At 30.7% G+C, this 61,636-nt stretch overlaps 1 protein-coding gene across 1 annotated transcript; it reads left to right on the top strand.

Moving 5' to 3' along the window:
- Positions 1-16,100: 16,100 nt before the first annotated feature.
- On the top strand, positions 16,101-60,693 carry LOC132745505 (NADPH oxidase 5-like). Its single transcript, XM_060734456.1, has 19 exons — positions 16,101-16,267; positions 24,477-24,903; positions 28,858-28,995; positions 33,796-33,926; positions 39,693-39,770; positions 41,183-41,236; positions 45,306-45,417; positions 47,143-47,293; positions 48,081-48,291; positions 48,630-48,816; positions 49,731-49,935; positions 50,591-50,763; positions 53,179-53,370; positions 54,291-54,423; positions 56,141-56,254; positions 56,690-56,727; positions 58,673-58,771; positions 59,208-59,417; positions 60,394-60,693. The coding sequence occupies exons 2-19, from the start codon at positions 24,610-24,612 to the stop codon at positions 60,676-60,678; spliced, it is 2,805 nt and encodes a 934-aa protein (XP_060590439.1). The 5' UTR covers positions 16,101-16,267; positions 24,477-24,609; the 3' UTR covers positions 60,679-60,693.
- Positions 60,694-61,636: the final 943 nt, after the last annotated feature.

Below are 61,636 nucleotides of genomic sequence, written 5' to 3' on the forward strand. Positions count from 1 at the left end.
TTTAAAAAGTAAACACGGTTTTGCTAATGTTTCAAGACCGATATGTGTTAGATGTGAACTAAAATAAAAAATAATTTTGGAAATATAAATATTATGAAAATAATTTTCAAAAATTTTAATACCGCACCGTTTATTTCCAAAACAATGACCCCTCTCAAAAGAGAAATCATTCAAGTAATTATTAATTTCGACTCTACGCTTTACAAAAATCAATTTTTTTCAATCATATCGACATATTTGAGACCAGAGTTTATGTCGCTGTTTATTACAAATAAAACATTTTTTTAACGATTTCATTGGCGTATACGCCATTTTTACACACTCATGTGATAAGACCATCATCACGTGATTTGTGTGAAGGCAATGGTTACTGGCCGTAGCGTAACCGGTGCGCGGAGTTTGAGTCTTCACTGGTTGCACGGATATGATCTTTTGGCGACAGATGGATAAACGTTATTCATGTTTATTCAATATTTATATCGCTTTCAGTACAACACAAGTCAGCTTCGGTCATTTAATTCATTAAATTTATACACACTTTGAAGTAAATTACAGATAGGCAACACCTTGTAACATGTTTATTAAAGTATTAAAGTCAATAAACGAGGTAATGACTTTTTATACTATACGTAATTAAAAGTGTTAGTTTCACTATTTTAATACTACAAAGAATAGTCTTTGACAAATATTGCGTTTCCGGACTTTTTTTCATGTCAGGAAGCTATCCAGCTAGTGTACGTTCTACTCAGGTACCTGTATGCACAAAATGGGTGCCTGAGGTCTTCCTCCACCTACAAAGCTGGAAAGTCGCTATATGACCCATACTGTGTTGGTGCGACCGCTATCCCCTACGAAATTAAAAAAAATGAAAAAAAATGTGAAAGTGATTATTTGTGCATTGGAGTGCTTGCAATTTCCTTTCTTTTTTTCTGTTTTTTTTTATTTCGTCATTTTTTCTCTCTCTCTTTTTAATCATTATACCTTTATAAAGTCACTCGTGCGTAGAAGTAAAGTGCATTCAATATGTCTAATGTGTATTTAAAGTATTATTCTAGATGAATCGATGTTTAAGAAAACCTTCTATTTCTAACGTTGAAATTTAATACGAACATGAAACAAAATAATAAACTAACGAATTCAAATTAAAAAAAAAAAAAAAAAAAAAAAAAAAAAGGTTACGTAAAAATGTGGCAGATTATACATTATAATGTATATTGAAATGGTTAAAATGCGACACGGTGAAATCTATGTTCATTTTCAATATGGGTATTATCTTTCTTTCTTTTTTATTTCTTTTCTATTAACTTGCAAATAAATGATTAAAAGTAATAAAATGAACATTTTAAAAGAAAGTAAATATTAGAAGTTATTTGTGTTTCGAGCCTGGACATTATACTTTATTTAAAGGCCAATTATGACACAGAAATGGTTTAATTTATATGCCTCTCATTATTATTATTATTATTATTATGTTTATTATTATTATGTTTATTATTATTATAATTATTATTATTATTATTATTATTATTATTACTATTATTATTATTATGACAATAATAATAATAATTATTATTTTTGTTATTATTATTATTATTATTATTATTATTATTATTATTATTATTATTATTATTTTTATTATTATTATTATTATTATCATTCAGGTCATAAATATCTTATTTGCCTCTAAAACCATTATTAAAATGCTTGCCCTTTCTAAACACAAGTAAAAAAAACTGTTTTCCTTTTCTGATAAATAATATGCCTTAAATTGATGATTAAGATAATACATGGCATTTAACATTGGTTAGGATGCATCTGGTTCATTGCAGTCGACTGTTGCTTTTTTATCATCTTTTACATTAATTAAAGTAATGACACTAAAACAAATACAACAGATAGATACAATAATGCAAATAACGCTCTGTATTTTGTCAAAATTCGGGCGAGTTGTTTTACTACTGTGATAAAATTAGGAATATGCGTACACCACGAGTCTTGACAATAGCAAACCAATATATGTCCCACACGATGTCAAAAATATAATCATCAACATCCGCAGCAGCAGCAGCAGCAAAATCATCATCATCATCACCGTCACTATCATCATCATTGTCATCATATCATCATCATCATCATCATCATCATCATCATCATCATCATCATCATCATCATCATCATCATCATCAACAACAACAACAACAACAACAGCAACAACAACATTATCATTATCATTATCATCATTATCATCACTGCCTCGCCATTGTCATCATCATAATCATCATCATCATAATCATCATAAAAATGTTTCTTTATTTATTACAATTTCATTACATTCATAAAATTCTCATTTGTAAAATGACGCTTTTATAATCATTTTGAATTGAAGAAGCCGATTAGAATTGAATATTTAGAATATTTTTAATGACGCATGGTCAGATAAATATTGTCAACAAGGGTTTTTCATTCCATAATGTCATTTGCATTATATTTCCTCTAGGTGCAGGTTATTTGTAAGTTCTATGTTTGGCATATTCTCCGGGAAATATTCACGACGAGGTTATTATTCAAGTACCCAAGATTGATATATTTAGAAATATTGTCCGGGTAATATTTACTATGAGGGTAATATTCGATCATAATTTACAATTATAGGCCTACGTAGCAATGAATGATGTATTCGGCATATTGCCCGGAGTATATATTATATGCGGGTGATATTCGAAGACCTACGTGACACCGGAAGATGTATTTTTGTAACTTAATATATCCTTTACAAACTTAAAGGCAAATAGTTTTACGCAACAATTGACCTGACTTGTTTTCGGTTGACATACGATCAATGCGTGCCAAATTGGTCATGTTACTGTAATATTTTGTTTTTCAATCCTATTATTATTTTGATTTATAATCTTTTTTTTACTAAGTGCAGGTGGTTCAAAAACTTGGTACAAATGGTGACAGTTATTTTTTGTAATCACAAATATTTCGTCACAAATCGCTAACTTTAATATACAGACATCAGTAATGATGACAGGTATATAAATTAATCGCATAATTTGATCATATTGACATTTTAATAATATTTTAAGTAAGAGATGATATAAATATTTTGTGAGGCTGTGAAGAGCAAATAATATATGTATATCTCAAATCGTTAAACACACGGCCGTTTAACCTATAAAAAGTTATACCAATATAACCTGTGTAATATTATCAATATAACATGTCAAATTATATGCATATAACCTGAAATATATATATCCATATAACCCGTATATTTATATCCATATAACATGCGAACTTATATCCATATAACATGAAAAAAGAAAAAAACCCCATATAAAAATTTTATATACATATAACATAAAAAATTTAAATATGCACATAAAAAATAAAAATTTTAAATCCATATAACATGTAACAATAAAATCCATAAACATTTTCCCATTTAAAACCCCAAAATAACCTGTAAAATTTGTGTAAATAGAACATGACACAATCTTTTGTAATAAAAATCAAATAATTTAAGAAAATAAAAATATAGTGGATTTGGGTTTTTAAACAAAAATTGCCAGCAAAAATGTAAAAATATATGCACGGGGAAATTGGAAATTCAAAATTTAAAAACTAAAAGAAAAGACTTATATATAAAATTTATAAAAAATCTGGCCCAAAAAATTGTTTAAAAGTTTTTAAGGGAATAATCCAGGGCATGTAAGGGTTGAGTTTTTTTTTAGTATGAATTTTTAAGGGTACTTAAAGAAAAAATAAATCTGGAAAAAGGGTGAAAACGAAAACATTTATCAAATAAAAAAAATTTAAATAAAAAATTGCAGAACTGGGTTTTGATTGAGCCATGAAACATGAGGGAAAAATAAAAAAATGCAAAAATCCTCTCCCCACAGGCCCAGCACCGGCTTGAGCGGAAACTAAATTTTGCAAACATTTAAAGTGCTGGAATCAAAAGATTTTCCCAATGGGTCAGAGATGGGCCCAAATTTTTAAAAGACTGGGGCCAAAATGGACACAAAGGGCAAAAGGCGACATCAAATAAGAAGTACTGTAAAGAAAAGTATTGTGATATTTACAATTGTTGAAAAATTATTTAAACTAGAAATACAACGTTTTAAACCAAAAAGCGTGAAAGAGCGAGTTTTATTATTTAGAGCAAATTACTGCAAGTTGATGCAGTTCCAAAATATACGGTTGCTTTGATATCTTTTACTCTTTCAAAATGCGTATCATTTACCCGGTGGATTAAATTATTTTTTAAAGGAACACAATTTTCATGTAAAAGTGTTGAATGTGCTTCGTTCAAACCAGGTCTGCAACACTTTCCCTTTTCCTTGTTTGGGTATTTCCATTTGTTTGACTACTGGCGTTAAAAACATTGTTCAGTTTAGGTAGGGTCCTTAGAATTTGTAAGAATTTTACTTAATATTTAGACAATAAAATGTCAAAAATAGAGTCATTTGAAATATCTTATACCGACGGACCAGAATTATAAAAACATAATATTTTGATATAAAATTATTAAGATAGGCGACGATTCAATTATCAAAAGGTCAGAAACTGTAGGTCATTTAACAATGATTATCAAGGCAAAGATATTTTAAACTTTATCACCTACTAACTTCACCAAATGTTGTTTGTTTATCAGATTATTAACGAGTGGATTACCTTAAACCATACTTACATGACATTAAAGGCACAGTGTTCACCAGAAACTAGTGAAAGAGCAAAAACATTTATAATGTTAATATACTTATTTTAGAGCATGTCATAAATTGTTAATAAAGAAGAAAAATGTAAACATTAAAAGTATTTTCGCTTCCATTCAAAATACTTAGTCTCTATAACTGTACTATATTGCAAAGAAGCAATAGAAGAACAAATATTCTCCGGGTAATTGGACAGTCAGTAACGTTTTGGAAACTTTAAATGTACAACAAAAATATATAAAGTGTTTGAGAAATAAATATTTATGTATTTCTAGGGCAGACTGGGCCTTTAAGTTAAGTGCAAATGCTCGATAAAATTGTTAAAGATTATTTACTATAAACTGATATAATAACAGTTAACCCTAAACGTTAACACCTCTTATTTTAATCTTAAAGTTGGTTATACTAATATTTTGTATGTCATAACGTAAAGTATAGAATCATTAGTTATTTGCACTATTTTATTTTTACGAATATTATGCGGTTTGTTTATATTTTCTACTAAATGCGTAAAATGTTCGCTAAATGAATAAGAAAAAACAGTTTTATAATACTATATTTAGTGACGCACTGTATGGTCATGCGTGAAGGGAGAAAACAAACGCTACCCTGATTGAAATACGAAGACCCGGATTTGATGCAAGTCTATTTAAAAGTGTTGAAAACTTTAAGATAAATTACACTGTTACATCGGCTGATAGAGTGATATTTATATATAATATGCAGTATTAAACTCATAGTGCAAAGACAATCTATTAATAAAACGTTTGCAACTTTGCAGTTATAGGCAAAAACGTTATACGAAATCATAGCTTAAAATCTTAAGGCTTTTTATAAGAACAAAAAAGTAAGACAGTTGCTTTTCCTAGTAACGAGATGATTAAAACGTAGTTTATAGGGGGTTTATATGGATATTAACCGTCTTTGGGGAATAACGTTAAGAAGGTGAGATTTTTCTATGTAATTTATTAGATGTTTGCGCTAAAGTTTATATTAATATTTTGAATACTGTTGTACTTGATTTGATTCTTTTGTTTTACAACGTGCAACAGTATCTTAAGAGATTGGTTTAAACATATTTATTTAAGCTCGATTGCGAAACAAGTTCTTGCAACTTATATTAATCTCTTTCGAGTCCGTTTCCTGGAACCAACCAGTAGTAGTGGCATTTGAAGAAAGAAACTTGGTCGTGACCCGGTTATGACTCGAACACATGATCTCTGGGTTTAGAGGTAGACACCTCATCTTCTGAGATTTAGAAAGCTCTGTACATAGACTCTTTTGCAAAGGACAACAAATACATTTTCTTTGTTTACTTGCTGTTCGTATGACAGTGCATGTTGGCGTTGCATTGTTTTGTCATTAATGTTTATGCAGATTTGTTGTTGATGTTTTATATGATTAAACTTTTAAACGTTTCTGGTTATTCATGCAAATTTACATAGTAATAATAAAATATATTATTGCTGTAAAGTATGACAGCAACATTAGCAACCATAGTACTGAAACGTTAATAATTAATTAATGGTACAAAAAACGAGATACTTTTAAAGATATGTGATATCATTAACTATAAAATAATTAGAACTATAATTGTTGATATCAAAAAAAACAAAAACAAAAAACGATGAAATTAGTGCATACACTAAAATACACGAGGAGCTCGAAAAGGGCCTCATTTAAGAAAGATTATCTTACCAAAATATGTAGCATTATTATCAAAAACAAATTTTAAGTTAATATACTCCCGACCTATTTATGTGAACTAAGATTTCATGGCAATAAAATTGTAGTCGATCACGATAAACTATTTTCTGACTGGTGATTATTGTCAAATGTACTTCATTTAATGCTCAAAATATAGCTTTTCATGGTTTTATTATTTTATTTATATCGTTACCGGGTGCGAAAATAACTTTTATTACATTTAAATCGTTTGTTTTTCTTTTTTCAAATACAAATAGAAAGTAATCTACGTTTTATTTGGAAAGTACATATTCATTCAGCGTGACACATAGTTTTACTCCTGGTATAAAATTTGACTGCACTGGCAATCTGAACTACAGTCCGACCCCGGTTATTCGACAACCCTTTATTCGAATACCCGGCATTATCCGAAGTAGGTCAGCGGTCCCGTTTTTATCTCTATATAAACCAATATAAATACAAGCGTATTATTCGAAATGCATTATCCAAATACCTCCTATTTTTTTGAAGTAAAATTTCGGTCCCGATTATACATTTAGGAAAGGATTTCACACTTATTATTCGAATTATTCCAACACTCTATCTATTGAGCTAACAGGACGGCACATCAATAATTCATTGTACATTATTGCTTTATATATATTAGGGTAAATACTGCTTTAGACGGTGTCGGGGTGACATAAGAGATGTTGCAATATTAACTATCTCCCTCAAGTCAATGTTTATTTATCATTAAATTTTGTTTTCATTGGTTCACAGAGACTCTTCTTTATACAGATAATAAAAATTCGGCATTTATTCGTTAAGAAGAAATACGAAATTAAGATATTTAAAAAGTTTTAAAACATTATTTCTTAAAAAAACTTCTTAAACACTTAAAATCATGTTCCCCTTTTTTTTTGATAATGTTAAAACTCCGCAAATTTTTTGTGTTTGTTTTTAAGGGTGAATGCAGTTGCCAAATATGCATAACGAAATAACGAAAAGTTAAGAGCACCTTACTTATTTAGTCTCACAACTAATTATGCATTGCCTTGTTTTTTATTTGTCATTAAAGAAGCAAAATGTAAACAAAGTAACTGAACTTCCGTGCAAAATACTAAATCACTAAAATAGTACTATCTGCCAAACAGTAACAGTACAAAAGATGCTTCGGGAAAGTGGCCAATGAGAAACCTTTAGGATACTATAACAGGTCACAATGAATAAAAAGCTTCTTTAGAAATAGTTTTCGAAATTAACGCATTTCGTGAAGATGATGGGCCTTTAAATATCTGTAAGAAAAACTAATAAACAAACTGCGTGCAAAACTGCAAAAAGCAACATGTTTATAACGTCATCATCTGTATGTAAACAAATTTTAATTGGAAAAGACTAAGTGTACAAAAATATGTAAAATGAGAAATGCTTTTTTTTATTTTCATTGAATTATTTACTTTCGTATTCCAATTTTTATACGTGTGTATTTAGATATAAAACAGAAACACTTGTCTTTATGTCAGATTGTATTTCTTCTGCTTACACAATTGCCTTCAACTGATATTATATACGTGATACTCCCGGATATTCTATATAACAAAACCATTGTGCGTTACAATAAAACATGCAAACACAATGTGTGGGTAGATACACTGAGTGCCTACAAAAAAACTTACGACCGTTAGCTTCTTTTAAATTACTTAAATATGTAAAAAAAATATGATATTCTTAGTCTTAATGGACAAAATAAACTGTCAATGTCATAAAAACCATGTTAACTTTAAAGGGACTCCACTGAGGTACTGGAAATATTGTTTCGATATCAATGCTCCAATATACCTATTACTTATGTGCAGATCATTCGCATTTTGCTTTTTTTATGAATAATTATCTATATAATTGTGAAAAATGACCCAAAATTGAAAAGCGTTTAAACGCTTTTCACTTTTTGTCAGATATTATAGTATTAAAATGCGACACTTTCCTTCTTTTCAACGGGTTTGATGTTAAATCAATGTTAAATAAAGTTATATTTACTATTTGCACTTGTTATACGTGCATTGTATATATTCGTGTTATACGTACAGTGTATATATTCGTGTTATACGTACATTGTATATATTCGTGTTAAACGTACAGTGTATCTGTTCGTGTTATACGTACAGCGTATATATTCGTGTTATACGTACAGTGTATCTATTCGTGTTATACGTGCATTGTATATATTCGTGTTATATGTACGGAGTATATATTCGCGTTATACGTACAATGTATCTTATTGTGTTATACGCACAATGTATCTATTCGTGTTATACGTACATTGTATCTATTCGTGTTATACGTACAGTGTATCTATTCGTGTTATACGGACAGTGTATCTATTCGTGTTATACGTACAGTGTATCTATTCATGTTATACGTTCAGTGTATCTATTCGTGTTATATGTACAGTGTATCTATTCGTGTTATACGTACAGTGTATCTATTCGTGTTATACGTACAGTGTATCTATTCATGTTATATGTACAGTGTTTCTATTCGTGTTATACGTACAGTATATCTATTCATTTTATACGTACAGTGTCTCTATTCGTGTTATACGTACATTGTATCTTTTCGTGTTATACGTACAGTGTATCTATTCATGTTATACGTACAGTGTATTGTATTCGTGTTGTACGTACATTGTATATATTCGTGTTATACGTTTATTGTATCTATTTGCCTTATACGTATATTGTATGGTTTTTTTACAAAATTTGTACAGATTTATTTTAATAAATATCATATGTGGACACACATTTGAAACGCAATTAAAAATTGTGCAAACAACTGATGCCAAGATAATTAAGTATCGTTATCTTGTATCTAGATAAGACATTTACCGAAACGCTAATGCATTACGACTGAAAACATATTAAACGAAATTAGCAAAACCTGATATATGACGTTGTTATGTGAAATTTTGTTATGCGACGGATTTCATTTAAAAAAGTATCTTACCTTTCACAAAACTGACATTTCATACTGATTTGCGATGTTATATGTTCTCAAATTTTCTCTTTTGATTTTATTAGATTTATTAGGTAGATACTAAGCGAACACTCATATTCGCCGAAGAATAAAAAAAAAATATTTCGCGAATGAGTTGAGTATGTTGATTGCTATAGAATACATTAAAATGGGCATTCTCAGCGTAAAATAAATTCGATTCAGACAACAAAATAATGAACGGGTTATTATGAAGGTAGTCATGCATCAAAATCGAGGGGGGTGGGGGTTATTTTTTGCATCAGTATAAAGAGTAGTATTTATCCTAATTTGCAGCGTTAATATAGCAACGCACAAAAAGTAAACATTTCATTTCTTGCAAGTAAATCCATGAAATTGTTGTCTATTAAATGCGTGGGTAAAATGTGAGCGTAATGTATTTTGTTTAAAAAAGATCAATCGGACGAGCAAAAAACTGTTCTTGCGTTGCATTGTGTTATGTTGTATTATGTACTGTGTTATTTTATTTTGCCTTTTTATTGTGTTGCTACTGTGCCATGCCTTGGTGTGATGTGTTATGCTTTACCTTGCAAGAGCCCTTCACTGTGTATACTTTATTTAGTGTCGATGTGTGTCTTAGTGATCGGTGCAACACTAATACTGCTGTGCGGCGATACACCATTAAAGCGGCCTTTTGTTTTTCTGAAGGTCTCATATGTTATTTTTTGATAAATTGTTTCATATGATTTTAAAATAAAAAAAAATCAGATAGCAAATAAAATTTGCAGACGATAAAATACATAAACATAAAGGAAACCTATCGCTACCCCTTAATGTACCGGTCCGCTCTTTATATGTTAATTAGTAAAGCGGGCTCGTCCTTCTATTTCTAGAAACGAACGTGCTACAAAATAGCTCTCCGGACGCTGCTTTAAAGAACGCTGGGAAACCCCTCAAAACCTCTTGACTACGAACAGTGGACATGATCTTCAATTTTAGAAACGAACGTCCCTTATACCCCGGTCACATATTCACGGAATACGCCCACGGAAGAGCCACGGATTAAGTCCGGCATCGTCCGTAGCTACCCGTACTGGACAGTAGCTCTCCGTATTGTAACCGTAATCAATCGTAGTAGTCCTTGTATATCCGTAGCGATCCTTGACAATTTTTGAACATGCACAAAAATTTGCTACGGAAAAATCAACCGTAGCGTATCCCTACTAGTCCGTATTAATCCGTACTGATACGTACTGGTCCGTACGAAAACCGTACTAGTCCGTACTGATTCGTAGTCCACCAACTTGTCAAGGATTTCCACGGTTTTGTACGGAGAACTACGTATTTGTACGGTTACCCTACGTATAAGCTACGGTTTTAATACGGATTAATACGACATTGTCCCGGAAAGCCACGATCGTAATACGTTGTACTACGGAGAGGTAAGGATTAGCACGGTCTTATACGGTTTATTGCGTTGCAACACGAAACGGTACGGAATGGTACGGTCCACCACTGTTTAGTACGGATGAATTAAGTATCATGTACTTTTTCAAGGGTATAAATGCTACCTTCTTGTTAAAAACAGACATATTTGCGGAGACATTTAATAAATGATAATTGCCATTTACTGGCTGCAGCTTTATATTGAAATGGCTCAGAATGCGGAGGCAGTGGTCGAGCTGCTTGATGACATACATAGAAGTAAATTTATATTAATATCGTACTACAATTCGTAAGTAATAGAATAACATTTAATGATACATATTTTACAAACATTGAATCTTGAAATTGGAGTAAATGTGTACATAAAACGAAGTGTCTCATAAGCCTCGGAGGCTGGTCCTTGAGTGATAATAAGATTAATCAACAAGCTTTTTACATATTTTTAAAACAAAAACATCATGATAATTAATGTAATTGTAAGATGAACAGCAAATCTTAAATTAAAAGAGAAGCAGTATTGATCAACATTTTTCATTAATGATTACTAGTCCATATCTAATCAGGTAAGAGAAGACAGACGAGATGGTGAACTAGAGATGGGCTTTTACGAAGACCGCTTCAAGTTTAGTATGAGGCTCTCATGGCCGAACTTGTTGAGGATCCAGCGTCATTCAAGAAATTCATTTAAATCGGACCTGATGTGTCTCGGGGGTCGGACGCGATTAGGCCGAGTCCTCTCTGCCAAAATCATTGAACTCTGCAATTCGTTTTCTGGGTGTTCTTTTCTTTTGAGGCATTTTGAAAATGAGCAAGCATGAGGTTGTGGACGGATGTATTAGGTCCGTATAGATCCGTGGCAATTCCTTCTTCTCCGTATCAATACGTTCTTCTCCGTATCAGACCGTACTTATTCGTACTAACCCGTGCTTATACCGTAGCAGACCGTATTGTATCCGTATTGCGTCCGTCCTGATTCGTGTCGCTCCGTATCAAACCGTGTTGGTCCGTAACAATCCGTGTCTCTCTGGGGGCTTTTGGTGGTAAATCCGTCGGACTCCGTACTCATACCGTTGTGTGTCCGTACAGGAACCGTAGCGGACTACGAAATTTCACATTTCCGTAGTAATCCGTGGACGATTGGACCGTAGCTCTTCCGTGGCATTATCCGTGAATATGTGACCGGGGCATTACGCGATGTAAATAGCTCTCGGGACACTGTTTTAAAGGAGGCTCAACAGTGATATGATACACTCTTCCAAAATTGAAAATAAAATTATAGAAATATTCAGTTTGAAACAATAAAAACAATACAGAATTGTTATTCCAACAAAAATAGTAAAAGCTGAAGACCGCTATAAAGAGAGGTGTATCTAATTTTCATGTTGATGTCTTTATAGATAGCAACTTCTTACCACTTTGATGCGATATTGTTAAGAAAGAATGAAAACACTTATGAGCTGTACTTTACAACTCATTTTTTTGTATCTTTTACGTCATTTTGGTTGCATTTGGTATTTGAAAAACATTCTGTAATTTAAATTATTTTGTCAGCGTAGTCAAAGTGTCACATTGTGCGTAAGAATTTTCAAATTTAATTTCGAAACAAAAATATCAAAAAACATTTTTCTTATATATGCAGACTATAATCACGTCTTGGTATCTTAGCGTCCCTAATAAAAAACTTTTGAATACGTTTATTAATTTGCATTTATATTTATGAGATATATCAAAAACAGTCCGAGCTACTCTTTTGTTTATTTTTGTCATACATCATAAAGATATTAAAGATGACAGATATATTGCAAGATTTTATTTTATATCTTTGCTTTACAAAATGCATTAAACCTAACAGCAAACTTTGATATTTCTTTCCTCCATCTGGGTCTTCAATAGATCTTTAATAAGTACAATACAACGTTCGTTCGTTCGTTCGTTCATTCGTGCGTTCGTTCGTTCGTTCGTTCATTTATTTATCTATTTATTAATGAATTTATTTATTTATTAATTTTTTTTTATGTTTTGTTACCAATAAACTTGCGTTCTTCGCGCTTTAATTCGCTGATAAAGTATCTTAGATTAAGACATTGGCATTATCTTTTTTGCATAATCTGAAAATTAAATAGGGGAAATATTGAACCTTGTTGTATACCAAAAGTCAAAAAGGTGTCTTACAATTTATACTCCCCTGCGTGTTTTCTTTCTTTCTTTCTTTATTTCTTTCTTTCTTTCTCTCTTTCTTTCTTACTTTTTTTCTTTCTTTCAGTATGCTTTGAATTTCATGTTCAAAATCAGTAAGTTATTAATAAACAATAATGAACATGGTAAACATAAAAAATAACATTTAAGTTAAGTTTGTGAAACATATACAGTAACTAAAATATATGTATTGCGTGACACTTGTAAATAAGGGAAATGTTAACAGATATAGATCTGGTACACTTTTGTCTGTAATTAGATATGGATATTTAGCATATACCGAACTCAATCATTTCACTTATAATGTATTGTGTAAAGGAAGACAGAAACTCTCCGAAATAGTTCGCATGTTGGTCTTGACTTTCAAACACTTTTTTCATAATGACTTGTAGAAAACGAATGCCGATCGTTAGTTCCAACGTTAGCACATTTAGTTACAGATACTGATAGAAACTGTTTCAACTTTATTGACCGGATATTTACCTTAACCTTTAACGTTAAATTCTGAATATTCGTGAAATTTCATCATAACTGTAGTCCTTAGGCGTGGTATAATTCTGTACAAACACTTGTAAAATCCTACAAAATGTTTATGAAATTGCATTTAAGAAAATGGTTTCAGTGTTTATCGAACACTTTCTTACTCCATTTCTTTAGCCTTTTTCTACCAAATAAATGCGACTGATGCTAACTAAGATCACCTGCCACATTCCTGGTTTAAACATATTTTTTTAAGCTCGATTTCGAAACAAGTTCTTGCAACTTATATTAATCATTTTCTAGTCCGCTCCCTGGAACCAACCAGTAATGGTGCCATATGAAGAAACATGGCCGTGACCCGATTAGGGCTCGAACCCATGATCCATAGTTTGAGAGGCAGGCATCTTTACCACTAGGTCACCGCTCCACATTCCGGTCATTTAACTACAGTTATCTGCACTGTTTGCTATGCAGTCAGTACTATTTCTTGTTTAATTCCCACTAAAAAAGAGTTTTGGTTTTGTCCAAAATGAAAATAATATTTCATAACAGAAGATCACCGTATTTATTTTTATTGAATACTCTTAACGGTATCTCTTTATCTTAAGAGCTTATGTTAATTTACGACATTGAAAAAAAATGAATTAAAATTTGCATAGAATTTAAGATTGATGGCAGATTTAACAACTGTGTCAAGGGCCTTATGTCTGTAAAAATCTATTCGTTATGTCTATATTTTCATTTACTTATCAATAGTTAAAATAAAGTCTGCAAAGTTATTATATTTCTATACATTTTACTGTTTTGAAACATTTCTCTTTATAGTTTTCAACAGAAAATGATACTGATACTAAACGTTTCACCAAATTACTGTTTCATTTGTTATAATATTATGAAAATTGATGGAAGCGGGTTAAAAAGGAACTCTATAAGGGTAGCACCAAATTTAATACCGTATTCCGGTATATACCGGACAAGGTGCTCGAATGGCTTAAAGCTAAAATGTCGCCTTTTTGACCCGGCGAAATGTACTTTAAGACGTCTTATTCATCTCTTCACATCGATTTATATAGGATCATGAATGAAAAAAATGTAAAGAAAATCTCCGAAAAAAGGTGCTATTTTTCTATTTTGTGATCATAATTTCTGCAAGAGGTACTGCTCCAGCATCAATGTAGTGGGATAACTCCGAGATATATTAAATATGCATTTTCCAGATATATTAAATATGCATTTTCAAGTTCACTTAAAGCAACTGACCAAGTTACCATGCCACCAATAAAGAGGCTGTTCTGTTTGATAAAAGGCACGCACTTTTCGGACTATCAACCATATGCGGCTATATATCAAAAATACACAATAGCGAAATATTAAACATGTATTTTTATACTCACAAAACAGCGCGCACGTCTGTATCCGGGAGAGTGGGTTGTTTCAATTCAACGTTCATCTCGTATATTATGACAAAATACTGAAATATGACGCCGTAATTGCGTTATCATTTTTTATCAAATGAAGTAATTTGTTTGAACATGATATATTTGATAGGCTATTTCTTTTCGTGACAATTGGGCATTGTCATCGAATGACATAGAGTAACGCTGTCACAAAAAAAAATGAAATTGCTTTTTCATTTTTCATGATAAAAAATGATAAATATACGTTTGAATATAATCTTTTTAACATAAAAAATACAAACGGTCACTTTAATAACATAATTTTGATTATCATAAAGTTAGTACAATATCAATCCGTTGATATCATAAACATGTGTTACTTAAATCATTTTGATGCATAATAATAACGTTAATATGAACTCATATAATGATATTTGGACATTTGTCCGAATGGTAAACGAGACTGGTACGAAATAAAGAAAGGAATTGTTATTGTATAAAGCTATATTTGATGCAAAAATTAATGTTTGTATTTTAAAAAAAAATTCTTTCAAAATGCTTGTATGAATTAAATATGGTAATTTATTACCTTGAAAGCGAATGGCGCATGCACAAAATCATTGCTAAATCCCTACTTTAAATAGCAAAATAATATTTTGTTCCGGAACATTTTATTCTGTTTACGTACATTATTCATGTGTATTAGATAACAGAGATAGTCTATATTACATCATTTTCGGGAATTAACTATATAATAATAAACCCAATATAATTTTACTGTTGATATATTTATTAAAATATTAAATATTTCATAATAACTATACATATGTTTACCCTTTAAGATACACATTGTTTTATTTACACTGTATAGTTACTACTAACCTCTCAGTTGTTAGTAGACCTTTATCCAGTAGGAAGACGAATGGATAGGCCTATTTTATAAGCGTTTTTGATTTGTAGGTAAATGTGGTTTTGATTTTCAATTCTTTCTTGTTTTCCATTTTCAGGGACTGAAGTTTCAATCAACGTTAATCGTCCAATATCAGGACCTTTTCTGGTTAATATCAACCTTGAAGGTGAGGAACCCGTCATTTCCGGTTCTGTCAGTGATTTTTATACGTCATCAAATATATTTCATGACGTCACACAATTCGGCCCGAATTATTGGCTGAACGACAACAACCGAATCGCATGCGCATCAGGGCCGTTGAAAAGGAACGGTTTTCACGTGAGACGATACCTGCCGCGAGCAAGCGACCCAGTTTTGGCTGATGCATATTACCTAGATAGGCGGCTTCTGAAGGCATCTTCTTTAGATGAGTTCTTAAGTGATTTGGAACAAAGAGAAAGGTAAAGCTTGTTAAGCAGAGTGATATTCTTATTAACTTAAAAAAAAAAATATTTTCAAAGTACAGCAAACAACATATTTGTGCATTCTGTACCTTTACCTTGGTTCATTCATTAGTATTAGACTAACCTTATCTTCGAGGTTTCTTAAATTGAGGGTAAGTTCCGGTTTGACACACAGTATCAGCCTCATATAGATATGGGCATCAGGCCGTATAGATGTGTGTATCAGGCCGTATAGATGTAAAATATTTTATATTTAGACTTGCCTATTCTTTTATAAGCATAATTGAGCCACGTCACGACAAAACCAACATAGTGCGTTTGCGACCAGCAGGGATCCAGACCGGCCTGTGCATCCGCTCAGTCTGATTAGGATCCATGCTGTTCGCTTACAAAACGCTATTGCAAGTAAAGAATCGGATAGCGATCAATGGATGCGCAGTCTGTTCTGGATCCGTGCTGGTTGCAAACCCATTTGTTTTGTCTTGGCACGGCTCATATGTATTCGTTTAATTTCATAAATTTTGTCAACTGAAAACGGCATTTTCAGTTTGTAAGAAAAAAATGTATAAAAGTAACACGATGAAATCATAGGGGCTCAACTGAGGTCCAAATTCGTGAAAAATGAAATCTTACTCAAAACCAAACGAAAATATGCCAAAATTTCTAAAAGAATAGAAACAACCAGAGTAAAACTGAAATTCGTTTTTTGTACGAGTTAAAGATATATCTTATGAAATATTGTTAATATCTTTTCACACAGTAATATTAGGGTGTTCTCGTGATATTACGGTCAATTGTTAAAATAGTTGTTTTATCATTTAACGTATATGATACTGTGCGTTTAGAGAATAAAAATGTTGTAAGTTAAGGAATATAATGCTGTAATTCTAAGTAGGGTTTTAACAGTTTTGTAACGATATGCTATTCACCATAATACAAAGACCTCGGTCCCTTTAAGGACAAGCCTTTTCCTATAGCCAATTATTCGGGATGTACTTTTTTCCTATAGCCAATAATCCAAGATATGTATATAGCTGTACGTAGTCTGTATATTAATTATAATAATATGAATTAATTTTACGCACAGTTACGTTTATTTTGTATATGATTACACTCCAAAACATATTTGATGTGAAATTATAGTAATCTCGTGCGTGTTTGTTCCTAAAAGATAGTGTTTTACGTATTTATACTTCAAGTAATTGTATACGATTTTGAAGCACGTCTCATCAAAGAAAAACAAACTTTGTTTAAAGACTTGAAAAGAGTACTTCACAACTTGAGCTATGTACGAAGTGTTTGTTTAAATTTTTACACTTCCAAGATCTATTTGTCGATGAATAAATTGCGACTTCGTTTTCTTTTCTAACTTAAAATATTAGTGTCTTAAGTAGTTGATTAAGCTGAATTTTATAATATTTTTTCGTACTCATTTAAACTAACCAGGGAGCTGCAGAGCTCCAACCCCCCCTCCACCCTCCCTCCCCCTTACAAGTTCAGTCCCCTACATCGCTTAAAAATAATAGTAAAAATATATATAAAGAAAAGTACAGAAATTAACGATCTGTTTAAATCAAATTTTATACAAATGTATACAAGGTTCTGGAAATGAATAAAATGTACTTTATATAATTTGAAAGTCCTAAAAATAGAAATAAAAGGATAAACAATTATACAGAAATTAAGGATTTGTCTGAATAAAATTTTATATAAATGTATAGAAGGTTCTGAAAAAGAATAAAATGTACTTTATATAATTAAAAAGTACTATTTTCATAGCCAGCCTTGTTGAAAATGGAATTACGGTATTTTTTTCTTATCTTAACATATTTTATAACATTCATGTTGCAATGTGGGCCTAAAGTTACTTAATATAATTAGTTTTGTTAACGTTTGCAATATTTATTTCTAAACACTTAATCATATTTTCATAAAATAACTATTGTCTAAAATCTGGAGGCATGCTGCTTTAAAAATTCATTTTGAAAAAAACAAGACTTTGAAAAGTAAAAAAAAGAGCGTTATTGCACAAGTTTGATAGTATACAAACGTAAATATTATACAAATAACTAAGTGTAATATACACCCTTCACATTCCATACTGGTTGAACATTATGCAAACTCCATTACTAAATTATACTTTATTCTTATTCACTGTTCAACATTTTATCATAATATTTTTTTACCATTTCAAAAACAAGTTTATAATTTAAAGCACTCCATTTATACTTTCAACCTTGACTTATACATATATATAATAAGACATATTGTACAATGACCACGTGACCGGTAACTTGCACATATGTATACACATATATTAACGAATGATGAGCATTAAAGCTGCACGCCTCACGATGAGTCAAAATATTTCAAGGAAACATGTACTAAAATTTAAAGAAAGGTAAAAACATTCGGGATCCAAGTTATATTTTATATGTTATATGCGGTTTAAGACTGACTGCAGTATTTTGTTACTATATTTCTACTGCGTTACTAGCTGTTTGTGAATATGTTGACGACTTTTGGGTAATTTTCATTGGTTGTAAGTGCCGATTGCAATATGTTTATTACTTTATTTGTTCACCTCACAATATTGTACTATTAAATGCATTTCAAAATTTTTCATGAAAATTAACATGAATCTGGAGGCGTGCTGCTTTAAGGTCAATCATAGTACATCCACCACTTCATAACTACGCTAACTACAAATGAGCCTGGTGATATGATCACTTATGACTTTATTTAGTGGTTATTGAAGGTGTCTTAAAAGCCCATTGGGCCGGGTGTATTTAATATTTTATATCATTTGATTTGTAAAATCTGTTTACACATGTCACTATCATATATAACTTACTTACTTATACACTTATACATGTACATGCATGTATATACATTATTTACAAATGATTGACATCCAATATTGTTGACATATGTATACATGTGCATGTAAAATCTGTGATATACGATAATTTCGTAATAAGAAGCATTTTAAATCCCAGGTAAAATATACGCAGAAACAACAACAACGAAAAACATAAAAGCTAATTAATAGCAAAGTGAAAGGACTTCAATTTTAAGAGCATTGGTAATTACCCTGTCAATAAAAAGAATAAAAAACTCAATTCATAACAAATGTAACATATGTAAATGAAATAACAAATACCGTCATAAAACCGGAATTGTAAATATTTATTTCAAACCGTGATAAAGTTATGCATTACATGTTTAAAAATATATCTTGCTATGTATGAAATAATAATAATAATAATAATAATAATTATAATAATAATAATTATTATAATAATGAAAATAAATAAATAATAATAATAATAACAATGATAGTAATAATAATAATAATAATAATAATAATAACAACAACAACAATAACAATAATAGTAATAATAACAATAACAAAACTAATAATAATAAAAAATAATGATGATGGTGATGATGATGATGATGATGATAATAGTAATAATAATAATAATATAATAATAATAATAATAATAATAATAATAATAATAATAATAATAATAATAATAATAATAATAATAATAATAATAGATCTAATAATAATAATAATAATAATAATAATAATAATAATAATAATAATAATAATAATAATAATAATTCTTATAATAATAATAATAATAATAATAAATAATATATAATAATAATAATAATAACAACAACAATAACAATAATAGTAATAATAACAATAACAAAAATAATAATAAAAAAAATAATGATGATGATGATAATGATGATGATGGTCATGATGGTGATGATAATAATAATAATAATAATAATAATAGTAATAATAATAATAATTATAATAAATAAATAAATAATAATTAATAATTGATAATGATAAATAATAATAATGTTAATAATAATAATAATAATAATAATAATAATAATAATAATAATAATAATAATAATAATAATAATAATAATAAATAAATAATAATTAATAATTGATAATGATAAATAATAATAATGTTAATAATAATAATAATAATAATAAATAAATAAATAATAATTATTAATTGATAATGATAAATAATAATAATGTTAATAATAATAATAATGTTAATAATAATAATAATAATAATAATAATAATAATAATAATAATAATAATAATAATAATAATAACGATAACTAACGTGTCGAATTCCGACTCTTAATTTAAATCAGGGATCTTTTATCATGCCAAAATCTTAATAGAGTCACCAACGGCATTGACACTTACATGTATGTCACACATTTTTGGAATTCAAGTACTAATTACTAAATTGTTTATTATTCAATTTAATTGTCACGATAGAGAGTATTTCTTAAGGCGATTTGTTTCCGTACCGTGTTATCGATAACTTTAATCGGGTGTTAAAATCTTAAGCTCGCGCTAAAAATAGAACCGGAGCGTGACGCCCCGATTATTGTTTAATTGAAAATCTTTTCATAGAAAGACGCTAACAAAGTAAAATTCAACCGCTCAACTGGCTAAAATAGTCCGTAATATAAGTGACAGGTAAATAATTACATACATGCTGCATTTGCTGACACAACTGTTAAAACTGTAAATCTTACTCTAAACGTAAATCTTTTGAAAATATTTTTTACGTGTGACAAGAGCAAGATTTTTTTTTGATTTTTATTTTTAGTTCACATCGTGACGCTAAATTTTATGCTTGTGGGTTTTCCTCTTTTTAACTTAAGGATTTTTTTAAAGGCTATTGGATTATCACACTATGAAAGATTTTATCATAGAAAGTAAGTAAAGTAAAAAATATTTTACATATAATACACGTTCATTTTGTTATTTCTTTTAAAATTATTCTTTTGCAAATTTGATCTGATTCTAATACACTACTATACGGTGTTCTGTGTGGACAATCGTGACTTTTTATTTAGTCTGTACGGTACGATGGTGAAAATCGTACCATCGCGCTTTCACCATCTTACTATCGCGTTTTCACCATCGTGCCTTCACATTTTTACCATCGTGCAATCGCGCTTTCATCATCGTACCATCGTGCATCGCAGGTACAGTCTAAATAAAAAGTCAGGATTGTCCAAACGGAACACCGTACTACTAGGTGATTGTTCTTATTAAATTAACTCCTCTGAGGTGATGCTTGGGCGAAAGCCTAAGGTCATTGACTTTAAAACCATTTACCCCTTACTGTTGTGGGTTCGAGTCACGAAAGGGACTTTTGAGTATTTTATGTGAGGAAACCATCCAGCTAGCTTTAAGAACGTCAGTGATTCTACACAGGTGCCCGTTCTTGCCTTAAATAATGCTTGGATCACGAGGGGTTCTCACTGGTGAAGATGGAAAGTCGCTATATGTCCTATACTGTGTTGAAAAGTCGCTTTATAACGTTCCTGTGACGTTTTGATATTTAAAAAGTAAAAAGGACTTTGCATGTCTAAACCAAAGTTTAAAACCCTTCGGAGAATAAAAATACTTATTTGTATAAAAACCTTTTTAGAAGTTGTTTTTAAATTTTATATTTATATTTTTTAGCACCAATTCCCAAACGAAAAACAGTGTTTTTGGCTTAAATAGGGTAATTTTTCACTGTCTGAGACCTCAAAAAGGGGGGGGTCGAAAAGCCGTCAAAACACGTCTATATGAAGTAAAGGGTTAAGGCGATTTGTTTCCGTACCGTGTTATCAATATCTTTAATCGGGTGTTAAAAACTTAAGCTTGCACTAAAAATAGAACGGACCGTGACGCCCCGATTATTGTTTAATTGGAAATCTTTTAATGAAAAAAGTAAATTCCACCCACGCAACTGGCTAAAATAGTCCATTATATAAGTAAATCTTTTGAAAATATATTGACATGTGCACAAGATCAGGATTTTTTAATTTTTATTTTTAGTTCATATCATGAACTAAATTCTTTACTTGTGGCTTAAATACTCTTTTTATCTTAAGGATTTTTTTTAAAGGCTATTGGATTATCACAACATGAAAGACTGTATCATGAAAAGTAAGTAAAGTAAAAAACATATTTTATATATAATACACGCTCATTTTGTTATTTATTTTGAAATTATCATTTTTGGAAAATTTTATCTGAACCGTTATTCTAATATACTGCTAGGTTAATAGCTGCATGATTGTACTTAAACTAAAACTACTCTGGGATCATGCCTGGGCGAGTGCCTAAAGTCGTTGGCTTCAAACCACTCACACCTAACTGCTGTGGGTTCGAGTCACGACAGGGAATTTTGAGTGTATTATGTGAGGAAACTATCCAGCTAGCTGTAGAACGCCAGTGGTCCTACTCAGGTGCCCTTTTGTGCCCGAAATAATGCACGGAAAGGCACCAGAGGTCTTCCCACCAGTAAAACTAAAAAACTTTGCATGTCTTAAGAGAAAATTTAAAAAACTAAAGAGAATATTTTTTTTTTTTGTATTAAACTTTTATAGAAGTTACAAAGTAGAAATTTGGTTTTTATTTTATATTTAGGCTTTGCAAATTCGACACTTTGAATGTCCATAGATTCTGTTTATTAACTCCTTAAAATATCTTTAAGTCTATATGTAAGGCATTTTAAACTCCTTATAACGAGTTAAGCAGTTTTCTTAAAATTTTAAGATTTTGCAACAAAACAAATGAAAACATCGCCATTTTTGACCATGCAACCACATGCTTCGAGGACAAGTTGTAAGGAAAATGACCGTGCGACCACATACACGCTTAACAGGATTCCTTTTCTCATACGAGAAAGGGACAAAGAGTTGTCCGCCCTTTATATAAAGGACAGACTGAAAATATGCACTTTCCTTATTGTTGTTAATAAGGTGGCTAATTTTCATAGATATATATTGAAATAATTTATATATAACAATAGTAAGCAAACCAAGCGGGTTAACAGTTTGCGTCCTTTTGAGTTGGCTACTATGATATTTTTAAAAGATCATATATAATTTATTGGAACATTTTGAATTTACAACATTTTTTTTTCATCGTCTTTATATTAACGAATTATTTTATTTTTACAATGTCGACAACGGTGCAGACACCAAGCAACGACAGTGATAATAAACACAGGCAACTCTGCTTGTAGGTGACAGGCTGACACAAAATATAAACTTTCTGATCTGAGATTGGATTTTAATTGAATTTTTATAGAATAAACGTCTCGGCGAGTTAGACCCATCTCAAGCTGATGTATTATAGAAACGTATACAAATGTGTTTTATCACCAAGGGGCTCTTTGCCATAAATCATGGTCGTCAAATTATTAAACCGACTTATATCACTTTATTTACAACCAATTTTTTCGTACATCACAGCAAATACTTTCCTTACTGAAAGAAAGCTTGTCCGCAGATCACTTACATAACTGACATAATACGTATTGCTAAATTTTTGACATTTAACGATGAAGGAAAATGGTGTGACATTTAACGGAAAAATATTCTCAGACATTTAGAGAGAGGCCTGCGATGTTTAGCGGCAGTTGTGACATTTAGCGGCAGTTGTGACATTTAGCGGCGGTTGCGATATTTAGGGACAATAACGTGGCATTTAGCGGCAGTTGTGACATTTAGCGGCAGTTGTGACATTTAGCGGTGGTTGCGATATTTAGGGACAATAACGTGGCATTTAGCGGCATATAACGGTGCCACAGTCTACTTGTAAGATATTCAGCGTGGTACATTTTAAATGGAGACTCCGTTTTAAGATTGTTTGTCACTTTCTGTTGTCTTTTATGGTAAAATTTCAGCAACACGTTTAATGCTGTTCAAAAAGAATGCATATTTAACTCCTCCTTTAAAGTTGCATACCTCCAGATGAGTCAAAATATTTCAAGAAAATTAAACTTGAGAAACATATGGACAGTAAAAAAATCAAGATTCAAAAAATAATTTATGCGATTCGTGACTGCTTTTGCATTATTTATGTCACATGTCTACTGCGTTATTAACGCAGTCAGGCCTATTTCTTTTGCATATTTTGACACCATTTTTGGTACTTTATTTGGATTGTTTGTGCAGCTTGTTACTTTGATTGTTCACTTTACAATATTTAACTTTTAAATACATTTTCGAAATTTTCATGAAAATTAGCACGACTCTGGACGCATGGTGCTTTAAGAATCAATTATTTTAAAGGTCGTTTTAAGTTTTATTTAAAGTATGAGCCTATTCGGTTTCTTATCTTATTTTTATTTTTGCTTTTAGGCTAACACAGGAACAGCAAAGTCAGTCACGTGATGTAAATTTCAACCAATTAAAATCTTCTCACATTGAAAGTTCATCTCAAGTATCTCAAGTATACAGAGCAGAATCTTTACATACAAATAAAGCTTCGAAAATGTCCGAAGCACTCGGTAACGGCGAGTTGAACCCGGGTTTTGACATGAACGAAGTTGACACGCAAAGCAAAGAGGAACCAGATATTCAAATTACACGATTTGGCGGGAGAGATGATGACGAGACCGCAAAGGGAAATGTAACATTAGTTATAGATGGTGAACATGATCACGAAGTGAAAGAAACAGTTTCAGATATTTTGAAAAGGAGTCAAAGGGATAGCGAAATCATAGATACAAAAGACACACGGATATTTATACCTGAACATAAATACACTGGCTTACATGAAAGCGAGGTACTATTTTTTACTACTTTAAGATTCCTTAATAATACTACACGTATGTAACCTTTATTTTCATTGGTCATTCGTAATGTTAATTTAAAACCTTAATGCACAGCTAGCATACATTTTAGAAGTATCTTTCATCGTTCCTTTTATTTTTTGTCAAATATTCGTAGAAAGGCATCATGTTGTATTGCACTTATTCGTTTTTAAGGATTTTTACCGGTTATATTGTTGGGTATAAACTGTTGTTATGCAGCATTGTAACACCGCACTTTGGGGTCAAACGCACTTTGGGGTCCGACCCCAAAGTGCGTTAAACTTCGCACCGCACTTTGGGGTCAAACGCACTTTGGGGTCAAAATCGAGAAATTGACCCCAAAGTGCGTTAATATGCTACATATCAACGCACTTTGGGTTCCAGAAGTCTAAAGGTGTAATCTGAATTCTGCTTAAATACTGAGAACTAACTTATTTTCGATCTTCGACATTGAAATATTTGAGGTGGAGTTCAAGATGGCGGTCAATACTTTGATGATGCTTAAGTGATAAAAGTTTCATCAATTTTACCACTTAAAATATCCAATAATAATAATAATTTGTACATATAACAAAATTACGGTGGCATAAAAGTGACATTTGCATTTATTTTTATCTAAGTTTTGCATACATATTTTTATTTAAGTTTTGCATACATATTTTTTTCAGTTTTGCATTCATATTTTTTTTTTTTTGAGCTTTGCATTCATATTTTATTAAAGTTTTTCGTACATTTTTATTTTGTTTTTTCGTACATATTTTAGCCAATCAAAACAGCCTTCACATCTCATAACAACCCATAGTCGAGTATAAAACTAGCACAGCTAGTAGTTTGGTCACATTTCGGCCCATTTTTTGGAATCGGCCCAGTCGTTTTTGGCCGCGCAAGTCTGGTTTCGGCCGACCTTTTTCGGCCCATTTTTTAAATCATATGTATTTTATATAATTAGTGTATTTTTTTAAAATTATTATATTAGTGTCTATTTGGAAAGGGCTGTTGATTGGTGAATGAATATGCACCACTCAACCCCACCCCCTGAGTATAGCAGGGGGAGGGGCATTGACTTTAAACCAAGCCGACCATTGTAAAATCTTCGCCCTGCGGGGGATATTCAGATAATAACATTCCTGCCTTATACCCCCGGAACAGCGCAGACATCACACGATTCTTTTTTTAACCCGCACTCCCCCGGGGCAAGGGAGGTGGTTACAAATGACTGGTGTATTTCAATAATGCACAATAAAAGATCTAAAGAGGTCCTTATATTCCACTGATTTAGAAAAAAAAAATATATATATAAATACATGTATATACATGTACATGTATATATCAGAGACATAGATACTATCTATGTCTCTGTATATATATATATATATATATATATATATATATATATATATATATAATATATATATATATATATATACTAAAAAGTGTTATTATCTTTTTGATAACTCCAAAAATTAAAATGTTGGTATTTGCAAATGGCGTTTGCAAATGGGGGTACTGTAATTTACAGATGGCGAAGTGTTTGTAAATGGTGTTTTACAAATGGCGTAATTATCCAAACCTCTACTTTGCAAATGGCGTCATGTAAAATTATGTACGAAAAAAAGTAAAAAACAAAACAAAAATAAAATATGTACCAAAAACTCAAATAAAATATGTATGCAAAACTAAAATAAAATATTAAAAAGAATATGTATGAAAAACTTAAAAAGAATATGTATGCAAAACTAAAAAAAAGTATGTATTCAAAACTAAAATAAAAATGTATGACAAACAAAAAAAAAAAACAAAAACAAAATATGTACGAAAAAAAAAAAAAAAGTATCAAAAACAAAAAAAAGAGTTGCAAATGTCACTTTTTTGCCACCGTTCAAAATATTTTAGTACAGAAATCGTGTATTCCTAAAGTTTAAAGATGCTGCGAAAAATATCCCGTTCTGTCAGTCATTTACTTGATAACTTTTGGTGCCATGTTGAGCTCCATTTATATGTAAGGAATGAAATAAAATGCAGTTAATATTTTTTTCCCCTCCGTAACAACCGTTCGCCAGATGCTTTTTTAATGGGAAATCTTACATACTTCTTTAGAAAGATGAATTTTATAAATGTTAAAATAATGGTATCAGAAATATAAGATGCTTGTTACCTGAATAAAGTAGCGATAAATTGTGAAATTATTTGTCATAAAAGTAGTCAAAACAATGTAGTATTTGACTTCCATATAAAACATGTAAACTACTTATCACTATAACAGTACTGTACTCATCATTGTCAAAAAGCAACAGATGAAAAAGATGGTTCAGGTTATTGGCCAATGTGTATTTTTTTGATAATATAAAAGAACATCAAAATAAAAAAGCTGAACAAAAACAAATAAAAGCATAATGGGCCTTTAAAATGTCATTTTAAACCTCGGGGAGATCGATACCCCACAATCCCCTCTATACCCCCAGTGAAAATTTTACATTATTCTGAAGCTCGCTCTTAATGTGCGACTACTTAAATAGTTGAATTTATACCTTTGTCTATGCTAAGACTATCATATTTCTGTAAAATGTGTAAATAACAAACGGGAAAATGATGCATTTAGCTAAAAACAATGGAGTTAATGAAAGGTGTACATTCTTTTAAAATAAATGGAAAATTTTAGAAAAACATATTTTAAGCTTAAAGCTGCATGCCTCCAGAATGAGTCAAACAATATTTCAATAAAATCAAACTTGCAGAAATACGTTACTACGATTATGGATAATGTAAAATGAATTCAAAAGATTCATAGTAATATTATACATTGTTATGTGCGGTTCAATGACTCACCCCCCCCCAACCCCGAGTTTTCAATATTTACAAACTATATTTCCTACTGCGCTTACTAACGCATTAAGGGCTATTTATTGCATATTTTGCACAAACTTTTGCGTAATTTACGTAAGTTATAAGTTGCCATTGATAATGTGCAAATTGCTTCCTTTTGCGCTTTATTCCACAATATTATACATTCAAATAATTTTCCACAAATTCTTCATGATGGAAAATAGCGTGAATCTAGGAGGTCGTGCTGCCATTGATACAAATTCTTTTTTTGGTGATTTATTTTGTGAAAGTTCTTCCACTTACTAATCAAGACCCTATTGATTCATGGCACATGTTTTGTGTCTATTTAATACCTTGATTTTTGCTTTACCATTGGCTTTGCACTACACTATATCTATTTAAAACATAATGAACATAAATTTTCTCTTGACCCCAAAGTGCGGTCGTTTGCCTGATTGTTGAAAAAATGCATACTATGTACCTGTTTTTAACGGCATTTATGGCGCCGTCAAAGTTGCGCAACCCAAGTGCACGTAACGCACTATGGGGTCCGACCCCAAAGTGCGTAACGCACTTTTGGGTTCGACCCCAAAGTGCGTTTGACCCCAAAGTGCGGTGTTACACAGCATAACACTCATTTAAAAATTCAGGTCATATAAGGTGACAGTGGTTTATATTTGGTCATACAACAGGTCATAAAATCTATATATTAACAAAAATATATTGAGGAGAATATTATAAAAGTTGTGCCTACAAATAAATACGTCTATTTTTTCTTTCATTGTACAATTTTTTTTATGATACGTGTATATTTAAGTGAGTACGTTTTAGACGTAGGTACTAAGCATTTTCCAAAGGCAAATATCATACACAATTTTCAATTATTATGGAAATGAACCCGTTTTCATATAGAATATACATCGATCGCCGATCCGGGGCATAACATCCAATTCATGTACTCATAGTCAGTTATCTTGACAAGGTCAAAGTGAGATGTGGTCGCTATTTGTATCGAACAATTTTGCTAAATATTCAAAACATCGCAAAATGAAGCGTCTTACCTTATTATAGTTATGTGTCAACATCTTTTTTCTATCAACCAGTTTGATCAAAGTAACAACAATGCGAAAAGAAATACATACAATGTATCCATAGACGGAAAAGGCGATTACGAAAACACTGTACAAAGTAGCACTGAAGATGTGAAAATAAACATCCAAGACGAGGGCGAGATTAAAAAGGTACTTTGTAAGATTTAAATACTTAAATGTTTGAACTCAACTTATTAACGGTTTGGTTTAAGGGTAACTGATTTACTGTATTCACTTATATACATGTACTCCTTAATTTAAAGATCCTGTATGTTGTAATTGAGGTTGCATACCACACTTAAATTGAAATTAGAATATATATGTTACAGGAAATACTTTTATTTAATATTTTATAATTTTGTTGCTTATTCTTGTCCTATTTTTTTGTTGACTTTTTTTCGATTTTTTTACGGCCAGTGTTGTTTGAGTTACTCTTTTTCATTCCTTACTTTTTTCTTTTTTGTTAGTTTTTTGTTTCTTTTTCTTCTCTTTTGGGTTTACAATTTTATTCGGTTGTTTTTTTATTATTTTTTTTTTTTTTTCTTTTCTTGTCCTTTTTTCTTTTTTTTTATTTTATTTTGTATAGTTTTATATCATTTCGTGTTTTACTTCTTTTTTTTTTTTACTGTTTTGTTGTTTCATGTTTTTTTTTGTGCGTTATGTTCTTTTTTGCTTTTATTTTGATTTTTCTTTATTCGTTATCTTAACTCTATTTGCATTTTTTCTTTTCTCTTTTGTGGTTCGGTTTTTTTCTGTTTTATTTTATATTCGCTGGTTTAATCTTTTTGTTGTTTTCACTATTTTTTTGTTAATTGCGGTTTTTTTTTTTTTTGTCTATAAGGACTGTTTGCAGAACATGTTTTTTTTCTTTTTTCACTTCTTCCTGGTGGTTATTTGTTTTGTTTTTGTTGGGTCTTTTTATTGTCTTGCTTGCATTTCTGTTTTTGGTTTATTTCGTAGCTTATACTTATTTTTATTTTTTTTTTCTCATATGTTTTGTTTTTTTTGGTCGTAGCTTTTTTGGAGGTGTTTTGTCTGTTTCTGTTGTTTGGTTTATTTCTTTTCTGTCTTTTTTATTGTTTTTTTTTTTCTATTGTTTTTGGTTTTGTTTACTTTTTTTCTTTTTGCAAGTCTTAGCATTGTTTTTTTCTGTTCTGTTTATTCGATGTATTTATTTTTCGATTTTTTGTATTCTCTTTGTTTTTTTTTTAGTTTTCTATTGTTACCTTTTTTTGTTTTTTTGCTCTACTGTTTGGTTCTGATCCTTTGTTTGTTTTTATTTGTTGTGTTGGTTGTTTTGCTTTTTTATGTGTTGTTTCTTTTCTTCTTTTATCTGTAGTTTTTTATTGTTTCTTTCCATTATTTTTTTTTTTTGATTTTTTTGGACTCATGTTTTTGCTGTGTTTTACTGATTTTTATGTTTTTGTCTTTTTTGTTTTCTTTTTCTTTTTTTTTTTGTTTTTGTTGTTTTTTTTATTGTTGTGTCATCTTGTACTTTTTCGGTTTCATTTTTTTTTTTTCTACTTTCTGATTTCTTTGTTTTTATCTTCTTAATTTACAACTTATTAGATCAATCTTTTGTGTTTTTTTGTTTGGTTTTTCCTCTTTTATATCTCTTTGATTATGTTGTTTTCTTGGTATCAGTCCATTTTTTTTGTTTTTGTTATCTTGGAGTTTATTGTACATTTCTGTTACGGTTTTTTTTTTTCTGTTCACTCTTCGGTAACATTTATCTTTTTGTGTTGCGTTAGTTTGGTTTTTTTGATTTCTTATTCATAGTGTTATTTTCTTGGTTGTTATCTTTTTTCTATTGTTTTTCTTATCTTTGTTTTTTTTTTTGTTTACTTTTATTTCTTTGGTCGTGGTTTCATCGTTTTTTTTTTTTTTTTTTTTTATCTTCGTTTTTCTTTTATTTTTATCTCTTTTGGTCACTTTTTCTTTTTCTATCTGCTTTGGTATTTTTCTCTTATTTTTTTTTTCTTTTATTACTTCTCTTTCTTCAATATTTTTTTTACACGTTTTTATCTCTATTTTTCTTAGTTGTTTATTTGTTTTTTTTTTTTACTCTGCTGAATTTTTTTTTTTTTATTTATTCTGTTTTTTTTTTTTCATTTTTATTTGTTTTTGATTTGCTTTGTTGTTTTTGCACTTTTTATTACCTTTTTTTACAATTTTTTTATAACATTGTCTATTTTTTTTTTCTGTATTTATCTTTTGTTTTTTGAATTTTTTGTTGGTTTTCTTATTATTTTTGTTTTTGGTGTTATTTCTTTTGTCTACTTGTTAATCTATCAATCCCTGCGAATTTTTTTATTTTGTGGGTTTCAGTTTTATCTTATTCCTGTTTTTGAATAGTTATTTTCTTATTTGTTTTTTGTTTTTTTTTTTTTATTTTCTTATTTTTTTCTTAGTGTAGTTGTTTTGTTTCTGTTTTCTGTTCTTTTTGTTTTTTTATTTTTCATCTTTGTTTCTTTCTCTGTGTTTTTTTTTAATGTTTTTTTGTTTTTTGTTTTCTTTCGTTTTTTATTTCATTTTTTGTTTTTATTTTATTTTGTTTGTTTCTTATTTTTCCTTCTTTTTTTTGTGTTTCTCTTTTTTTTTTGTTGTATTTCTTGTCTTGTGTTTTTTTTTTTGTTTTTTTGTGGGTTTTTTTTTTTTTTTTGCTTATTATTTTGTTTTTATTATTTGTTTTTTTTTTTAAAATTTTTTTTTTATTTGATTTGTTGTTTTTTTTCTTTTTTTTTTTATTCTGTTTATTTTTTTTATTCTATATTTTGTTTTGTTTTTATTTGGTTTTTTTTTCTTCTTTTTTTGTTTTTTTAATTTACGATTTTGTTCGGTTTTTTTCTTATTTCATTTCTTGTATTTTTCTTTATTACAGCTTTTTGGGTTTCTTCTCTCCTGCTTTATTTTCCTTATCTCTTCGTATCCATTCTTTCCCGATTTTCGTTTTTTTCTGGGTGTTTGTTTTTATTCTTTGATTTTACTTGTGCTCGGGCGTTTTCTTTGTCATCCTCTTTTCGGGGTGTTTTCCTGCTTTATTTTCCTTCATTTCTTGATTTCCTTGGTTTTTCTCTCTCGGTTTCTTGGTTCCTTGTCTTTTCCCCCTTTTATGGCTGGTTTCCTTTCTCTATTGTTTTTCTTTGTTTGTTCTCTTACCTATTGATTTGTGTGCTTTCTTCTTTTTTCCCTTCTTTACTCTTGATTAAACCCCCGTTTGTATTTTTTGTATTTTTTTTTTTTATAGTTTTTCTTTTTCTTTTTTTTTTTTATTATGTTTCAGTATTGTTTATCTTTTTTCTTTTTTTATTTTTATTTGTTTTCTTTTATGATAGGTTTTTTGTTTTCTTTTTTTTTTGTTGTTTTACTTTGGTTTCTTATTTTCTTTTGTTTTTGTTGTGGTGTTTTGTCTATTTTTGTTTGTATTTTTTTTTTTTGTGTTTTGCCTGTTTTTTTTTTTTTATTTTTTCGTTTTGTTTTTTTTTCTTTTTTTTTTTTGTTTTCTCTTTTATTTTTTTTTTTTTTTCTTTGTTTTGTTTTCTTTATTTTTTTTTTTTTTATTTTTTTTTTCTTGATTGTTATTTTTATATTTGTTATTTTTCTTTTTTTTTTATTCACTCTTGTTGTTTCTCTTTTTATATTTTTAGATTCTTATTTTAGTCTTTATAATTTTTTTATGTTTATATTTTTTATTTTTTTGTTTTTTTTTTTTTTTTTTGTTTTTATTTTCTATTTTTCCAATCTTCTTTTTTTTATGCTTTCTTTTTTTTTCTTTTTTTTTTTATTACTAGGTTCTTTTTGTTTTTTATTTTTCTTTTCATTTTTTTTTTTTTTTTTTCTTCTTTTTTTTTTTTTTTTTTTTTTTTTTCTCTCTGTTTTTTTTTTTTCAATGCCCTTATTTTTTGTTTTTTCTTTATTTTTCTTGCTTGTTTTTCTTGTTGTTTTTTTTTTTCTTCTTTTTTTTGTTTTTTTTTACATTCTTTTTTGTTTTTTTTTTTTTTTTTTGGTTCTTGTTGTTTTGTGACCACCCCATTCCCCACCACTCCCCGATCCTCCATATTCTCATATTTTTACATTGCCACTGCAAAAAAATAAACCCCCACCCACCGTACCGGTTTTTAAAACGGGGGGGGGGGAACCCTTTAACCAAACCCAAAACAACAAAACTATTTTCAATTTGGGTTTTTTGCTTTTTTGTGGGAAAAGAAAAAAATACATTTTTTTTCCCCAACCCAAAAAAAAACTTTACATGTAAAGTGCAAAATACTAATTCACTTAATATACCGAGTGCATACAGAGCAAAATGACCAAAATATGAGCCGCGTCACGACAAAACCAACATAATTGGTTTGCGACCAGCATGGATCCAGATCAGCCTGCGCACGCGCAGTCTGATCAGGATCCATGCTGTTCGCTATCAGTTTCTCTACTTGTAATAGAGTTGATAAGCGAACAGCATGGATCCTTTATCAGACTGCGCGGATGCGCAGGCTGGTCTGGATCCATGCTGGTCGCAAACCCATTATGTTGGTTTTGTCATGACACGGCTCATATAGTTTATGTACAAATGGCAAATGAATACATTTTCGGAAACTTAGAAATTGTATCAAAAATTTAATGTTTTGGGAAATGAAAATTATAGGCCTAATGGGCCTTTAATGTATCAGCAAAAGTGTCTCAAAAATGACTCAATATGTCTTAAATTTAGAGAAATCCCGTTTCTCTCCGCTGACCAAACATTCAGGTTTTCTTTTTTGTTTCACAGACACCGGCAAAGTACAGTCAATCAGCACCAGTATTGGTGTAACGTCATCTGGTAATGACTTATGGGCCTTTAATGTATCTGCAAATGTGTGTCAAAGCTGACTCAATAAATATGTCTTAATTTTAGAGAAATCTTTGTTCTTTCCGCCGAACAAACATTCACTTTTTTGTTGTTTTGTTTTACAGACCCCTGCACATTATACACAATCCGCGCCATTAAACGGCGTGACGTCATCTGGAAATGGCAGTAAAAAACTTGCGAGGTCCGTTCGTATGTCACTTAAAAAGGCAGAAAACCCCCCACCCTTGGATGCAAAGTAAGTGCTTATTATACACTTTTATAACTTGTGTTTTATTATAAATAATGATAATGAAGAACTCAGTATTGTTGATAATGTCTTGCTAGTTTCTATTGTTTTCCCGATGAATTATTTTTGCAAGATGCGCGATATCAATGATTCAGCAAATGAATTGAAATGATATTTTACGAGTAAGGCGTTCTATATGTGAGGAAGGGTGCGAAATGTGCAGTTTGACACAAGACAGAAATTAGGCCTAAAATAACGTTAGACAAAGTCCGACGAACTTCCAATCCTATAAAGAGGTTTAAATTGATTTACGTTCATTTTATTGTTGATAATAGAAACGATGTTGCTGATTATTGTTGTTTTATGTTAAATTGTTGTTTCACCATTATCATTGTTGTTTTTGGAAGCTGATGTGAAAGAACAATCTTTAATAATTCTCTAGAATCACGGAAATGCCATCTTAACGTGGAAATATTAAAACGAGCGAACCATCTAAGATGAGTATTTAGAACTAAAGTATCGTCCTCTAAGCGAGTAAATAGTATCATTTTCTGTCTCGCGAACGAACGGAAAATCTAAAATTGCAGTAATGCCTTCCAAACGTTAAAATACTAAAACTTAGTGTCTCGCGGACTAACAATCTAAGATAATTATTTGGAATTGCAGTAATGTCATCAAACCATGAAAATATTAAAACTTGTTATCTCTCGAACGAACAATCTTAAATAACCATCCAGAATTACAGTAATAGAAATACAACTGTATTCCCCGAACATTCACTTAAAACGCAAATTTATTTGAATTTTGTACTCCGTTAGACAAATTTATGCAATAATTTTGAACCGACGAAAAGTGCAAATATCCTATAAACGCGAAAATATTAACAATTTGCTCTCACGATCTGACAATTTCATATTATAAATTGTACTAATTTTTGCCCTCTCTCAAAAACGTGGACTTAAGTACATGATCGTTTTATATAATCATTTTAAGTACATTTAACCTTATAAAATAAATAACTAAATGACTACAAGCAAATATATCTTGAATAAATTTAATCAATGTTAAGCCATTTTAAACGCTTTTCAGCTACTAATAAATAATTTATATAGGAATATTTTACTCTCAAGATTCTTAAAAAATTAAAAAGAAGAAAAAAAAGAAAACAGAAAAAAAGAAAATATTTTACATCATCATAATTTAAAAAATGTAATACACAGTATAAAAGTTATTCACACAGTATAAGTTATTCAGTACTTTAAAAAACAAGTTGACCCACATTTTTTTATATATAATAATGTTTTAACTGAACGCGTTTAAGTCACAACGTATTAAAAATTAAGACTTTAATTCAAATGCGATCTGTTTCCCGTTATATTTGTTTAAGAAGACCTTTTAGTGTCGAGGACCTGTAGTAAATGACTTTTAAATTAAAGTATGGTAGCAAATGTGGGACACTGCTCGCGTCTTTGGCAGTTGGAAAATGATGTATATTGATGAAGGATTTGTAAGCGTTTGATTGAAACGTATTTCATCCAAACGCTTGAGTACGTACTATTATATTGCGTGCATTTACACATGTCATTTAAATTAAAAAAAAATGAACACAGTTACTACATAAAATATTCTGTATCTTTGCTTATAACCTGGAACAGAAGTTCAGTTACATATGCAAAACATTAATTCAATATTTTCTTACAGGACCATATATTATAGAGTTGTACATTCAAACCATCCTGCCACAATATATTTGTTTGTTTTTCTTTATTATAATAATTTTATAAGTCTAAATATTTCATTCTTTGACTGGCTATTTTATTTTCTTCGTTTGTTTTTATTTATTTATTTGTTTAACATTACAACCATTTCTTTCACAGCTTTCTCAGACGAACATTTCACTTTACAGAAGATCGAATAAAAGGACGAAACCTTTTATATATGAAAATGGGTCCTTTAACGTAGGTCCCTATCAAAGGGCACACGCATGTATTGTTCAAACACACGATGTATTCCCCCCCATGTGAAAAAGCTAACTTGTCTCGTGTTTAAAATACCAACAGTATGTTTGTGTGTAAAGGTGCTCCCCCAGTCGATGATTCGTAAAAAGTCGGCTCTATTCGTTACTTTCCGTATATAATGATAAGTCATAAAGCAAGGTGAGCAGCAACGCTTATGTAATATGTATAAAAACAAACGAGAGCCTGATAATTCCGAAGGTCACGACATTATCATTGATTAATGGCATAAGATGTATTTTTTCAAATATTAAAGATTTCTAACGAAGACTATATCGCTACTAACTGACGAGTTCTAATTGACTAATATAAAGTCATTTAAATAACGCATATTCCAGGTTTTTATTATTTATTTATTTATTTATTTCCGCAGTAATAGCTTAATAAGCGTTTAACTGACACGTTTGACTTAAAAGACGCTTGAAAAATAAGTTGTGTTTATTTTTAATTTGCGTAGTAATAGCTAAAAAAGCGTTCAACTTAAGCGTTAAATTTGACGTCCTGGTCCAAAAGATGCTAGGAAAAAATGAGTATTAAAAAGAACCGGAAGGTACCGAAAAAGAGCGGACTTTAACGAATTGTCGATAGATTGAGTACGAAACGAGCAATTACAACAACTAATTTATATATGTGTCACGAGTAGTTATTAAGTTACTTAATTAAATTATATGAACGCAATTAGTTTAGATCTAAATGCACATTTTTGATAGTTCAACAATCACATCAAGGCTTATAAATCACATGTGCACATAAATCGATCACTGCGTTATAGATAGTTATAGTTTTAAGCTTCATTTTTTTGTTTGTTTTTTATAATTGATATTATTTGAAAAGCGTAGATTAATAGTCTTATAATAGCAACACATGGTCACTAGATAAACACTCACAATTGTCAACATTCAACACCATTTGTTATGGTAAAATCACAAAGCACACAGAAAGCTATGCCTGATTAATCTCTGACGTCATAAGATTAAAATGACATAACGTCAGAAGTAAGGATGACGTATCCGTTCCAAGGGGCAGGACGTGAAGTGGTTGCACACTTGGTTCAAACGAGCGCATTGGTTGCAAACTTGACAAAATGGCAAACACGGCGTGATTTTTTGAAACGGGTGAACGAATTTTTGCCAGGCAAGTAGGTTTCTTTGTTATTTTGAAGTTCATTAGTATGTCTATTCCATAATGCAATATATATGCCACACTCGGTTAAAGGTTTCAGCATCCTAGATTCTGTTTTGACGAAGTTATTGAAGATATAAACTGATCATGTAGATATTTTGAAATTTGACATGTGACTGTTCTGGTCGGTTTTTTCCTAATTTATTCGAATTTGTAAGTTTTGAACTGCATTTAACAATAACAAAATGTGTTTCTGTCAATGCTGTACAAATGGTTTAGTTCGCAAGTCCGAAGATAACATTCAATACACAAAAATATATTGTTTAACCACATTTGTCAATGTCAGAATCTAGGATGCTGAAACCTTAAACCGAGTGTGGTATATATATTGCATTATGGAATAGACATACTAATGAACTTCAAAATAACAAAGAAACCCACTTGCCTGGCAAAAATTCGTTCACCCGCTTAAAAAATCATGCCGTGTTTGCCATTTTGTCAAGTTTGCAACCAATTCGCTCGCTTGAACCAAGTGTGCAACCACTTCACGTCCTGCCCCTTGCGTTCTATACAATCATGTCATGGATTGCCATTTTTTGAGGAGGGGGGAGCGAGTATACATACATTGTGCATACATTTTTATATGTGATATATGTTAAGGTAATACATACCGTTTGGTTGATAAAACCAAGCGAGGATTTGACAGGCCGAATGATTTTGTTGTTGTTGTTGTTGTCTGTTTTGATATAAATAGATCGTACTGTCAATTGTCAAATGTCTGGTAATTTCTTATTTCCACGTAATTAACGAATTTTTCTATAACCACATGGTATGGAATCACATTTGTGACAATATAACAATTTGTACGAAAATCCACTCGTCTGTCGAATCTTCTCTCGTAGATATATATAATAAATATAATTACATATAAACAAATGTAGGTAATATTAGAGAAAAACGATATATACTCACTACATATATTTACGTCATATCCTGCAGATTTTATATCATTAAGTAGATGGCGATTATTATTATTATTATTATTATTAATAATGAATAATAATAATAATAATAATAATAATTATTATAATAATAATAATAATAATAATAATAATGATAATATGAATAATAATAATAATAATATTATTATTATTATTATTATTATAATAATTATAATAATAATATGAATAATAATAATAATAATTATTATTATTATGATGATAATAATAATAATAATAATAATTATAATAATAATAATAATAATAATAATAATAATAATTATTATTATTATTAATATTTTTATTATTATTATTATTATTATTATTATTATTATTATTATTATTATTATTAATTTTTATTATTAATATTATTATTATTATTATTATTATTAGTAGTAGTAGTAGTAGTATAATTATTGCGCCACACGATGTTTTATTTTATTAGTGGGTGGGTTTTTAAGCTTTGTTGCACAAAACTTACTAAAAGTAGGCAACGGAAGTATCGTTGTTTTACAAGATCACTTAAGAAATATATGTATTACAACTACGTGCGCATAAAGAAGAAAGCAAAAGGTAAATTGTATGGAGACGATGGGACACCAAAACGTTGACGTTTTGATTTTTTTCTGAATTCATAATGCACTTTAGATCAATGCAATAAGATTTATAAAAGTGATAAAGATTTATATTAAAAAAGGTTGTTTTAATTAAATTTTATTTTAATTGACTAAAGAGCGTGGGAAATAATGAATTGCACTTGAACCTGCTAATTTTGTGTAATGGGTTCGCCCAGCCTGTTGAATTTGGATCAATCCATTTAATGTTTTAGGGATGTTTATATCCAAACACAAACAAGATAATAAATTGTCAATAATAGCTGGTCCAAATTCATGTATGTGCAGAAAGGTTGACTTTAAATGGGCGGCAAAGGCTAATTGCCAGCTTCAACAGATAATGGATTAATGTAGTGTTACCCCACAATTACATAGATAAATCTATAATTTATATTCCCATACTATAGGCCCATTATGCCCAAGCAATGTTTTTTTGTTTTTTTTTTAACTTTTTATTTATATTATTATTTACTTGATTTTTATTATTTATTCTTTTTATGTCCTTTCATAGTTTCCTCACTGGCTTTGGCCAACAACCCGAACCCCTTTTGCTTTGTCGCCTTTTGGCAGTTAGGACCTTTAAATTATTTGAATTACATGTACGTACTTTGTATGAACGTCAAAAATACTACTTTGTTGATATTTAACTACCTTTCCAACAACAATTTTCACATTTATCGTTACTTTCTTCAGGTGATTAGCATCCCAAATTTATTTAAACTTTATAAACTGTGGCTTGCCTTTGCTAAAGAAGAAAATAGTTATATGTTTCCGAGGAATATTGTACCTTTAAGCACGTGTTACTTATACTTTATAATGTTTAAAGTTCTTAAATGAAACTTGTCAAGCGTCAATAAATTTGCTCAAGAATGTTATTATTATTATTGAAACTCAAATGAAATAATTTTATTGCATGAAACATGCAATGAATGTGTAAAGCACTTTATAAATGTTTAGTCTTTATGTTAAAGACAAAAGTCAATAGTCGATAAATTTGCTCAAGAATGTTATTATTATATTTTATAGTCTATCTGTAAAAGAACCCTGTCTACGGCCGAGATCGCCCTGCCAGAGTCGTAGAGTTACCAGCCTCCCAGTGTGGACGTATGCTTGTTTTGTCATGCTACGCTCCTTTATGATACTGTGATTCTATAATAGAAAAAAAGCTTCTACTTTCATATTGACATTTATCACACACCCATGCCGCTTTTGCGACTCCGTAAAAACGATATTGCACTACCGTTTGCGCTTTACAAACATAGCGTAAAGATGCGCTATATGTCAGCGATAGACTATAGGCGCGTCAATGAAAAAATGATTATTTTTCACTTTAAAAAGTCTTTATGTTTGGGTATGTGATAAGCAGAATATTATATTCGTGTAGGTTTATTACTGAATTGATTGAACTCGTTAAAAAAAATAATATTATGCTCGCAAGAGGCTCACAAAATATTATTATAAATGACTCGTCCAATAAATCCAGTATTGAACTTACACTCATTCAATATCCTGTATATACTATATTTTAATTCAGCATTAAACGAATAATGCTTTCCCCTACTTTTCATTCTTATTCATTCTGGAATTATTTAAGAGCGCCATTTTAAGTGTTCCGCTTAACTTGCTTTTTCTTGTAAGTCATCTAGTAAATACATTTAAACAGGGACATATTGTTTGTTTGTTAACAGTTTTGCTATACAAACAGTGTTTTTTTTCTCTCTTTTTTGTGTAAATAATACCATGTTGGTTGTGCTTTCAATGTGTATAAAACATAATTTTGCTGAACCTACTTTGTATATATTCCCTTTGCGTTTTTGCTTAATTTATTTCTCGCTATTATTTTATTGCTTATGTTCTTATAACTTTGAAATGTGACAAGATATTCTTTGAAAAAAAAAACAACAAAAAAAACAACGAATAAATATAAATAGAAATATAAAAGGCTAGGGTGAGTTTAGCGATATATGGCTGGTATCCACTTATTCATAATATCATTTCTATACCATATAGGGGTAGATTTGAATACACGTACATGGAAAAGCTGCTTCTTTATTTTTTTGTTCGCAGGCATAATACGTATACTTTGTATGTGTTGGGATGTATCAATTCTCAATTAAACTTTTATGATGTTTGATGATTGATTTCTATTTAAGCCAATGCTAGGGGTGTACCGGTGCTAGGGCGCGTGTTCGGTAATTGTATCTTTTAATTGCCAATACTGTATGTAAACAAGGCCAAACAAACCGACCCTACAGCATTTTTGTATTAATTTTGTCGTTCTTGGCGGCGTACTTTAAGGATTTCGTATTCTTTATACCAATGTCTATTGAAATGTAGAAATGTTTCTTCACTTATTGTGTTTTATACTGATCGTCTGCGAAAAAAAGAAGAAAAAAAATGTTCCCCTTATATTGCCAGATCATTTTTATTCCCCTTTATACTTCACGACCAATTATATTAACTCTAAAAACTGAACAGTTCTATAAACAAACCATTTTTATTTATCTATTCGTCAGTAATGACATAACGAGACCAAAGGTACAGTCTTTCTTCAGTATGAACGACTGGAAGTAGGTTCAAATTATCATTCTTCTTATTGTTCTATGTAGATCAACAACTTTCATAATTAATCGGATAAGATTAAAATACGTACTCACATTTTCTTTAGACTTTTATACTATGCTACTTCTATAATTCTATTCTTGCCTTTATACATGGATAAGATAGATGTATTTATTTCACACCAGTGTAACTAATTAAACAAAAAATTTGCATCATGTGATCTGCCGGTATAAATCATTGTATCCAAAATTATCAATTTATCATCGATTCCATTTTTCAAGTCCAAAACTTGCATATCAAATCCATAGTGTACTTTGTCTTATCTCGTTTTTTATTTACCGAGTCCAAAAATACATATCAATTGAATATTGTACTCGAAATATCAAAGTTCTATAAATTACTTAAAAGTCGATGGTGTGAAATAAAGAGGTCATTATACATTGTTGGGTACAATACCAATTATATTGGACTCGTACATACAGCTGCAAAACCTATAACATATCGGACTCGGCTAGTGCCTCGTCCAGCATTGGTTTTACAGTTTTTTGTATTCGCCCAATAGATTTTAGTATTGTAATTGAAAATGTAGAATAACTTCATGACACTCATTACTTTATTAAAATTCAATTATTTGGTAATTTCTCTACTTGCCTAATAGTAGGATAAGACAAAAAATCTATATCTAATTCTATTTATATATATTCAAACCTTATTTTTAATATTATAATACTGTTGCTATTTGCATGCCTCATATTCGGATATGTTCAATACATTTGATATTCGGATAAAATAAGATAATATTGTTTTTTGTGTATATCGTACGGTTTAACCATATAACCGATATGTTAAGTTCATTCGAAATCTGGACAAAATGACCCCATGTTTTATGTGTATCGCACGGTTCAACCATATAACATATATGTTAAATATATCAGATATTCAGACAAAACGAACTTCTTTTTTTCAACCATATAACCAGCAACGTTCAATCCTGTTAATAGGATTTGTGTGGACTTGTGTATAGCCAGGAAAGACATCAACATTGTCGCTAAATTACAATACATGTAACATGTTAAAATGTTGAAATTAGTGTACAAACTTAAGTAATGCATTTTCTTATAAGTATACACTCTAAAGTTATGCATTTTAATAGAAGGGAATACTATTAGGAATTCATAGTAGGAATAATGATTGGAATAAAGCAATTGATTCTTAATTTTTCTTTTTTTTCTTCATCTTTTTTTTTTTGGGGGGGGGGCATAAAAATACACATACGTGTCTTAATTCGACTTCATTCAATATTATACAACCTTTCAATATGGTAATGCTTTATGTTAAATTGTCATAATATACGACCTATATTAATTTGTTTTTGTTGCTGTTAAAAGCCAATCCGTTAAATAAATATTGAAATTCTGAAAGGAATTAAGATTACGCCTACTCTATACCTGTCAATAATTCATTTTATCAACAACTTAATAGGCTTTTTAATAACACTAAGACTGAGAAAGGAGTTCAATAAGTTATTTAACGTACCACAACCACGTCGTGACAAATATGGTAACTTTAAAGTTATATGAGCAGCGTCACGACAAAACCAACATAATGGGTTTGCGACCAGCATGGATCCAGACCAGCCTGCGCATCCGCGCAGTCTGATCAGGATTCATGCTGTTCGCTTACAAACCCTATAACAAGTAGAGAAACTGATAGCGAACAGCATGGATCGTGATCAGACTGCGCGGATGTGCAGGCTGGTTTGGATCCATGCTTGTCGCAAACCCATTATGTTGGTTTTGTCATGACGCGGCTCATATCATCTGAAAATAATGAATTTAAATAATATCCGACAATATATGAATAAAATTGACACAAAGAAGTATTATTTACTTTTTTCATTTTCCAAAGTTGAATGCATGTGTAAGGTTGTTACATTAAATCTTCATTTATGACATATATGTGTTACAAATGACTTAATAATAAATACAGAATATACACCACGCAAAAATGTTATGTTATATTCTGTTCTTTTTCCTAATTTATACTTTATATTTCGACAATTTACATCACGAAATAAATAAAATAAAGCACAACCTTTCAAATTAAGCGCGTATTTGGTATGTTTTTACTTATTCTTATTTGGGGGTTGGTTTGTGTGCGGTTTCGGTGAGAGGGAGCTTCAGGTAGAAGGGTCGCATTTTTATTTTATCTGTACATATATATCATCTTTCGATACATTCACCTATGGTTTAATGCTAGAAGTTTTTTTTTATTTTTGTATAACAAATCAAAAGTATGGTTTAATAATTAAAAAGACTAGTATGAATTGTATAACAAAATAAAATGCCTTTACAAATAGAGAATCGTTGTTATTCCACTACGAAAATTATTTTTTTAAACAGAAATCTTTCACGTTAATGTTTGTACCACAGTTTTACTGCAACATTAGTCGAGTTTTTACAATGTAAACATGTTCTTTTCTTGAAATACTTTAATCATTCTCTAATTATTTGATTGACTATGAACTTCTAACAATTACGTTTAAATTGAAATAATATCCTCATATCTGTTTTCAATGGTGGCTAATTTGTGCCATCTCGTATTTCTTGCAATTCGGGATGCCAGAAGAAAGCACGGAAATACAGAACGACAATGCGACCAATTTCTTTTACCTCCGCTCCGCGGGGCTTAAGAGCCGAAAGCAAAAAAATACGACAACATGACGTATTTTGTGTTTTCGCCTGTCAGCTCGCGGAACGAAAATACGACATGACACAAATTAGCCACCATAGTTTGCAATGTATCGTGCATTAACCGGTAACCTGTTCGAACCACAAAGCGGCAAGTCTTTACCATCATACGATAGCCGCGCTGATACCCATGCTATGTTCTTTTCACATACTAACTTCTAATCTTGATATCACCACAAGTTCTAAAAACTGAAAAATGGACAAAGCCACTTCGGCATTGGACCAGGTTACAGGTTAAAATAATATATTTAATCTATCTTACATGAACATTATTTATCTTATGCTGTATTGCTTGTTACTTACATTATAAACTCAACCGGTGTGCTGTGTTTTTGTATGCTGCATGGAGTTCTCGTATGTTTTCAATTAATGTACTAACAAAGCTTAAAGTGCACTCCCCAAGATAAGCAAACCACGCGTCAAAACTCATTCTTAAAAACATATTTGATGTCTTAAGACTCGTATAGAAATATTTACAAATGATTATAAACTTTAAACGATATTTGTCACCGTTTTTCTACTATGTTACTTGAGAAATAAGGGGTTGATTTGTGTATTTTACATTTGTAATTACAAAATATAGGTTATTATGTATAAGTGGATTCTAAATAACTGTTGTTTTTTTTGCGTTGTCTATCAACTTTAAATTCCGCGCTACGGCATGCAACTGTCACCACCATAGCTCACGTGACGATGGGTGTATCATGTTACCAAAAATGGCGGTCCATTCAGTTTTTTATTATTTTTTACTTAATTATGTTTTAATCTCTTGCATGATTATTAAATAAAATAAATCTGAATTTGTTAAATATATAAAGGAGTAAATAAAATAAAGTTTAGTTGTTTTTGTGTATTGATCAAGGGAAGTAACCGCTCCGATAATTTTGAATATTCTTTACACATCTATAGGTAACCTTTTTTAAATTTCCATGAAAAAAGCTTACATCTTGGGACGTGCTCTTAAAGTATAAAGAACTTCTTTTTTTTAACTTCATGTCTTCTTTTCGCCAAAGCAATTATAAACTTTCCATAATTTCATGTATGTATTGATTTTAAATTCATTTTAAAAGTTTAAATTTTAGTTTTAATTATATATTTTTATGTTTTATGTTGACAACTTCATACTTTTTTTTGAAATTTATATGTTTTTAGTTTGTGCTTTATTTTTCATTTAACAACTGCATTATTTCTTTTGGAGTTTACATGTTTTTAGTTTGTTTATTTATTTTTCTTTATTTACTGTTTGCCATAATGATATTCAATGCAAAAACCAATTTCTACTAATTATTAGTATGTATTTAATTGTTTGGTGTGATGCATTTATTAGTGATGAGGATACAAAATGGCTAGCCTGGATTGAAGTAAAGTTCAAGGACATTGCGGGAGATGATGGCCAGATTGATCTTGGAGAATTTAAGAAAGCCCTCGGTGTCAAGAAGGTAAAAATAAATAAGTAAATAAATAAATAAATAAATAAATAAATAAATAAATAAATAAATAAATAAATACACTGTGTGCAAATGAGAAGTATCAAAGTACTTAAAGTATACTGTGCTCAAAATATGAAAATATTCATGATTGCTACATAGTACTTTTTACACATAAATATATACGTGTTTTGAGTTCACACAAAAAAATATGTTATGTTTTAAATTCTACACACTGTAGGTGGACACAATATGAATGTATAGTGTCATTGTTCTTTTTTTTTTTATAAGAAAGGGCCATCTATACTTGATCAATAATAGGGAACATATCTTTCAAAAACAAAGTTTGTATAGTTTTTTATTCAAATTAGTTTTATTCAGTAAGAATTTCATAATTTTCAATAAATTATTTCGATAGTATTTTATTCAAGAATGAGCATAGTATATCTTTAAGATACTTAAATATAAGCTCTTTTGCAAAGAGGTAACTATTGGTATGAACACCAGAATCTATAAGATCTCTCCAGTGATTCTTATGGTAGGGATGTACAAAAGGGATTCAATAAATTAATATCAAACATACAACAGGATAACAACCTCTGCAGGGTCACACCCTATGAGGAACAAAATTTTGGATGTTGCTGAGTAAACAGTGGATACCTTTTTGTGAAGTAATACTTTTGAAAAAAAAAAGAGAAGAGAAAAAAACTCTGATACTTTGCTTGTAGAGAGGTTATATTTCTATAGAGGGTCGCTATGTTAGTTTAGTTTAAACTTTATTTATTCAATAAATTGTACATAAATGACATTTACAAACATTGCACAACAATGTAATTCAGACTGGATTGGAAAACAAGTAAAACAATACTTATATCAATTCCTCTCCAGTAAAATTAATTTTCAAGATAAAGATACAAAAATGTTGCGGTTAGATGTAAGCTCTTTGAATGTACAACAAAGAAGAAGAGAATAATATATTGTTGAATTATCACTATAGAAAATCTAAAGTAAATTATGGTGAAATGCTAAAAGAAAGGAAGAATGTAAGGAAAGGTATGATTGAATATATATATATCGGAGTTTAATAATTAAGATTAACATGTAAGGAAATATGAGCGTACGGAAAGACCAAGGGTCACTATGTTGAGGTTATAGTGCACTTTTAAGGTGGAGGAATCTAATCCGAGTACACCGATATGCTTGTATATTGTAATGACTCATAAGGTTCGCAAACTGCAATGAACGTTATTGACTCAATATTTGAAATACTGAAAAGGGAAAACTTGCAGAATATGTTGGTCTGACATTTAAAAAAAAAAACACCAAAAAAAAAAAACAACAAAAAAAACAAAAAAAAAAACAACAACAAACAAACAAACAAAAAACCAACAAAAAAACAGGGATAAACTTTTAAATTTTTAAAATTAAATTGCAATGTCTCCTTCATGTATATAATACAGATATCTTTGATTCTATTAAACTTACCTGTAATAAAGTATGCAAAATAAAATCATAGCATGTTCAAGGTATGTCCATGGAAGTGAGTGAGAATGGTGTCTTTGTGTACTAATGCACACAAAATTCATAGTAGCTAATTTAATTGCCAGCTTCCAAATAGTGCTGCATTGTTTAGGAATCTAAAGTTATAGTCAAATAAACTTTATAAGTGCTCTTCATTCATATGGTCAAGTTTTGATTTACAAGAATGATACAAAAAGTTATTCTTTTTACATTTAGTCTTTCTTCGCCGAGCGATTCTTTGAGTTATTTGACCAGGACTGTAGCGGTACCATCGAGCTGGGAGAACTTATGGACGGTCTGCGCATGCTCACTAAAGGAACACCCGCTCAAAAACTTCAATTTCTATTTGATGTCTACGATGCTGATGGTAAGTTAAAATCAATTAATTAATTAATTTATTTATTAATTAATTAATTAGTTAATTAATTAATTAATTAATTGATTAATTTATTTATTTATGTATTTATTTATTCATTCATTCATATAAGTTTTGCATTTCATAAAAAGGCTAATTATTACAATATTGTCTTCAATACATGCGTTACAGCATTTTATGCTAACAATATTATCAACAATATTGTACTTAACAAAATAGTATCATTTGACTATCATAGTTTGCTCTAGAATACAGGTGCATATTTGCTTACTAGTCACAAATTATAATTTGATCAGAAGATTGTTTTTATTTTGAAACGATTATGGCCAACTCTTCGTCGTTTTCATCATTTAAAATAGCATTTCATAATTAGCTGTAATTATTAACTTTTATGAAGTATCTACATTGAGTCCTTAAACATCCAGATTCACTTTACCGATTTTTATATCCCTTTTCCACTTCATTGGAAGTACATGAACTCTCATAGCTATTTAGAACATATTGGCCATGCTTATATCTGCAATGTATGAGATAGCGTGTTATTTTCTTCTCGAACCTCAAATATTTTACAATAATATAGGTTAGGATGTCCACATCCGCCCCTCTCCCTCTCTTATCACCCCGCAAACACTATGTTCCCGCAGTAAAGTAAGCATGGAACCAGACTATTGCAATCCCCGAATGTATTATCTGGTTCCCATTCAAAATGGCTGACGATCTAATCATTTATAAAAATTATCAGAGTACCAGTCAAATACTAAAAGTTGATTTACTCCAGCGAGCGGATGTATCGACAGGGATGAGCTGACAGCAGTTCTACGGGCTTGTATGGAGGAAAGTTCACTCTCGTTGACAGACGAGAACTTAGAGGATCTCACAGACGCTTTGTTTGATGCGGCAGACGAAGATGAATCAGGAACGATAACTTTTGACGAGCTGAGAACAGAGTTGGAAAAACATCCGGGCGTTATAGAAAATCTCACTATCAGGTAAATACATGTATATGATAAATAGTTGTGCATTTTTTGGCAGAAGGCCATCTAAAATCAGATGGTAAAATTCACAGGAAAGGACTAAATAAAAGAATGATTTTCATTAGTCATTTTAAAATCACAAACTCAAATCCAGGAATCTTATTGGCAATTCTAAAATAAATTTGTAAAGTATAGTTTGTGTCATTCTAAAATATAATTGTAAGGAAAGTTCTATGAAATGTAAGGGATAGTTCTTGCCATTATAAAATAAAATGTCAATGATAGATCTGTAATAAACTTTCCCACTATAATAACTATACCGGTATATCATATTTGTTTTTATCTTCTCCCAGTGCCGCCCAATGGTTGAAACCACCAGATGGCTCCAAGAAGAAGAAAAGTGGTTTCCGGCATTTTACGGCTGATTACTGGAGGAACAATTATAAAAAAGTTGGTTACTTTTTAATCTACTGGGCGCTTAATATTGTCTTGTATGCGGTCGCCATGTGGCAGTACAGAGAATCAAATACGTGGATTATGGTTAGTAAATTATGTAGAGGACTTTAAGTAGTTTATTAAGTATTATTTAATATTTTTTCTTTAAAAAGATAACGCAGTGTCTTAAAAGTGAAAATTGAAGACTCGTTCTTTAATGCAGTTGTTCATAGGAGATAATATTTAGGGGTTAACAAATGCACTGGACTGAATATTTCACCCATGCGACCAGTGCAGACCAAGATCAGCCGGCATATCCTATTTAGTCGATACATATCCTTAGATTTTTCTTTAAAATTATGAGTGTTATATAGATCGAAAGAAGTAAAAGTTCATTTACGATACTATGCGGGGTTTATATAATCGGCTGTTAATATTAAAGTTTTAAAATAAGGAGATCCCCAAAGTGCAATCAAAGTACAAATTAAAAAGTACAAGAGTACAGAAATAGATCGGTTTAGTCGGATTATTAAACCAGGCTCCGGCCATTGAGTCTAATAGTCATTCGGCTCTCAACGTTGATCCAGAAATCATGTGTAATTTGTAGTTGTTCCCTGCAAAGAAATTGGTTTGCTTCCAAGGCAAGCCGGTTTGGTGACGTGGCCGCCGTAATTTGTCCAAAAATGTGTTAAAATTGTAGTAAAGGTACAGAAAAACAAACAAGTTATAATGTAAGGTTCATCATTGGCACCTCTCTTTTTTCCGTTGTTGGGGAGGGGGGGGGGGGTGCGACTGGGGTAGTGTACACATAATTACATGTACGTTTTTTTGTTGTTTTTTTTTTTAAAAATCAGAACCATTCTAAATCATGAGAATATGAGAATGTTTGTTTCTTTACACACTTTAACAAGTTATCTTTAAGACGAAAAATTTACATAATTATTTGTCAGCTAAGTCCATCTTTAAAAGTTAATGTATGTGTTATACTGCTAACAATCTTCATGTCACGTGATTTACAGTTCGCACGTGGCGCTGGATTATGCCTCAACTTCAACTGTATGTGGGTACTCGTGCTGATGTTACGGAAGAGTCTAACATTTCTCAGAATGACAAAACTCGTGCATATACTTCCTCTAGATCAGAATATACTGTTCCATAAAATGACAGCGTGGACTATCGCATTCATGGCGCTTGTACACACTATAGCCCACATCGGTAATGCTGGTAAGTGTCCGACAAAAATAACTGAGCCGGCTTTTATTTGGATCGGCTTTTAGTATATTTGCTGAATTTAATTTAATTTTTGCATTATTTGATAACATTTTAAACGTTATGTTATCAAGTCTTATTCCACAAACAAGCTTTATGCGGTGTGATTTTAGAAGTTTGGTTCTTTTGTGCATGTTATATGTATTTGTGGAATAAATTGATATTACGTCATGTCATTTCTTACGTCAGATGTAATATAATATGTCTTTGAATAAATGCCCGTTAATTTGAATGGGCGTTGTTTTTTTTCCAAAATGATTTCATTATCATTTATGGTATCAGTATGTAATAAACTTATCGTGTACTAAACATTGCATAACTCTAGTTTGTCCATTAAATCAAATATATATAACAAAGGTGCGTGTATTTGGTGCCGACACGGCCGAGCTGTTAATGCATGCTTAAGGGTGGCAAGTCGGATGGGTTGAAACCCCGTCCTGGCCAAGCCGCTGTTCCCTTGAACAAGAAACGTCACACTCATGGCTTGGACTGGTTGTTTTCAGGGCCAGATTATAGCTTCACTGCACATTCGCACTAAAATCAATTATATATTTATAAACGAGTTTCATGTTGCTTTTTTTATTTTTTATTTTTGTTGTTGTTGTTTTAGCTCACGCGGCCAATGCAGCAGCTTTAGAAATGTGGGAGGTATTGTTCACCGCCAAAGCTGGCGTGGGATTTGTTGGTGGTAGTGCATTTATAACAGGCTGGCTGCTGGACATTGTGCTTGTTATAATGGTAATATGTTCCATGGAGTTCGTCCGGCGTGGTGGACATTTTCAGGTGCTTATTTTCTAGTCATAAAATTAATAAAAATGTCATAAAAGATATAAGTATATTTTCAACGCACTATGTTTCGTTTTGTTGCAGGTTTTGAAATAATAAATAAATAAATAAATAAATAAATAAATAAATAAATAAATAAAAGCTTATACTCTGTCACTTATAAATGTTCTTATGAACTATTGGCTGAATAAAAGGGCAGCAACTGGGTAGCACAAAATTGACATCCTTAAAAGAGTTGTCTCCCTTCAAGTTTTTATCTGAAAAAGAGACCAGTACTGTAAGAATAATAATGCAACTCAGCTGCATAATTTCGTCAAAGATTTTTTATTAAATGTTTGGCAATTAACACATTCTCAAACTCTGATTTAGTAAAATGATGTGTAACGTTTGTCAGCTAACAAAACAATATTATGCCGGCTCGCCACGGCGAGCCGGTATTACGTTAGGATTTTACTGAGAAACGACCTAAAACTCCGAATCCATCCAAAAATTTAATCGAAGCTTGGCTTCCAGCTTTCTATAAAAAATTATCTATCTGGGCTAGGATCCAAAATTATTTAGCCAATCAAATTTAATCTTACAAAGCGTCAAAAAACCTCCAATTTTCACGCCATATTTAAAAAGCAGCAAGTATTGTTTTGAGCGCAAAGATATTATGATGATTAAAAATGTTTGTTTTCATGAATTCTTTTCAATAAATCATATTAACACTGACTTTTGATTTAGCGATTTCACCTGTTCCTCTGTAGTAAGTTTTCGTTTGGTTAATTAACATAAGTGTACACCTGGTTCTGTGCATTTTTTTCTTTTTCCTTTTTTCCGGTCATTTTATCCTTTCTGTTATTTAGTGTATATATATTTACTGGCCGGGATCCGGGACACCCGGACTGGCCGGGATCCGGGATCGTATAAGATATAGAGGAAAAACTTATAAACTATATTTGTGTTGATTATTGTCGTAATGAAAGGCCATTAAACGTTAAGTTTTTTATTGTATGTAATGAACGTTAAATTAATTAAACTTTGGATATAAATATATTTAGAGCTATTTATCAACAAACTTAAAAATCACAATACTTATAATTATATGCCTAATTAATTGGAAAAATCAAAGACTACATTCTTGAATTGGTCAAATCCCGGGATCCCTTTATGTTTTAATGCAATCCCAGCTTTTCTGAAAACTATTCTTGAACTGGCCAATTCCTTGGATCTCTTTAGACTTTAATACGATCCCGGCTTTTCTGAAAACTATATTCTTGAACTGGTCAATTCCCGGGATCCCTATATGTTTTAATAGGATCCCGGCTTATCTGAAAAGCATCTAAGACTGGTTAGTTCCCGGGATCCCTATATTTTTAATAGGATCCCGGCTTTTCTGGCTGAATTAATTGACAACTTGTGTTTACTTTAGGACTTGTGTTTGTCACTCATTCCAATACTAAATATCATATTACAACTTAACTTCGTATAAAGAGACATCTTTATGAATTCTACCTATCTAATCTTTATTTGGTCAAGGTCAAAAGGCCATATAGTAAATGTGCATAGACATAGGGACTTTATTCTATCTGTTTACATGCATCTTAATATATACTCATATTCCTCTTTGTTCAACTGAGTGAAACTGGCTTCCATAACTTTATGTCACTTTTATTTTGATGTTCCCTGAAGTCTCTTCAGCTAACAGAACTGTCATTTTTACATTTAAATGCACCCCTGGAAAAAAATTACGAAGCGAGTCGCTACTAGCTTTTTTAAAAGCTAACCTTGTTAAAATTACAGTATCTTCTGTTTTCACATACTTAATATTGTTCGGTCTTTTAATGCGCTTTAAAATATAAGATAGTTTTGAATCGGAGTCATTACTTTAAACGGTTTGGAATTGATGATATGTATTTTGTTTTACTTATAATGTAAAAATCAAATTAAAAAAGTTTTGATTTGAGTAATTATATTTTTAAACATACGAGGATTTGGTGTAAAAAGATTCATTTTAGGATTTTAAAAGGTGGCAATCATAAAATTGAGTTTAGATAAATTGATAATTAGGAGCATATATAGTTAAAGTAAATAGATTTAAGGTCTTAATTTGATTTTTTTTATGTAAATGCAGAATCGATTTTAGATAAAGTGATTTTAGGACCTTATATGGAGGAATATGTAGACCTGATTTTAAAGGCTATGATTTTAGGACTTTATTTTTGGAGGCAAACGTATAAAGTGATTTTACAGGAGAGAGTTTTATATAAGCTTTAAGCTTTTTACTCAATCCTGAATGCATTTTATGCATTGTAATTTTGTTTGTAAATATGGAAGAAGAAATGAATATCGTTTAAACCAAATTGTTATTAGGACCTTCATTAGACATATACATGTATGTATAACTGATATTAAATAAATTTCACCCAGGTGTTTTATTGGACACACATGTTGTACGTGGTATTCTGGATCCTCGTTCTTCTTCACGGCCCACATTTCTGGAAATGGTTTATTGTTCCTGGAGTACTCTTTATTATGGAGAAGATTTCCAGGTCAAAGTTCATTAAGATGGCGAGATTTGGGGAAACATTCATAGAGGAAGTTAATCTGCTTCCCTCTGGCGTAAGTTTTACTTATTTTGGAATTTTCTTTAATTTGATACGCCATTGAAACGCTGAACGTTGATCTTATTAAATTTCAAGTCACGCCGAATAATCTTTAAGGTCATATCGTGACTTTCCTGCTTTATTTCTAGAGGAAGACTGTGCATTATTACAAGCAAGAGCAGGTACCTGAGAATAATCTCCCACTTTCCAATAGCTTTCTTGATAGCTTCCTCGCATGAGCGAGTCCCAATTCCAACACGGGATTCGAGCCAACAGCGACGAGGAATAAGTGATTGAAGTCGCAGACATTAACGAATGGGCCACGTAGGCCCCTTTTTGAAATGCATCAACAATGTAATAAGTATATCTTGACAATAAATGTAGTATATGAATATAAGCAAAACTTTAGAAAACACAAGTACTTACATGTATATTGTTTGCAGTAGTCTTTATTCATGTAGATGTTTTACATATTAATCACACATACATATTCAAGAGGAAAGTAGATTGTTAAATATATGTGAGTAGCTATCCTGTCTTATAAAGAAACAACGATTCTAAACAGCGTTTGAGAGCTATTTATACCGTTTGTTTCTAAATGTAGCACACCGGACTTTACTAAACATAGAGAGGTATCGAGGGTTATCCTTGTTGTTTATGTATTTAATCGTCACCAAATTTCATTCTTTCTATCTTCATTCTTTTTATTTTACAATTGTAGGAAAAATAACACATTCAACCTTTAGAAAAGCTATACAAAATAACACATTCAACCTTTAGAAAAGCTATAGGCCGCCTTCCGATATAAATGGTTTTGCAATACATGTATAATCTTTTTCAAGAAAACAACACTGTTGGAATATATCAATAGTTTCATCCATATCAAAATCAGGTATACATGTATATAAAAGGCTATCATTACCTTCTTTTTTACAGGTTACTCATCTCGTCATTACTCGGCCAATTAATTTCCGGTATCAACCGGGTGATTATATATTTATTCAAATTCCCGATATAGCAGCCTACGAGTGGCATCCGTTTACCATAAGTTCAGCTCCTGAAATGGAAGGTAACGTGTTAATTTTTCTTCGTTTTTGATACTAGTGAATCCGTAAATTGTTAGAGGTAGTCAAGTCGAACAGGGGTTCAAACCGGGACCCTCAGAATACAGTTTCGTAGCTCTACTGACCAAGTTACGAAGCTGCTTACACATTTTCTTCCTACAACCGTTAACAATATTTGTATTAACCTTTTACGCTTATTTTCGAAGCTGGAATTATCAAAGTGTATTAGCTAGGAGAGCCCGCAATATTCTTGATGCCTGAGTAAGTCTGTAAGCAAACAATTCTATAAAGTTTGATATTGTTCTTGAAATTATAGAGATTTAAGCTTTTTTTTTCATTACCATTAATCTGATAATATATTTGCACCCTTCATATCCTGCAAATTTCATATTGTCGCTGTGATCCTTCGGAAGCAAAAGAGCTGTCGGTAGGACAACAACGATCAATTATTCCTAGTGCTTGATATTAAAAAATTTTTTAAGTTAACAAAAGGGCAAATTCAAAGCCAGATGTCAATAGAATATGAAAATGTCTGAGGTGGTATGCAAACTTAAATGTAAATTGTAAGTGGAAAAAGGGGCATTATTCTGTCAAATGCTTGATACAGTTACCTTCTCCTGTCTACAAGTTGAAGTCATGATGGTGAACAAGTGTGCAAAGTTTCAAAGCCATATGTCAATGGACTTTGACAATATTTGAGGTATTACAAAAGCTTTAACAAAAATTAAAAGTCGAAAAAGGGGCATTATTCTGTCAAAATGCTCGATAGAGTTACCTCCTCCTGTCTACAGGTTGGGGTCATGATGGTTAACAAGCGTGCAAAGTTTCAAAGTCATATGTCAATGGACTTGGAAAATATTTTGAGGTATTACAAAAACTTTAACAAAAATTCTAAGTCGAAAAAGGGGCATAATTCTGTCAAAATACTTGATACAGTTACCTCCTCCTGTCTACAGGTTGGGGTCATGATGGTGAACATGTGTGCAAAGTTTCAAAGCCATATGTCAATGGACTTTGAAAATATTTGAGGTATTACAAAAACTTTAGGCCGAGTGGTTAAGGTCGTTGACTTCAAACCACTTGCCCCTCACCGCTGTGGGTTTGAATCCCGACAGGGACTTTGGATTCTTTCATGTGTAGAAGCTATCCAGCTAGCTTACGGAACGTCGATGGTTCTACTCAGGTACCCGTTCGTGCCTGAAATAATGCACGGAAGGGCACCTTGAGGTCTTCCTCCATCAGTAAAGCTGAAACGTCGCGATATGACCTATACTGTGTCGATGTGACGTTAAACTCAAAACAAACAAAACACAATCAAAAACTTTAACATAAGTGGTTACGCCGACGCCGACGCTCGGGTGACTACAATAGCTCTACTTATTCTTATCGAATAGTCGAGCTAATAAATCACAAAAAAATTACATGAAAACTGCAGACTCGGTTTGATTGAGTCTGTGCATGAGGGGTAATGAAAAGGTGCAACATCCCTCATGCCCCCCCCCCAGCACCGGCTGGAGCGGTACTCATTTTTTTTAAACAAAACTTGTATAGAGTTATGGTAATGTATGCTAAGACGATGGAACACATTTAGAAATAACATTGTTGAATAGTTTACACAATTCCCGGGACAGCTCTGTAAAAATATCATCGATATTGATTATAAATGATTAATAAAATATACTTACATTTTCCAAACAGTACAAATGTGCAAACTTTTTTCAGGTTATATCTGGTTGCACGTGAGATCAGCTGGTCACTGGACTAATAAACTATACAAACATTTTGACGAGATGGAGGCCCCGGATACAGAAGATGACTTAGCGAAATTAAATGATAGTAAGTTACAGTAATAGATCTAGTTTATGTAAAAAAAAAAAAAAAGCATTTTAAAAAATCTGTCCCCTTTGATTTATTACCACAGTGAATATAAAATAAAAACAAAAATAATCTCAACAGAGAACTGAAAGTGACAAAAATTTAAACCGTTGCATGCTCTCTTTGGTTTTGCTGATAATTAAATACTGTTTCAGGCGGTGCTATAGGGGGCATAAGAGATGCAACACCGCCCATTTTGTCTTACTAACAAACTGTAGAAAATTAAGTGTGTTATATATCGCTTATTTTTGTGTTATCTGTCATTCCGTTTGATATTCTCTTTTCCAGTTTTATCTGTCAAGGAGAGCTAATAGTAGATATATTTTTGCGACACCTCTTCATTTAGCTATTTATCATAATGCTTTTCCAATAACTGTATAACATACACTTTTACAGGAAGGAAAGCAAGTAGAAAGTTCGAAAATTTTGAAAGGGTATGTAGTAACTTTTTTCTTATTATTCTGTACACATTTCCACAAACGCTTTCATTATATACTTAGCATAACATTTATAAAAGATATCATTTCATCTTTTACTGTTGTTTTTCGTAAACCATATTTATGTATATTCGTAGCCTTTTGAAAAACAGAAAATTAAACAATAAATCAAGTCGATCATGTCCTATTATTTTACATTGAAGACCAACCCTCAATATTTTATTAACGTATTTTCTGAGGTTTGTCCAACAAGGATTTTTATTGGTCAGTGCATATTCTGTCCCGATTTCTGACCGATCAAATACCTGGCATATGTGTTTTAGATTAGCAAAAAACTAAGATTATAATCTTCGATCCTGATTTGTATTGTTTCAAAAGAAAATTTAAAGACGGACATCTACCCACCATCTTATAATTTAACTTTCTACATACATTAACTACTAGTATATTATTATTTAAGTTATTGATATTTTCTTTTACTTGGATGTTTGGTATAATTAACGTTTTAAACTGTTACTTACTTGTTGAAAAATGTCCACCAATTTCATCGTCTATTATTTTCTTACATCAAGCAAACCGAACAGGTCTTTGTATCACCTTAACTTACAATTAATTTGTTTGTTTCTTTTTCTTTTTTTCACTTCAATTTATTTTAGAAAATCAATAAGTTTTTCGTTGTTTAGTTGTCTTCATCAACAATTTTGTTTTCAATCTAGGTGCGATTTGTTTTGTTATTTATATCTATATAGTTATTACGAATGTTTACGCGTTGCCACGCTTGATATGTAAAATGGACTTGTCCATCTTTCATTTTGGTCAAAGCCATTCATCTTTGAAAATATTTTTTTAAAGAAAATGGAACAGGCTGAAAAGTGAACCGTTTAAGCCATGATATAACTGCACGGGCGTGCCGTGCCGTCTGATTTTGGTCTGCACTGGTTGTGTGAGTAGATTTTGTAGCTGCCGGAAGGCTAAGGATTTTCATTCAGTTTAACCTGCATATGTCGTCACTTACAACACAAACCCAACAACTACAACATACATGCATACGCGTCAAAATTTAGTGCGATGATAATTAATTAAATCATAAAAAAAAAACATTAAAAAATATGAAGTTAACAATTTTTTGAATGCCGATTCATAAAAATACTGAAAGCAAACTTTAAGACTATACTGATGAGGTTATAATTGATTCATTTAAACAAGTTAACTTCCCTGATCAGTACAGTAGTGTTACATAACGCAGTTACCTTTAAAACCAGCTTGTATATAAAAGACGTTTTATTAAATTATGTCATTAAAATTGTTGCTCAAGTACGAATTAGAATTATATTGTTATTATTTTTTATAATTCGAAAATCACCTTTGATCAGATTTCTCATGTACTTTGATTTTATTTAACAATTACAACTGTTATGTAGAGCGTTAATGTGACCCACGTCTTTCGTTTTAAATGATTTCTGAGCCACCAATTCAGCACGTTTTTTTTTTAGATTTATGTTATATTTATTTCATAGTTAGAATGTCACCTAGATAGATTTATGTGTCATGCATTTAAATACAATTCTCTCGATTGAAACGATTTCAGATTGTACAAAAATGCATATTTGTTAGACAACCCTATCTGTTTCTGTAAGCATTTACTTTTAAAAAGTATTAATATCATTTGTGTCTGTATAAAAATCGTACAGGCTTACTAGATGATAGCATTACAATACAAGGGCGTTTGAGGAAAAAAGGTTATTTTATTTCAGCAGACATTTGTTGAGCGAGTGATAAAAATAGAATACTAGTATTATATTCGTGTAGGTTCATTACTGTATTTAAGATATTATATAAGATTATGCTCGCCACAGGCTCGTTTGTTAAATTCAGTATTGAACCTACACTCATTAAAACTTGTCTTTATAATAAATCATATATCTACAGATTTCTGTTACAGGCATACTCAAGACGTACGGTGAATCTCTCTAAATCTTCTAGAGGGGCATCACGACGTGGCCAGAAAACTAAACAAAAACATAAGCTTGTAAACGTCAAGGTAATTGTGAAGACAATAATCTGAAAGATATTCAATAAAATTCCAAAAATACTCTTACAGTAATTAACAGTAATATTTTTACATCATAATATATAAAAACCATAATGATTCTAACTTGTTTCACCACTCCAGAAGTTGCCATATTTAAATATCTTGAATAGGATTATCCCTCGGAAACATTTAAACAACACAATTGTAGACTCGGTTTGATTGAGTCTGTACATGAGGGATTATACAAACATGCAACATCCCTCACGCCCTCTAGCAGCGGCTTGAGCGGTCTGAAGTTTTGTTATTAATTGCGACGTCATTTCAAACGTTGTCGCTTTTAGTATTACATAATTATGTTTGCATAAAATGGTCATTTTAATTAACAAATACATCATTGATATACGTCCATTCACAGTAGAGTAATAATGCTTATTTAACTTGCTAGTGTTACATTGATGGTCCATATGGAACGGGAACACGTGAGGTATTCGACACGGAACATGCCGTCCTTGTTGGAGCAGGAATTGGTGTGACACCTATGGCGTCTATTTTACAAAGTGTATGGTACAGATTTAATGCTGTCCGGCAGAAATGTCCACAGTGTGAGCACATATGGTATCCTGAAGAAGAAATGGCTGGTATGAAACTGAAAAAGGTTTGTATTTTAAGATATTTTGATATTTTAAACAACATCATTTGCATTTGAATACTTTTATCTGTTCGATACATCTGCAACACGTAAATGTGGAATTTGCCTATATCTAATCCCAGGGTACAAACATTCGATTTACTTTTTAAGCTTTGTGGTGCACTTCCGTTTACAACAAAAGGAGTGATCAACGTGTTTCGTTTATTCTCTGTACCCTGGGATTAGATGGGAAAACCCCACATTTGTTCTGGAGTATCTTTATTATCATAAAATTATGTTACCATTTCACTACTGAACTTGCTAAGTAGGTAACTATAAATTGCCAATAATTCTTTAAAACGTATATCAGATAAACGTAAAGTTTCCATTTATATTTGGTTTGAAAATTTACTCCAATTCGTTTCACTTTCAATTCATGAGTCAGATAATCTCTTGGTTATCGTAAGTAAACGTGTCTGTCAACATGTTTGTTTGATTGTTTGATTAGATAGCTAAATTTTTACGCCAATTTTAACACATATTTGGTTGGTCTGCCGGCATGACAGACTTTCCTGGATCGTTATTAATTACAAATATCTTCGTACGTGAATGACAAATTATATCCCATTCTAATTTCTGAATCAGTGGTGAGAGACAAACAGGTTTTAAATAAACCTTTCAGGATTTGCTCCCGAAATAATTATCTTTCCATTGCTTTTGTTTCTTCGGAATGAAAAAATAGTAAACATTTAAGTGATGTTACAACAGACTTCTCTTTTTCCTTGACTTTGTTGGCATCATCGTTAAGGCTGATTTTAAATACTGGTACTGTGAATATTTTCGATCATGCATATCAGTTTGTTCTATTTCTTTAAACTCGATGGAATAATTTATATGATTGAATTTAGTAATATTTTAAATGAAAATATTCATACAAAGAAAACAGGCAGTCTTCTGTTCTTTTGTTGACATTGTCATCTTTTTATCTCTTCTCTTGCTTTAGGTTGATTTCATATGGATAAACAGAGACCAGAAAAGCTTTGAATGGTTCTTAACGCTGCTTAATCAGATTGAGTTGGAGCAAAGCAGTCATCATGGTATCTTAGAAAATAGTATTCAGATGCATATGTACATGACAGCCGCGCAGAAAAAGACCGACATGAAAGGCATTGGACTACAAGTATGCCCTTTTTTAACATTCGCCCATTTCTTTTTCTTTTTTAGAGCATTAGGCATTTTGGTATTAAGTTGCACTTTTATATATTTCACTAAATGCACAGAAAGATAGAATTTTCAGCTGAACAATTATCTTTGCATTCATTTGTAAATTGAATCTCCGGCTCTAAGGGTTCAGTCTTTATATGCCACATTGTTCCTCACTACTTTTTGCCATTTGATATGTACAAAATTCTGTTGCTAAGACTTATACTGATTTTTAGGGACCTTCCGCCTGAAATATAGTATGCAATTAACATAAATTAGCATACCGTGAGATTAACCGCAACTATTCCCCAAGTCGAATGTCATGATGACAACACATAATTGTAATCATAAATAAGTACACCGTGGAATTTCCTGAATATCCCTTATAAAATTATCAAATTGTTATTTTAAATTATTAATTAACACACTTTGAGATTTATCAAAAATATTTCCCAACCATAACTTCACGAAAAGGCATCATAAAACTTACACACCGTCGGATCAATTTAAAATAGTTCATATGCCTAACTTTATGAAGTGACAAATTTGTATTTATCATAAATTTACAAATCGAATGATCAATTAAAAATACTCTCTATGCGTAATGCATGAAAAAGGCAAGAAATGTTTCTTTTCATTCAAATTCAGCATAATGGCTGCATGTATTGGTACTAATGACTTCTTTAAAAAAAAAAGGGTTTTTTCCCAAAAAAAGGGGTTTTTTTTTTTTTTTTTTTTTAAAAATTTTTTTTTTTGGGGTTTTCAAAAATTTAAAACCAAAAAAAAAAAAAAAATTTTTTTTTTTTTTAAAAAACCAAAAAGGGGAATTTTTAAAAAAAAAATTTTTTGTTTAAAAAAAACCCCCCAAAAAAAAATTTAAAATTTTTTTTCCAAAAAAAAAAAATTTTTCCCCCTTTTTTTTTAAAATTTTTTTTTTTAAAAAAAGGAAAAAATTTTTTGTTTTTCCAAAAAATTTTTTTTGGGGTTTTTTTGGGGGGTTTCCAAAAAAGTTTTTTTAAAATTTTTTTAAAAAAAATTTTTTT

The sequence above is a fragment of the Ruditapes philippinarum genome, unplaced genomic scaffold (genome assembly GCF_026571515.1).
Source record: "Ruditapes philippinarum isolate M1 unplaced genomic scaffold, ASM2657151v2 ctg7853_1_1_1_1, whole genome shotgun sequence".
Classification (NCBI taxonomy): Eukaryota; Metazoa; Mollusca; class Bivalvia; order Venerida; family Veneridae; genus Ruditapes; species Ruditapes philippinarum.

Coding starts and splice junctions, on each gene's coding strand:
- LOC132745505 (XM_060734456.1), top strand. CDS start 24,610: ATGTCCGAAGCACTCGGTAACGGCGAGTTGAACCCGGGTTTTGACATG. Junction 28,996..33,795: donor ACGAGGGCGAGATTAAAAAG/GTACTTTGTAAG, acceptor TTTGTTTTACAG/ACCCCTGCACATTATACACA. Junction 50,764..53,178: donor GGCGTGGTGGACATTTTCAG/GTGCTTATTTTC, acceptor AATTTCACCCAG/GTGTTTTATTGGACACACAT.